General features: G+C 46.7%; 1 protein-coding gene and 1 long non-coding RNA gene across 2 annotated transcripts; both read right to left on the bottom strand.

The window, feature by feature from the left end:
* Nucleotides 1-1352: 1352 nt before the first annotated feature.
* LOC144686338 (uncharacterized) lies at nucleotides 1353-4456 on the bottom strand. Its single transcript, XR_013577903.1, has 2 exons — nucleotides 4293-4456; nucleotides 1353-2537 (listed from the first exon to the last, which is right to left on the bottom strand). It is a non-coding gene; the product is annotated as an uncharacterized LOC144686338 (long non-coding RNA).
* Nucleotides 4457-17738: 13282 nt separating this feature from the next.
* Nucleotides 17739-55231, bottom strand: LOC144686942 (NACHT, LRR and PYD domains-containing protein 3-like). The gene is made up of 10 exons (XM_078552788.1): nucleotides 55135-55231; nucleotides 52094-52214; nucleotides 41013-41108; nucleotides 37056-37222; nucleotides 30953-31124; nucleotides 30782-30847; nucleotides 25596-25627; nucleotides 23892-25513; nucleotides 18257-18343; nucleotides 17739-17895 (listed from the first exon to the last, which is right to left on the bottom strand). Exons 3-10 carry the CDS (start codon nucleotides 41095-41097, stop codon nucleotides 17739-17741), a joined length of 2388 nt encoding a protein of 795 aa, XP_078408914.1. The 5' UTR covers nucleotides 41098-41108; nucleotides 52094-52214; nucleotides 55135-55231.
* Nucleotides 55232-72089: the final 16858 nt, after the last annotated feature.

Here is a 72089-nt window from a genome sequence, read left to right as displayed (position 1 = left end):
TAGTTACAGACAGGGTCACCCAGGAACATTAATTACACAATTAATAGGAAGGTAAGTAGCACAATGAATGAGAGGCTGCTAACTCAGTCTATCACCATCAAAAAGTATTCATTAGATCACTCATTATAAAATTATAGTTTAGATCAGATTGGGGAGATTCATTTATGAACCATTCAGGAATCTAATTCATCCATTCCGTAGTCTGTCGATCTAATACTGTTGATTGGAGAAGAGGTTTGTCATGGGATTTTGCCCATAATGGGGTATAAAGTAAACCGGCCGGGTTTTTTGGACTCGGCCCGATTCTCTTTTTCATTGTTTGTTGCTTTCCCCGATGAGGTGTTAATCCCTGGCGCTCTCTGTCTGTTCCAGTGGATACAACACATCCCAGCCGCTCTAGTACAAGAAGATATGGGGAGCACCCCGGTGTCTGCATGAACATTTATCCACCAACTTGCTCCTCTGGTGAGAAACTGGCATTAGAAATCAGCGGCCTCACAGAAACCTTTCAATTTCCATTTCAAGGATCTGAAACACCAGTTTTACACCCGAGTGACAAGTTCCACCCACTTCCCAGCTGTGGCTGTTGCTGGTGAAGTCACTGTAATTGTCGACTCAAATTACCCTGAGACGTCACTGTTGGGGCATCTCCTAGAATGATCGATGTGACTGTTTGATACAACTAAGCGGAATACTCGGGCACTTCAGAGGCCGCGAACATGACAGTCAATCACATTGGAGAGTCTGGAGTCAGAGACAGAACAGGGCAGATAAGGAGGGCACGTTCCCTTTACAAACACTCGGGCAGATTAATGATCAATGACAACAGTTTCTATTTAAAATACAGCTTCTGTTAAACTGAATTAAAATTCTCAAACTGTCATCTGAACTCATGTTCTCTGGGTTATCAGCAAAACCCCAGGATTGTTAGTCCAGCAACATAACCCAATACACAATCCTCCCCTGATAGTTGAAATCGACTCCATTAAATGGGCCACTTATCTCATTGCAATTTGTGGGCTATCAGCGTTAATTGGGTGTCAGTGACAAGACCATAAAAGCGTGTAAAAGCCTTTACAAAGTGTGTTTTTTTGTCCCTGTTACCTGTTCTTTCCACTGTATCAGTATTAATCTCTCATTACTGTATGGTGATTATGTTGACATTTCTGAGTTGATTCCTATTAAACCATAGAGTCTTATCTCTCTGTCCCTGGATCTGTCAGTCTGTGGCCCCAGGAGATATCTAATACCAGATCATGTTTCTTGTGTGAGCCTGTTGTTCGAATCTGGTCATCACTGATTTCAAATTATTGGTTCCCATTCCTTGATTTTTTGAGGCCTGATGAACACAGTGAAACTTCACAATTTATTGTACCAGAGTGAGGGGAGAATAAACAAACTGTATATGATGGGGAATGTAAAATAAATCAGGAAATAATGTCATGTACAACAGGTCCATCAGTATCTGGAAAATAATATCAATCCAACAAAGTTACATCTTAAGGAACCTGACCCAGAACATCAAACTATCTTCTCTCTGTTTAAATGCTGGTGATCCTGCTCTGTGTTTAGACCACAACCCATACATTAGGCCCGCAGAGTTTCAGGCTGTGGGTGCCGACATGGATCCTATCCATTTACTGCAGTGGAGTTTCCACTGGGTCACTTAACCTCCACAACTTGTTACTCTTTGAGCGGGTGGGTGAATTTACCAGGTCACCAGCTTTATTTGACACACTCCAGTCCTCTTTGTCATTCCAGCTGTTTAGAAACTCACCCTTCAGTCTGTAAATTACAGCAATATCAATAGGGCAGAGTCTAAATTCAACACATTGTTTCAACAACTGATGATTTCTTTCTTAGGGACGACAGAAAAGCATTGATACTTTCAGTCCAATCCCTCGGTTACAGAATCCGCTGGAACCTCCCCAATAGGATACTCTCTCTGGGACACCCCATGCAGTGGGTGTTTGTCTCTATTGGACAGTGGGATCTATCCCAGCTGAACAGACCCTGTACCCACTCTGAACACACACAGGTTCACTTCCCAGCAGGGTCACTGGGCAGTGATACTGAGCGGGAGCCCTACGGGCTTTACCCCCAATCCCAGGAATACTGAGTGTAATTGTCAATGTCCCACTGCAGCCCAGACTGATCCCCACCCTGGGCCCTCCCTGTCTGTACATTTCCCCAGTGACCCATTGGGGAACATTCAGCCCCGGATATCCTGCAGAAGCAGCGCCTGTGGGGCCGGGCGGCTGAGTCTCGTGACCCTGTGGCTGGGCCTCTGACGTCACAATGGGAGATGACACTCACTCAGCTCGAGCTGGAAACTGGGAAAGGGCCAATAGGATTTAAACCTGGAGCGCGGCCGGTTAAAGGGGAGGGAGAGAAACTCGGTTAAAAATGTTCCTATAATGAGAATAGGAATGTTTATCAATACAAAGGTTCACATTTCCACTCTCAGTCCAGATCTGGTTTCCTGCAGCGACTTCAGCTGATTTTTTCCATTTGGACTGAACTGATTTCCCCACAGCCTGAAAGAGATTAAAGATTAAACAGGAATAAACAGATTGAACAACAGTGTCAATAACAGGGAGACTGGAGTTAATGGGCCAAATCTCCTACTCACTGGGTCATCAGAGACCAGACATATGGCTGAAGATGGGCAGCGGGTCCCTGGGATGTCCTGACCCGCGGGCCTACGTGGGAATTGCTCCAGAGGTTTAAATTTCTACTGGGCAATACCCCTGCTGCCCGGGACCCTGTGTGAATGTCTCTGACTCTGGGTAAGAATTGGGACAAATCCACAGGACTTACCCGGGTAGTTACCCAGTTAGTCTGTAAAACCCGGTCTAATACCCGGGTAACTCCACACCCGAGTCCCCCAATCACCCACCCCCCACCCCCCACTGAGCTTTATACTACACCCACACTACCCGATTAACCCCTCCAACCACCCCCACCCCCCACTGACCATCATACTACACCAAAACTACCCGATTAACCCCTCCAACCACCCCCACCCCCACTGACCATCGTACTAAACCCACATTACCCGATTAACCCCTCCAACCACCCCCACCCCCCACTGACCATCATACCACACCCACACTACCCGATTAACCCCTCCAACCAACCCCACCCACCACTGACCATCATACTACACCCACACTACCCGATTAACCCCTCCAACCACCCCCACCCCCCACTGACCATCATACTACACCCACACTACCCGATTAACCCCTCCAACCAACCCCACACCCCCACTGACCATCATATTACACCCACACTACCCGATTAACCCCTCCAACCACCCCCACTGATCATCATACTACACCCACACTACCCGATTAACCCCTCCAACCACCCCCACTGACCATCATACTACACCCACACTACCCGATTAACCCCTCCAACCAATCCCACCCACCACTGACCATCATACTACACCCACACTACCCGATTAACCCCTCCAACCAATCCCACCCCCAACTGACCATCATACTACATCCACACTACCCGATTGACCCCTCCAACCACCCCCACCCCCCACTGACCATCATACTACACCCACACTACCCGATTAACCCCTCCAACCACCCCCACCCTCCACTGACCATCATACTACACCCACACTACCCGATTAACCACTCCAACCACCCCCACCCCCCACTGACCATCATACTACACCCACACTACCCGATTAACCCCTCCAACCACCCCCACCCCCCACTGACCATCATACTACACCCACACTACCCGATTAACCCCACCAACCACCCCCACCCCCCTACTGAACATCATACTACACCCTCACTACCCGATTAACCTCTCCAACCACCCCCACCCCCCACTGACCATCATACTACACCCACACTACCCGATTAACCCCTCCAACCACCCCCACCAACCCGACTACCTCCTGACCCTCCCAACTCTGTCCTTGACCAAATCTGACTAAACCCCCGGCTTTACAGCCCGACCCAACAACGCCGCTGACCCAGCCCCATTGGCCCTCCACCTGACCGCATTAACCCCCCGACCCCACCGACCCCACCACTCTCCCCTGACCCGACTAGACTCTGCTCGGGTGGAACTCCCCGGGGAGGGGGGGGTCACTGCTGAAGGTCCCGGGAGGAATATGAAGCAGTTTCAGTTTGGGAGAATCTTGTCGAGCAGCGGCAATCCGCTTTTCATTGCTGCTGTTTGATAGATTCAGGGCCATTTATATTTTAAATCCCATTTATATTCTAATTATTACACTAAAAATTAACACAAACACTCACACGATCAGGTTCAGAGTCCTGCAGGTCAGGATGAGGTGGCGGAGAGTGGGGAAAGATTGGTCTGTGAAACGGTTTAATCCCAGGTTCAGATCCGTCAGTGACCGGTTTGTACTGAGAGCGGTGGCGAGATCCTCGGCACAAGAATCAGTGAGAAGGTTACCCCATAGACTAAGGATCAGGGGGAGAAAAATAACAGGAATCAGGGTAAATCCACAGTGTTTTAACGAATACTATTAATAATAATATACAGTAAGAGACATTCCAAAAGCACAACATCCATTTATAAAGGAAAAAGAAAACACTATTAATGCTGCAAATTAAATATAAATATAATATACTGGAAATACTCAGCAGATCAGGCAAGTATTTGTGAAGAGAGAAACAGAGTTAAACATAGAACCATAGAAACTAGGAGCAGGAGTAGGCCATTCGGCCCTTCGAGCCTGCTCCACCATTCATTATGATCACGGTTGATCATCCAACTCAATATCCTGCTCCCGCTTTCTCCCCATATCCTTTGATCCCTTTCGCCCCAAGAGCTATATCTAACTCCTTCTTCAACACATGCAATGCTTTGGCCTCTACTACTTACTGTGTTCGTGAATCCCACAGGCTCACCACTCTCTGGGTGAAGAAATTTCTCCTCATCTCAGTCTGAAATAGTCTATCCCGTATCCTCAGACTGTGACCCCTAGTTCTGGATCCCCCACCATCGGGAACGTCCTTCCTGCATCTACCCTGTCTTGTCCTGTTAGAATTTTATAGCTTTCTATGAGATCCCCCCTCATTCTTCTGAACTCCAGTCAATGTAATCCTAACCGACTCAATCTCTCCTCATGTCAGTCCCGCCATCCCAGGAATCAGTCTGGTAAACCTTCGCTGCACTCCCTCTATAGCAAGAACATCCTTCCTCAGATAAGGAGTCCAAAACTGCACACAATACTCCAGGTGTGGCATCACCAAGGCCCTGTACAATTGCAGCAAGACATCCCTGCTCCTGTACTCGAATCCTCTGGCTATGAAGGCCAACATACCATTTGGTTTATTTGCCGCCTGCTGCACCTGCATGTTTACCTTCAGCGACTGGTGTACGAGGACACCCAGGTATCGCTGCACATTCCCCTCTCTCAATTTATAGCCATTTCGATAATAATCTACCTTCTTGCTTTTGCTGCCAAAGTGGACAACCTCACATTTATCCACATTATCCACAGGTCAGCCTCTCTGTGGAAGGCCGTGGCCAGTGAGAATTGACCCTGCACTGCCGAGACTGAGTGTCCACATGCAGGAGGTATCTCTGTGGGGACATGATGGACAGCCAGGCTGACATCAGCATAGACTAATGTGTACCTTTGATGGGTGAGTAACCATAGAAATGTATGTGCTTGTAGAAGAGAGCACATGATGTCAGGGAAGGAGCCACTAAGAGTGGTGTCCAGATCTTGCCATCCTTACACCAATGGAAGATGAAGTGCTGCAGCTGGGAGTCCTGAAGGCAGGGCGGATGGTTGGTGGAGCTGAGAGATCGAGTGGCCTAATGAACGGGCACAGGAGAGCCTCTGGGGTCCACAAAACATAATGCTTCTCTATCCATCACTGGCCACAGATTGTAGTCTGAAGAACGTGTTGGAATAAGAACAGAATAACTAGGAGCAGGAGTAGGCCATTCAGCCCCTCAAGCCTTCTCCGTCATTTGATAAGATGATGGCTGATCTGATTCTGGCTGATCTGATTCTGGCCTGAACTCCGCTTTCCTGTTGGTCTGCGTAACCCTCGATTCTCTCGTCAATCAAAAATCTACCTTAACTCATTCTTGAATATATTCAATGACCCAGCCTCCACTCGCCTCTTGGGAAGAGAATTCCACAGACTAACTAAATTTCTTCTCATCTCAGTCTTAAATGGGAGACCGCTATTTTTTAAAACAGTGTCCCTAAGTTCTCCTTATGTGTGTACAGGAGTGGATGTCTCTCTGTGTGTGTGTACAGGATTGAATGTCTCTCTCAGTCTGTGTGTGTGTGTACAGGAGTGGATGTCTCTCTCAGTGTGTGTACAGGAGTGGATGTCTCTCTCAGTGTGTGTGTGTGTGTACAGGAGTGGATGTCTCTCTCAGTGTGTGTGTGTGTACAGGAGTGGATGTCTCTCTCAGTGTGTGTGTGTGTACAGGAGTGGATGTCTCTCTCAGTGTGTGTGTGTGTACAGGAGTGGATGTCTCTCTCAGTGTGTGTGTGTGTACAGGAGTGGATGTCTCTCTCAGTGTGTGTGTGTGTACAGGAGTGGATGTCTCTCTCAGTGTGTGTGTGTGTACAGGAGTGGATGTCTCTCTCAGTGTGTGTGTGTACAGGAGTGGATGTATATATCCATGAATATTTATCCAAATGAATATATTAATTGCAGTAATTATTTTGATTATTTTGAAATGGTAATCTTATTTCCCAACTCAGATTCATGCCCTGAATTTGTTTTCTTTCTCCCAGCCCCTGAACTCCATCTGACAGTGTAATGTTGATGAGTGGTGATTGAATGTTGTGGAAACCAACAGAAAGGGAACTTGGAGGCTGAAGGATCAAGGGAGCAGCCAGTTCTGTAACAAATCGTGCAGCTGGATGGCTGGATCGTGCGGGGAGTCATTGTGAAACCCTGGTTACCAATTTATCTCTTCAACTTCAATCTGCAGTTTCATTTTCACCCAGAGACAGGTGACAGTTTTACACCCATCATTTTTTTTCATCATTGTCTTGGGATTAAAGTGATACAACCCTACCCTCTGCTGGCCGCTCACCGCCACTACAGGCGCTGCTCTTCGCCAGTCTCAAAGAAGCTCAGTTATTGCATGGCTGCATCTGCAAACACTTTGATGTAGTGTGAATATTGAACAATACTGTAAGGGATTGAAGTTCACAGCAGGGTGCACAGTTCGCCCGGGTGGTGTATTCGCTCTTTTACCACCTGGCCCTGTACATGTACTCTCTCCTCATCCCCCATTGGAGTTATTGGCTGGAGTTATTTCAGACTGCAACGTGCACATTTGGTACGGTAATCAGACTCTAATCTCATTTAGAATGGGAGTAGTTAAACGTTGCTGTACTTGGCAATTCCTCTGCAATACATTGTCACTGCTTAACGCGACACATTGGATCGTGCTAAAGCTTTTTTTATTACTAATGTCTCCAAGATAATTTTCTCAATTCCTCACATTCTTTGTCAGAGTTGAAAAAATACATAGCAAACAGAAACAATGTACGGGAGAGAATTTATTTTCACATCTTTGCAGCCTTTATTCACATGGTGTCCGTGCTGGCCCAGAAGTGAAGAGCTCTGCAACCTATTCCCATTTTGCAGCACTTGGTCTGCACTCTGCAGGTTACAGTGATACAGAGGGAGAGCAGCTCAGCTGGAATCCAAATGCACCAGCTCCACTCTTTGCCCCTTCTTTACTTGCCAGTCACAAACATCAAAAAATCTCCAACACAGCTGTCAAGGAAATTGTTCCTTTCATAAATGATTGCTGACTCTGGTGAAATTGGTGACCCTTCCTCAAATCATAATAAAGACAGAGAGGCTGACTGACATCTCAGTTATTTCTGAAAACTGTTAACATCAACAGGAAACAGGGGTGGCTAAAGTGATTCTGTTCCAAAGGTGAAATGTGTTGCTGCTTTATAATATCAATCTCACACTCACTCACACACACACTCCCCACATTCATAGAAAGACACACACTCACTCAGAGACATGGACACACACACTCACTCAGAGACATGGACACACACACTCACTCAGAGACATGGACACACACACTCACTCAGAGACATGGACACACACACACTCAGAGACATGGACACACACACTCACTCAGAGACATGGACACACACACACACTCAGAGACATGGACACACACACACTCAGAGACATGGACACACACTCACTCAGAGACATGGACACACACTCACTCAGAGACATGGACACACACACACTCAGAGACATGGACACACACACACACTCAGAGACATGAGTACACACACACTCAGAGACATGGACACACACACTCAGAGACATGGACACACACACACTCAGAGACATGGACACACACTCAGAGACATGGACACACACACTCACTAAGAGACATGGACACACACACACTCAGAGACATGGACACACACACACTCAGAGACATGGACACACACACACTCAGAGACATGAATACACACACACTCAGAGACATGGACACACACGCAGAGACATGGACACACACACACTCAGAGACATGGACACACACACACTCAGAGACATGGACACACACACACTCAGACACATGGACACACACACACACTCAGAGACATGGACACAGACACACTCAGAGACATGGACACACACACACAGAGACATGGACACACACACACAGAGACATGGACACACACACACACTCAGAGACATGGACACACACTCAGAGACATGGACACACACATGTCCACACAGGCTCCTGCAAAGGGTGACAATGGAAGGACAACACAGAATGAGATCAATTCATTTCCAACTTTTTTGCCTCATGTGCTAACGGTTCAAGGGAAATGTTCAGGACATTCATAGAAACAGCAACAGAGCTGCACAAGGTGGAAGATTAATTATATTAAATGGGTGTCTAAGTAAAGACTCATATGGAACACGTCTGTATGTTGAATCTCAAGCTTCACTTGCACATTTTGACCAGGTGACAGTGCAGGGACGGGGATATAGTTCCAAGTCAGGATGGTGTGTGACTTCGAGGGGCACTTGCAGTTTGTGATGCATCGACTGACCTTGTCCTTCCAGGTGGTAGAGGCCACGGTTTCGGAATTTGCTGTTGAAGGAGTCTTGGTGTGATGCTGCCCCCAATGTGGGTCGGTGGTGGAGGGAATGGATGTTAAGATGGTCAATGGGATTCTGTACAAGCATGCTCATTTACCCTGGATGGTGTCGAGCTTCTTGATTGTTGTTAGAGCTGCACTGATCCAGGCAAGTGGAGAGCATTCCTTCATATTCCTGACTTGTGGCCTTCTAGATAGTTAAGAGATTTTGGGGTGTCAGGAGGTGAGTTACTCACTGCAGAATTCCCAGCCTCTATGGGCTGGGAGGTGGGTGGAGGTGGTGGTGGAGCGGTGGTGAGGTTAGATTCTCTCTTGTTGGAGATGGTAATTGCCTGGCTCTTGTGTGGTGCATTTGTTATTTGCCACTTATCAGGCCAAGCCTACAAATTCTCTAGGTCTTGCTGCACAAGAACAAAGAAATAGGAGCCGGAATAGCCTGCTCAGACAATATGGTCATGGATGACCGAGGGTTTCAACTCCACTTTCCCACCCACTCCCCATGTTGCTCAATCCCAGGAGGGACCAAAAACCTTTCCATCTCAGCCTTAGAATTATTTATTCAACGATGGGCATCCACAACCCTCTGGGATAGAGAATTCCAAAGATTCATAACCCCTTAAGTGAAGCATCAGTCTTTAAAGTTCAGTAGCCTATACTGAGACTGTTTCCCTGCAGACAGAAGTTAGGGAGCTAGGTAAGAAATTAGCAAGCGCAGCCTGAAAAGCAGTAATCTCTGGATAACTCCTTGTATCCCGCACAAGTGAACACAGAAATAGGAGGGTAAGCAGATGAATTAGTGGCTGGAAAGATGGTGCAGGGGAAAGGGATTTAGAATTGCTGGGACTTTGTAAGCAGCTCTGAGGGAGGTGGGACCTCTACAGGTCAGATGGATTGCACCGAAACAGAGCTGGAGCTGAGTTCCTGGTGATTTGCTCCTGGTATTGGGGAGGGTTTAAACTAACTTGGCAGGAGTGTGGGAACCAGCAGGTGATAACAGAGAGGAATACCAAGGAATACTGCGAGAAATATATAGCACTAGAGTAGGAAATAATAAGTTATTAAGTCCGTACAGAGTAAGGGAGAAGACACTAAAGTCTAAATCAGCGTTACAGAGCATGTTTGTGAATGCATGGAGTGCGGTAAATAAGATTGGTCTGAATATAGGGTATTCAGGAAAGATAGGAAAGGGAGAAAATGGAATGGGGTGGTTGGAATGATTAAGCAGAATATTTCAGTGCTGGAGAAAGGGGATGATCCAAAGAGGACAAGGACAGAATTTATATGGCTCGATCTATGGAACAAAAAAGGTGCAATTACATTGCTAGTCTCTAGGCGACCAACTAGGGGAAAGATGGAGAAGAACAAATTTGCAAGGAAATTCCAGAGAGGTGTACGAATTATACAGTAGTTATAATGGGGAACTTTAATTGTCCAAATATAGACTGTGATAGTTTTAATGTGACAGGCAGAGAGGGGCAAGAATTCCTAGAGTGACCAGGAAATTGTTCTACAGCAGCGTGTTTCCAGTGTGAGAAAGGATGCACAGCTTGACATGATTCTTTGGAATGAGATGGGCCAAGTGGATCAAGGATAAAGGAGTGATCACTATATCATAAGGTTTAAGCTGACTATGGGATAAAACAAAGAACAGTTGAGTAAGAATAATTCATATGGGGAAAGCCAACTTTAATGGTCTAAGAATGGGTCTGACCCAGTTAAATTGGACTGTTTGAGCCAATAATCATCAGACGTGTCTGGCCTCCCCCATTGAGGATGGGAATATTGGTGGAGCCTTTTCCTCCAGTGAGCTGTTTAATCGACCGTCACCATTCACAACTGGATGTGACAGGTGTACAAAACTTTGATCTTATCGGTTGGTTGTGGGATCATGTTCTTCTCCCATTAGTTGGCCTGCAAGTTGTCCTGGGTTGTAGCTTCACCAGTTTGGTGCCTCATTTTTAGGTGCACCCAAGTCTAAGTCATTAGCATATATCAAGAAATGTAATACTGCTCGTCCTGAAGCAACCGGTGGAGAGCTCCACTGTCTGCTTCCTCGAACTGAAAAACAACCATTAACAACTATTTTCTGTTTCCTGTCACTCAGACAACTTTATATCCATGCTGTCACAGTCCCTTTTATTACTTGGGCTTTAACTTCGCTGCCAAGCTAATTATGTGCCTATTAATAAGTTTTATTTTAAATAACACTATTCCCAATACTAATAATAACAACGTGTTTATGTTTCAGATTATTAAATATGGGAATTATTGTCATTGGCAGCTGCGCCTTGAGCTCTTCAGCCCCAAGCTTTGGATTTCCCTTCCTAGTTCCTTCCACCTCTCTCCCCCTCTCTTCTCCTCTAACACTCTCATTAAAACCTTCCTCCCTGACTTGGCTTTTAGTTGCCTGTCCTAATATCTCATTTTCCACGCTGCCCAAGTCTGTTAGATAACACTCCTGTGAAGTGTCTTGGGACAATTAACTATATTAAAGCTGCTATATGAATGAAAGTTGATGTTGTTGTTGATGACACCATGACTGATACTAATGATACTGTACAGTGTTCGACATCCTGTTATCAGAAACAACATCTCACACAGTTTCTGAATTTTACTGTTGGGTTATTGGGAGCCACAGACTGTGATAGCTGATTCATTTTGATAGTTTATTATCTGCCTTACCAATATATTTGTGAATGTTTTACACTTTTATTACAAACTGAGAAGCTTTCTAGTTTAAAGATCTATAATGTGAATGTCTAATTAAGCTAAGCTAAAAATGTAAGAATACAATATGGGGGGAATTTTACTGCACGGGAGGGACTGTAAAATAGGATGGGCCCTTCACAATCCATTGACTTCGGCGGGGTCTGGAAAATCCCGCTGGCGAGGGGGGCCATAAAATTCCACCATGGGAATTGTAGAAGCAATAATCGTTTTGTCCAGTTTTTAATTCTGAATCATGTCTTTGCGAATGACTTTAAATGATTTTTAAAGGTATTATTCCTGAATCTTACAGTTTGTCGTAACTCAGGTCCAGGCTCATCAGTGCCCAATTTGTGCTGAGAGGGGAGCTATGAATATGTGAGGCTGTTACTATCCGGCTGGAGATCAGAGAGAGAAACATTTCATGAATCAGAGTAAATCCGTGGTGTTTATTAATAACACTAATACTTGTAGTAATGATAATGTGCAGTGTTTATTAGTGACACTATTACTGATAATCATAATACTTTACAGCATCAGACATGCAGTTATTATAAACACAATCTCACAGTCTGGTACCTTGCTGGGAGTGGGAGCGGAGCTGCGGGAGACAGTTAGGATCTGAGGAGCGTCTGTAAATAAACACCAGGGATTGCAGAGCGGCCGACCTTGCTGGGAGTGGGAGCGGAGTTGCAGGGGGCAGTCGGGAGCTGAGGAATGCCTACAAATAAAGACCAGGGATTGCAGAGCGGCCGACCTTGCTGGGAGTGGGAGCGGAGCTGCAGGGGGCAGTCGGGAGCTGAGGAATGCACCGTTTCAGCTGCTGTCAGGCAGCAGTGTGGGGTAAAGGCGATTGTGACGTCACAGGAAGCCAGTGCGTTGACTGGCCGGTAGGTGCCCAGTGGGAGGGACAGTGTGCAGGCTTAGACTGGTGTGGGAGTTAAGGTAGATCTATAAATAAAAATAACTAAGACTTTGAAATTAAAAAACCCGAAACTTTAAAACCTTAAAATTAAAATTTAAACATGCATTAAAAAAATAATTAAAACAAACACCTAAAACACATACCTGTGTATTCAAGAAGCGTCTAACTTTTAGTTGTCAGTGGTGCTCACATTGGATAAGCACAGTAAATTGTAGCACACATAGGAATAAGGTCATTCAGTTAAATGAACTAAATAAGACAGGGTAAAATGGCAGGACAGGTGTTACGTTGCAGCTGTGGGATGTGAGTTCGCTTGGGTGCCAAGGCGATCCATGACAAACATGCCTGCAGAAACTGTAAGCAGCTAGAGGAATTCCAGACCAGGCTTATTGACCTGGAAGCCGAACTGCAGGCTCTGCTCAACACAAGGGAGGGGGAGAAATGACTGGGCACTTTGTTCCAAAAGATGGTCACACATCTTAGAATAGGGTCACCTGTTTTGGTCAGCAGTGAGAGACAGGATGATGTGGCTGTGGGCAAAACAGGTAAAGGGACCAAGCATACAGCAGAGTAGGAGCCTCAGACTTTGCAATTATCAAACTGGTTTGAGGTGCTCACAACCTGTGTGGACGAAAGCGAGGCCTGCAAGGTGGATGAGCAGGCTGGCCATGGTATCATGGTACAGGAAGCCGTTCATGTATGGGGGAGCAAACAGGAATGTACTTATGATAGGGCATAGTATAGTGAGGGGAATTGACACTCATCTCTGTAGCAAGGAGTGAGGGTCCAGACAGCTGTGCTCCCTGCCCGGTGCCAGGGGTCAGGGCATCTGTTCAGAGCTGGAGAGGAACTTGCAGTGGGAGGGGGAGGATCCAATTGTCATAGACCATGTAAGTACATAGGCAGGAAAAGGAAAGAGGTTCTGCAAAGTCAGTGTGAAGGTCTAGGTACCGAATTAAGAAGCAGAGCCTCAAAGGTGTTATTACCTGAGCCACGTGCAAATTTGCAGAGGGCAAATGAAATTAGAGAGACGAATGCGTGGCTCAAAGACTGGTGTGGGGAGGAATGGGTTCCGGGTTGTGGGGCACCAGCACCAGTCCTGGGGAAAGTGGGGGCTGTAACATAGAACGGTCCACACCTGAACCATGCTCGGATGAGTGTTCCTGTGAATTGCGTAACTCGGGAAGTAGAGAGGGCTTTGAACCAAATAGGGTGCACGGGGAAGGGCGGGGGTGGGGTGGGGGCGGTGAATGAGGGATCAAACTTGGCTAGATGTAGCAAATCAAGAGGTAGAGTCAAGACAGGAAAACAAAATAGTAATATGAGAAATGAGGGACAGAGACTGGCAGGAAAGGCCAAAGGGGAAGGACAGAGAATACAAAAAGAGTCAAGACTAGATGTTACAAAGATAACAAAGGCAAAACTATTCGCTTTGTATCTGAATGCATGGAGCATTCATAACAAAGTAAATGAATTGATAGAGCACACTGAAGTAAATAAATATGACCTGATAGCCATTATGGAGACGTGGCTGCAGAAAGACAAGGATTCAGTCCTGAATACTGAGGGGTGCATGACATTGAAGAAGAATAGGAAGCTAGGTAAAGGTGGAGGGGTAGCACTGGTAATCAAAGATAGCATTGGTGCAACCGTTAGAGTTGACCTTGCTTCAGGAGATCAGGATATCGAATTGGTTTGAGTGGGGTTGAGAAATAGTAGGGGAGAAAGTCACTAGTGGGAGTGGTCTACAAGCCCCCTAACAGTAACCACAATGGACGACAAGAAGAAGTATTGGGTGGCTGTGTTAAAGGGACGGCAATAATCATGGGTGATTTTAATCTACATATAAACTGGAAAAATCAGACTGGCAGTGTAGCCTGGATGAGGAGTCTTTACAATGCTTTTGAGATAGTTTCTTAGAGCAGCATGTTCTGGAACCAACCAGGGAGCGGGTTATATTAGACTTGGTATTGTGTAACGTGACAAGATTAATTAGTGACCTGAAAGTGAAGGCACAACTAAGTAGCAGCGACCACAATGTGATTGTATTTTACATCCAGCTTGAAAAGGAGGAGAATGGGTCTGAGACTAACTTTAAATAAGAGCAACTCTGTGGGCATGAAAGCTGAGCAAGCAGAAGTGAACTGGGATACTTAGCTTTAGGATATGTCAATAGAGAAACATTTAAGGGGATATTTCAGAATATTCAGAATAAGTATAATCCTACGATAAACAAAAAAACCCTTAACTTATTTAGTTAACCATCCGTGGTTAACTAAAGGAGCTCAGGTAAGCATCAAACGTAAGGAAAATGCATAAACAGTGCAAAGATGAGTGGCAGGACAGATGATTGGTCAGAATATAAAGAATGGCAAAGAAAGACTAAAAGGTTAATCAGGAGAAATAAATTAGAGCATTAGAGGAAGCTAGCTAGAAATGTAAAAATGGACAAGAGTTTCTACAGGCACTTAAAAAGGATAAGACTAAGTAAAGTGAGTGTTGTTCCTCTAGAGAGTGACAGTGGGGAATTATTAGTAGATAATAAGGAAATGGCGAATGAAATGAAGAAATATTTTATTTCTGTGTTCACTATAGAGGATTAAAAAAAACATTCCAGTAATAGCTGCAAATCAGAAGGTGAAAGGGAGAGAGGAACTTGGTGAAAATTCAATCACTAAGGAACTGGTACAGAGCAAACTGATGGAGCTGTGGGCTGACAAGTCTCCTCACCCTAATGGACAACAGCCTCGTGTATTAAGAGGTGGCCTATGAGGTAGATGGTGTGTTGGTGCCAATTTTCCAAAATTCACTAGATTCTGGAAATGTTCCATCAGACTGGAAAGTTGGAAATATAACCTTTCTGTTCAAGAAGGGAGTGAGGCAGAAAACAGGAAACTATCGGTATTGGTGGTGGGGAAGTTGTCAAAATGGATCATTCAGGGGGTTATAGTTCAACACTAAGAAAAACTTGGGTAGAGTCAGCATGGTTTTGTGAATCCCCCCCGCCCCCCCTCCACCTTTTGGGGGTGGTGGGGGGTTGGGTGGGGTCGGGCGTGACCCCGATGGGCGCCCCAGATCGAGGCTGTGCCGCCATTTTACGTGGGCGGGACAATTAAAGCCCACCCAGCGTGACGCACGCCCCCGAAGCGCTGAACGCTCCCTGTGGGTGCAGCGGGAGTGGGGAGGGGGGATTCCCTGAGTCGGGGCCTGCACTCTTTCACACATGCGCGGGTGACAGAGGCAGAAATCTCCCTGAGGCACAGAGCGGCCTCACCGAGATTAATTGTGGAATGAAAGTTTTTATTAAAGACACAAAAAAAAAAATTAAAACGTCCCCTCATGAGACAGTGTTTATCAAATGTTTAAAAATGTTTTATTTAATTAATAAACCCTTCATGAAACCTCATCCCGCCCATGGATGAGGTTTTATGAAAAATGTGAAGGCCACCTGGTCTCTTTGCCTGCCCTCCAACCTTAAGGTTGGACAGGCAGCATTCTGAACTACTTTCATTACTTTCTTAAAGGCCTCAATAGGCCTTTGACAGTTTGGCTGCGCACCCACCAAACTGAAAATCTAAATAGCGCGCGGTGACGCTGAGACTCCCGTCCAATGTCACCGTGCGTCATTTTATGTGTCGGTGAGCAGGCCCCACCCACACTCACCAACCCGAAAATTCTGCCCATATTTAACCAGTTTATTGGGAATTATTTGAAGGCGTAATATGCGCTGTGGATAAAGGGAGCTTGTAGACAGACTGTACTTGACTTTCCAGAAGGCGTTTGATAAGGTGCCATGCCAAAGGTTACTGTGGATAATAAATGCTGGTGGTGTAGGGGGTAACATATTAGCATGGATAGGAGATTGGTTGGCTGGCAGAAAGCAGAGGATGTATAAATGGGTCTTTTTTCTGAAAAGCAGGATGTGTCGAGTGGAGTCCCGCAGGGATCTGTGCTGGGGTCTCAGCTTTTTACAATTTACATCAATGATTTACATGAAGGGTGTGATGGCACGGTCACTAAATTTTCAGATGATACAAAGAATAGGTTGGAAAGTATGTTGTCAAGAGGATAGAAGGAGGTTGCACATGGATATAGATAAGTTGAGTGAGTGAGTAATAATCTAGCAAATGGATTATAACGTGGGAAGATGTGAAGTTGTTCATATTGGCAGGAATAATAAAAAAGTAAAGTATTATTTAAACAGGGAACAGCTGCAGAATTCCGAGGTGCAGATGGATCTAGGTGTTCTAGTACATGAGTCATAAAAAGTTAGTACGCAGGTACAGCAAGTATTTCAGAAGCCTAATGGAATGCCGTCCTTTATTAAAGGGGAATTGAACAGAGAAGTAAGGATGTTATGCTTCAGTTATACGGGGCATTGGTAAGACCGTATCTTGAATAGTGTGTAGTTTTGATCTCCTTATTTAAGGGAGGGTGTAAATGGGTTGGAGGCAGTTGATAGGAGGTTTCCTGGATTGATGCCTGGAATGAGTGGGTTGTCTTGTGAGGAAAGGTTGGACAGACTGTACTTGTTTCAATTGGAGTTTAAAAGCGTGAGGGGTGATTTGATTTAAGTGTATAAGATGTTGAATGGTCTTGATGAGGTGGACATGGAAAAGATTTTTCCTCCTGTGGGTGAGTCCAGAACTCGGGGTCACTGATTTTAAAATTAGGGTTTTTCATTTAAGGACAGATATGAGAATTTGTTTTCTCTCAGACAGTTGTGAGACTGTGGATCTCTCTGCCTCAGAAGGTGGAGGAGGCGGGATTATTGAATATTTTTAAGGCGGAACTGGATAGATTCTTGTTAGGCAAGGGAATCAAAGATTATCAGCAGTAGATAGGAATGTGAAATTCAAAACACAAGCAGATCAGCCATGATCTTATTGAATAACAGAGCAGGATTGAGGGGCCAAATGACCAACTCCTACTCCTATTTCTTATGTTCTTATGTACTAAACTCAGTTTCTATATTTTACTGTCCAGATTCCTCAGAGCTGCAGACAGAAGTTTCACTCCAGAATCTTTCAGTTTATTATTACTTAGGTTCGTCAGTGACTGGTTTGTACTAAGAGCGGAGGCAAGATCCTTAGCACAAGAAACTGTGAGAGAGTTGTTACACAGTCTGGAGATCAGGGGGAGAGAAAACAGTGGAAATCTGGACAAAATACAGGGGGGGGTGAAATTGGACATGAATGGAGCTGCAGAATAGTCAGCACTGCATCGGTCATCTGCGATATGGATCTACCTCAATAGTCCTCAATATCAGGTGTTCCTATAGACACCAGAAAATGTGATTTTACCTGTTTTACATCCCTGTCATTTCCATGTCCATTTTCACCCCACTGATTAATATTAATCCTATTACTAATACTCATAATAACGTACATAGTGCTATTAATAACCAAAATCCTGAAACCAATAATAAAATACAGTGTCAGACATCCGGTTATTATAAACTCAAACTCACACAGTCTGGTACTTACTTCAGTTCCTGTATTTTACACCCTGGATTCCTCAGGATCGCAGACAGTAGTTTCACTTCTGAATCTCCCAGATTATTTTCAGTCAGTCTAAACAGAGAAGTGAGAAACACATTAAAACAGGCTGAATTTGCACAATGGAGGCAAGGAACAGGAGCTGGGGTTATTTTGGGTCAGAAACACACAACCGGTGGGAAAGTGATTAAAGTTATGATTTTTAAATGGGGACGTCATTATTTGTCATGGAGACAGATTTCCTGTTCACTTGCCAGCCATCACTGAGGCTGCTGGTTGTCCTGAGGGAGAGATCAGGAGATTGTACCAAAGCCTCCCACAGCACCAGAGGGAGGTGAGATGTCACAGGGAAGCCCGAGGCTTGGTACCCAGGGCAGGGAATCCCCTCACTTTATCGCTGCCAAACTGGAGGCCATGAGGGAGGGGGTGGGGGCGAGTTCCTCTTCCCCGAGAGGGGCAGGAGGAAGCCACCTCATCATGCAGCAGGGGCTCCACTTTGTTCAGCGTCCTCTCCCTTCACCTCCTCTCTCACAGCCTGCTGTTCCCTCGATGAGCTGTGTCATCCCAGTGCCTCATTCTCCTCAAGGTTCACACCTCTCTGGAGAGCCATGTTATGGAGAATGCAGCAGATTCCCACACTGACAGAGACACTTGCAAGAGGGGATTGGAGGTCACCACCCGACTGGTCCAGGCACTGGAATCACATCTTCACAAGCCTGATGTCCTGTTCAATGGTTGTCCAACCATTGTGCCTCTTTCTGGGACTCCCACAGAGAGCTCAGTAACATCACTTCGAGGAATATCCGTTATCCTCTAGGACACACACTTTGGAGGATGAAGTATCATGGCAGTTTCCGGGAAAGTGAGTGCACACATGGAGGAAGTTTTTGTTGTGGTCACAGACGAGTCATTGAGGGAGTGGAAGCCCTTCCTGTATGGATCTCCCTGGCAAGTCACTGGGTGCCTTGATGGCCAATGGGTACAATCAGTGATACCCTGATCCTGGGGGAATCCCTGTGTCCCTGCAAGGCCTCCCTGTTATTAAATGAATGCGCTGTCCAGCTCTGGCTAAAAGTGAATCCATGACCTGTGAGATGGCCTGGTGAGCAGCCACATGTGACATGTCTCTAAGGTCCACACCCGATCCTTGGAAGGAGCCAGAAGTGAAGGAGTTCAATGCCACAATAACTGTGACCAGCGCTGTGAGGTATTCAGCATTGAGGGCACAGATGTATGTGACCACTGCCTGAAGGGTCACAATATCCACCATCACTGGGCCTTGATAGCTCCGTCTTCAGCAACAGTTCCTGTATTGAATGTTTGGCCTCTGTTACCTTCCTGCCCCTCTTTCCTCTCCCGTGCCCTTCTGATGCCTGGGGTTCTGCCCTCCCTGCAGAGGGTGTTGCCCCTCATCCAACATCTGACAGCTGGAGCCTTCCTTCTGGGAAGGTGGCCTCTCAATTGTTCTTGGCAGGCTTTCTCCCTCTTTTACCCCCACACTGCTAGGAGTGCCAACCCCATTCAAATCCTGAGTTTCCCTCTGCACTGCTGGGAGTGCCAATCCCATTCAAATCCTGAGTTTCTCTCCGCACTGCTGGGAGTGCCAACCCCATTCAAATCCTGAGTTTCTCTCCGCATTGCTGGGAGTGCCAACCCCATTCAAATCCTGAGTTTCCACTCTCCCTGCCACCTCCGCAGCACCAAGGGACCCCCTTACTAAGTGCCTACCCCACTGACCTTCTTATCGGGCTGTGGCAGCCATGGCTGGCTCCCACTCTGTGCCCACTTTCCTTCAGATGAACAAGTAAACTCTCCGCTCCTTTAGAACTTTAAATCTCAAACCTTATTATGTGCTTAACAAAGTTCTCAACTGTCTTACTTGACATTCCTGTCCCAACCCGCCTACTCTTGGTGATTCACGATGAAACGAGCATCAGCATCTTGAAATTGACACACTGCCGGTGCCAGTATTCTTGGCACTTTCGCCCCCTCCCTCCGCTGCCTCTGGTTCCCTCCTTCGGGGAGCCCCGAAATGTAATTACATTGAATAAAAACTCAGATCAGATTCAATTGTTTTTCCCAATATCACAGGAAACATGGAAGCAACATCAGAAATTAATGCAGAGATTTTACTGTTACTGTAAATTAAATCTATTGGGGGTAATTTGATCTTTTGTTGATAGTGTATGATGGGTGATATTGGATCACCCGCCCATACTACAGCTCACCCGATTTTCCTTTCAATTGAAGGGAAAAGGAAACAGTGAGCAGTGTAAACTGGTGAACAATTCACTATCACTAATTTAACTACTGGTGAATGCCACTTTCACCCCTCTCAATGTTTATTAGGTAGAGAGTTGTCTGTGTGCAGCATCTAAATGTCCCCCAGTTTGGCCTCAATCCCTGATGATCAGAATTACTCTCCTGAAGCTCAGTGACTGGCCGGCCAAGTTTGAGGAAACTTGTCTCATTTCTGTTCTTCGTTAATTCTGGGCTTTTATGAGAACGGCCCAGTTTTCCAAGAATTAAAGCAGTGATTCCATGTCCTTCATAACTCTGTGCATGACATTACTCTGTATAACACCTCGGAGTGAATTATATTGTGAAACTCTGCTAACTGTTGCTTTAAAATCCATCCCCCTGGATTTTATACAACAAGGAAATTTTATTCTCTCCCCTTAACAAAGTTGAAGTGTCCCTGTTCTCCTCGTTGACAGGGAAGGGCTGTCCCCCACTTTATTTAGCATTAAACAGGCTCTACCTTTACTGCAGGTGAGACTATTGCTATAGTTCAGAGAAATTTCCGAGGTTTCCTAATCCCACCAAATCCCCACACATGGGACTGAATAATCCGCTCCTGTACGGAGGAGGAGGGGGAACTTTACCCGACAGTGGGCGGATCTCCCAACCCACCATTCAAACTTGGCGTATGATCCGTTAATTGATCCAGTTGCGAACGGAGGGCGGGTTTCAGGCCAACAGGGGGCGAGCATCTGCCCAATCAGTATTGGAGGGCGGCATATCCAGCCTTTGAGGTCATTGGCCTTGACCCGAAACAAAGTCACAGTCAGTAATTTAATGGGCCCTCTGGAATGGGGCAGTGTCAGAGGACGTAACAAATGCTGGCATTGTTCACAGCTTGGAGGCTCACTGGGACTTCAGCTATTTCCAGGCTGTTAAGCTGAGTGTAAATTTATGAGTTCTGCTGTCTCCAAACTTTTCCACTGAGCAGAGCTGGCATTTGTTATGAACCGTTGCATGGAGGAGTTGTCTAGTTGCTGCATGTTTTCTTTCAGAGATGATTGCACCATTGGAGCGAGGGGAGAGGCAGGGGAGAAGGGCCAAACCAGCCCCTGGGTTTAATGAGGACTCACTCAGAGCCCTCCTACATGCAGTGTCCAACCAACATGAGCAGCTGATGCCATCCGGTGGGAAGAGGAAGAAGCCAAGCCAAGCACGTGCCCTGGGAGCAGGAGCTGAAGAGGTCAGCAATGTTGAGCTTGTCAGGAGAACCTGGCCTCAATGCCAGAAGGGCCTCAATGACCTCATGAAGGTAGCCAGGGTGAGTAAGGCCTCAGTATGTGCAATCTTGTGCCAGTGTGCTGCAGGGCACAGTCATGAAGGCAGGAGGAAAGAGAATTTGGCTGGGCCTCCAAGACAACATGATGAACAAAGGCTTCACTGCCAGTGACAATGTCTGAGTGTCTTTAAAGCTTTGGTCCAGTTGGAGGGTGGGGGTTTGGCAGGATGTGAAGGTGAGATATTTGCACAGTATCCAGGCTGCCATGCACTTTACTAATAGAGGGTCCAGCATGCCATTCAGTAATCTGAAATTGTTAACAAGTGGATATTACACATTCAGGAGGTGTGTGCCCACAATGCCCATTTTATAACCCTATATGATGGACAACAAATAAATACAACACTCAGCAGAACACTAAGCAGACGATAAAAATGATTGTAATTTATATGGGTTTGAAATGGAACCTGTGCTCCTTAAATTTCGCACTCCCGGCAGTTACTCATCACATCCTGCCAATCAGAAAAAAGACCCAATTATGCATAGCCTCTGTTTTCTGAAAGCCAGCCAATCTTCTATCCATGCTAATATGTTAATCCCTACACCATGGTCTTTATTTTATGCAATAACCTTTGATGCGGCACTTTATCAAATGCCTAAGGAAATCCAAGCACAGTTTGTCTACAGGCTTCCCTCTGTCCACTGCACATGTCACTCCTTCAAAGAACTTCATTAAATTGGTTACACATGATTGACCTTTCACAAAACCATGTTTACTCTTCCCGATTACCTTGAGTTTCTCTAAGTGCCCAGCTATATCCCCTTTAATGTTTGATTCTAACACTTTCCCCACTTCAGACGTTTAGCTAACTGGTTTATAGTTTCCTGTTTTCTGCCTCCCTCCCTTCTTGAATAGAGGGGTTATATTTGCTACTTTCCAATCTGATGGAACCTTTCCAGAATCTAGCGAATATTGGAAAATTAACACCAGCACATCCAATAACTCATTAGTCACCTCTTTTAAGACGATAAGATGAAGCCCAGCAGGACGCAGAGTCTTGTCAGCCTGCAGCTCCATCAGTTCACTCAGCACTGCTTCCTTAGTGATTCTAATTTCACCAGGTTCCTCTCTCCCTTCCACATCTTGATTTCCAGCTATTACTGGATATTGTCAAAGTGTGCTAACTGCTGCTGTCAAATCTATCCGCTGGATTTTATGCAATAATGAAAGTTTATTCTGTCCTGTTACAAAGTTGACATGTCCCTGTTCCCGTAGTTGATATGGGAGGGATGTTTCCCACATTATTCCCCATTAAATAACAACGACATTTACTGCAGGTGCAGCTTTTATGATATTTCCGGGAGTTCCCTGCTTGCAGCAGTTTCACAGATGTGGGGTGGATTATCAGAAAATCCTGTTGTAACTGTCCAACTGTCAGTTCTACCAGAGACTGTCCACTCTGTGTAACAACCAGTCAATGGTACAGATTCCTGAAAATACCTCCCAGTTGTCCAGCATGTCTGCCTGCCTTCTGGGTATGAACATGCAATGGGGGAATTCGAACTTTTAGATCAGCAGCAGGTTTCTACATTAAATTAACAGAATTGGGAGCAAATTTAAATAATCAGAATTTGAAAGGTCTTTTCTCTTAATTATCTAAATTTAAGATATTTCACCCTCCCGCTAGAAACAATTTGATTAATTATGATGATATATAGGACTTATTTTCCCTTGTGGTCAGTGCAGCTTACAGTTGATATGGTTTATAATTATTTTTATTTAAGTTATTTTTATCTCCACTGGTGTTTATTATCCTGAGACGATCTATATTCTGTTCCCTTTGTAAATAATTAGCACTATTTCTTATCATCAAAATCCCACACTTAAACTATTTGATTCACCATGAAGTATAACAACAATTTGTTCACAAAGGCATTATTCTTATTTTCCAATTTGGAATTTTACACATCTTATTTTGTAAAGTTTTTTCTGACTCTGCCTCTTTTTTCTTGAACTGTAAGTTATTTATTTTTTCATTTATAAGATGGTAAATTTTACTTCAATAATGAATATACGAGCTACAGGACCAAACAAGCAATTACCTCAAACTCTGACATTTGTACAGAACGTTTTCCAGCCGCTGGAGTCCTTCACACTGAATGTAGCACTTGTGTAGATCGAAGTGTTTTATTGTATCACAGAGTCCAAGGACATGAGACAGGACCGCACAGTCAATCGGGGTCAGTCGCAATTCACTAAATGCAAGTGTTTCCACAGATCCCACTGTGGCCTGAGCCAGTGCTTTATTCTGAGACTCAAACAGGTAGTGGAATGTGTTCAGGAGGTTCCTTTTACCAGTTTCAGTCACTGTGTTTCCAATCTGACCTTTAACCTTCTCCTTCACCCAGTCAATCATTGGACAGGTTGTTTGATTAAGAAATGGACTCAGAAACGCCTCCAGGGGCCAAGCTGACTGTGGGGAGGAGAGGCCAGCAACAAAACGGCGAAATATCTCAAATCTCCCATCTTCTTCACTGTCCGCTTCACTGAGGAGTTTCTGGATGTCCTTGGGATCGGGAGTCAGGAATTGTGCGAGTGCAGCTACAAACTCTTGGATGGTGAGGTGTGGGAACGTGTAAACCACACTCTGGATAGAATCATCTCTCTCCAAAAGTTCCATCAGGAACCCAGACAGGAACTGGGAAGGTTGCAGATTGTACTTGATCAAATCTCCATTTCTAAACACAATCTTCTTCTCAGAGACTCCTGTGAAGGCCATCTCACCAAGCTTCAGGAACACATCACGGGGGCTTTCAATCTCTCGGCCATGGTTTTTCAGAATGTTGTAAATATAGTAGGAATATAGCTGGGTGATGGTCTTGGGAACTTGCTGCTGTTTCCTGTCTCTTTGTGTAAAGAAGGGGCCCAGTGACAGACCGAGGATCCAGCAGTAGGAAGGGTTGTAGCACATGGTGTACAGGATCTGGTTCTCCTCCACGTGTTTGAAAACAGCTGCTGCCACTGCCTGATCTTCAAAAAACTTGTTGAAATATTCCTTCCGTTCATCACCAACAAATCCCAGGATTTCAGCCCAGACACTAATCTCAGCCTTTTCCAATAAATGCAATGCAGCGGGGCGGCCGGTCACTAGCACTGAACATCCTGGGAGCAGCTTGTGCTGTATTAAACTGTACACAATGTCGGACACTTTACACCAGCATTCAGGATCTGTGCACATGGACTGAGGTTCTGTATTTCTCCGATTGTCAGCAAAATCGATCCTGTCCTTGAATTCATCCAAACCATCGAATATAAACAGCAGTCCTTCTGGGTTCTTCCAGAGCTCTCCCAGAACATTCCCAAAGTAAGGATAGAAAAACAGTATCAGATTCCTCAGGTTTATTCTGCAGTTAATGGTGTTCAAATCCCGGAATTTAAAACTGAAAACAAATTGAAAGTCTGGGTATATTTTCCCAGTGGCCCAGTCATAAACCATCTTTTGTACCATTGTTGTTTTTCCGATCCCTGGGACTCCACTCACTGCTGCTGAACTCCCAGATTTGGATTTTCTTAGGGAAAAACTGCTCTGGAACAATTGATCAGTTCGGATTTTTTCCAGTACTTTCCGGAGATCATTCTTTCTCCGCTCTTCATGGTCCCGGCCTCTTGCCAACAGTTCATGTTCTACAAGTGTCCGATCTCGAACTTTAGAAATGATCGTTAGCTAAGTGTATCGATCAATCAGCTGGAAAATCTTAACCTTCTCCTTTATTAGGATAGTGTTCACTCTGTGTTTCAGTTTGTACCCGGAGGATCTCCTTGTGTTTCTGTTCAACACCTTCAATTAGAATAGGCAGAAAATGTTAGTTGTAGTAACATAAAAGGCTTCTCAATATGATCTTGCTGAATAGATAGATTCATTTTATAGTTTCAATCGAAGTTTGTGCTGGAATTAAAGCTCAATTATTGGAAACCTCGCTTGAAAGTGAGCAATGGCCAAGAAAAATTTAAAGTCGTCACTTGGTTCTAATATTTACTGAACATGGAGATTTTATAAAGGTGATATTTTCTCTCTGATGGTTAACACTTTCTGACCTGCCTTTACTCTAGTCACCTCATTACAAATCCACAAAGGCCCTGGTTATATGGTGGTAGATGTTCTTGTCAATCAGTTTATGAAATCCTCAGCGAAGCCAAACTTCTGCAGCAATGGTAAATAGGACATTGGATAGGAGTGGGAGAGGGAGTGAGTGTAATTGTTCAGGAGTCCCACTGTTATTGTAACCTGCCTTCAGCAAGTTATCTTTGATATCACTGTGCACTTGGACAGCAAGATTCCTTCTGGTATTCTGTCAGGCTGTGGGCAGGTTATCTGAGATATTAGGGCCGATTGGTTCAGTTTTCTGGGCGGCCAGTGTGGATCAGGTTGGTGCCAACAGCATGGGGTTCGATTCCATTCCAGCTGGGATGGATCTTGGACCTGCCTCCTTGCCCTACCGTGGTTTAGCTGTGAGTCGGACCTGCCTTCGGACAGAGAACTCAAAAAGAATAATCCTTTTCCTGTTGTCCTGCGTTTCAGAAATCGCTAACAATTTTTCAGGAGTTTTACACATGCATACATTGATTGTGTTTTTATAATAGTCCTGTCATCTTACTGATCAGAACTTGAAATAGAACAACTACCAACTTCACTCCATGCAACATTACAGCAGTAACATTCACAGTTCATTTGAACTGTTTACAAATAATTAGTTTTGCTTCTAGTTTCCCACAATGTAGTTTTGGGAAATTGAAAATATGTTTATTGTAATTATTACATTGGGTTCAAACACAACCCGTGAATTGTAGGATTATTCTTTGAGTAGAATAGTGTGCTCTCTTTCACCGCCATGAGGAAATGGGTCAGTAGATTCCCAGTCATCCTGAATATTCCCTTTTCCTCACATTTCTCCACATTAATGTTCTGTTGTGTGAATATCTGTAGATATTCTCATTTTGCATCAAAGACTTTCTGACCTCTCATCCTGTTCCGTGAAATAATAAAAATGTAATGTTTCAAATTTCATTAACATTATCCATACCATTTAAAAAGGGACAAATAGTGGAAGGGATAATAAGAAATGTTCTTTATGATCACTGGGAAAGGGAAGAGGCCATTAGAAATTCACAACACAACTTCAAAAAAATTAGCTTGTGTCCAACAAATTTGGAGGAGTTTATTGAGGAAGTCACTAGGATAGGGCATGAGAGAGATCTGGTGGACATTGTCACTCTAGACTGTCAGAAAGCCTTCGATATGCATCCTCACACTAGGTTACTTCATTTGATGGAGTGTGAGTTGAAATTTGAAGCTCTGGATTAGGAAATCTCTTCAATCCCGAACCTCAAATTTAATTGGAAGATATGTGACAAGTGATCTCTCCCGAGGGTTGGTCCTACACCCATGACTTTGACAATCTGTATTCATGAGCTGGACAAGGGTGAAAATATGAATCAGGAGCACAAGTAGTAGGGTGTTAGGAGTACAAAATATATGTTTCCAGATGACAAAAACATCGATTCGAAGATTAAGATAGTAGAGGGTGATCAAATCCAATAAAACGTTTAGATGTGCTACAACTGTGGACACACATTGGCAAACAGTGTTCCATTCAGATAACTGTACCTCATACATATTGATTGGGCCAATATTGAATACAAGCATCACTTGCAGGGAACAATACTGAGACAGGGTGAGATAAAAAAGATCTTGGTGCTATTGTGTACAGATCACTGAAGGTTCATGATCAGTGCAGAAAAACTGTAGCTAGTTCTAACAAATTATTGAGTTTATATTGATGGAACCAATCAGTGTTAAACAAGGGCTATCACATTGCCTGTACAGGTTCCTGGTCAGACCACATCTCAATAGTATGCACAGTTTTGGTTACCCCTACGTGTTAGATAATATAGTGTCATTGGAAAAGTTCCAAAGGAGAGCTGCAGGAATGATTCCCAGCTTAGAGATGCTCAGCTTCTCAGACAGGCTCAAGGATTTTAATTTGTTTAATTTCAAGCAGCAGAGATTTACGCTAATTTACAGAGGCCTTGTAAATACATGAATGCCTGGATAGAGTCCCTATCGATAGATGATGCTAGTTTATCAAATTGGGGAGGATTAGTTTAAACTATGTAAGTGTAGGAATAGACAGCATATTCAGTGTTTCTTTTCTCTGCCCAGAGAACTGTGAGCCTTTGGAATGAGTTTCCAGTTGCTATGGTCGGTGCTGACTCTGAAGAGGGAGCTGGACCAGTTCCTGACTTGGACAGAGATCGCATCATGTAGAAAGTAACTGGCTTATAGGTAACAACTGGACAACGTGATTTCCTGAATTGGATTCGATCAACTGAGGAGGTCAGAGAAGAATACGAGGGAACGTTTCCCACACTGGCTCTGGGCTTTTCTATTTTTGCCTCGACCAGGAGATTGCCTGATCCTTGAGAGTGGCAGGGGTGGGGGAGCGGGAGGCAGCAGCGGGAAGAACTGTTTAGCCATCATGGTTGCGCCATGGTGGTGTGGAATTGGCTTGATGGACCTTCTGCGATCTTCCTGCTCAGCATTTGATTTGTTAATGATGGGAATGATTTCTTGGGTGCAGGGAACCCGTAACATCTGGCTCAAGGCCCAGCTCTTCACTGCGAGCCCAGAGAATCTGTGCACACACAGGTTTGCATTATGATTCACAGCATAGTGGGATTCTGGCAGCTGTGTATAAAATATCAGAATAGCAAACAGCAGCTGGACTAAGTCAAAAAGTGCAATGTCCGCATATTTACAGAATACAACAGAAATCATATCATATGAATTGTAAATTGAATATGTCCATAGTTGAGGGTCAATGACAAATCCTCATCATGTTCAATCTCCTGTTTCCCAGCACTTGATTTTCTGATTTTCAGAATCTGAGAATCTCTAAAACAAAGGTTCCAATCATTCAGATTCTCAGAAAGGAGGCGATGGTATTGTCGCTGAACTAGTAACCCAGAGACCCAGAGTACTGCTCTGGGAGTCTGGGTTCAAATCCCACCATGGTGGATGGGAGAATTAGAATTCAATACAAATCTGGAATTAAAAGCCTAATGATGACCATGAAACCATTGTCGATTGTTGTAAAAACCCAACTGGTTCAACCCATCTGCTGTCCTCACCTGGTCTGGCCTACATGCAACTTCAGACCCACAGCAGTTAGCTCTTTGCAGTGAGCTCTGAAATGGCCTCGCACACAGTTGTAACACAAAATAGGAATGAAACCAGATGCAGCACCCGGTATCGACCGAGGAAACAACAACGGCAATCGCAGCCCTGTCCACCCTGCAAATTCCTCCTTACTAACATCTCCCAAAATTGGGAGAGCTGTCTCACAGGCTAGTCAATCCTCATGGAGATAATGTCCCATATTATCAGATAATATCCATCCTTATCCCTGGGACTGGGATAATACAGGTGTCCTGTCAGCAGAGGTGGCGGCACAGTGGTATTTACCCTGGGTGTCCTCAACATCGACTCCACACCCCAAGAATTCTCATGGCATCAGGTCAAACGTGGGAAAGGAAACTTCCTGCTGAGCACCACGTGCCGCTCTCCCTCAGCTGATTCGGTTCTCCTCTATGTTGAATGAAGGAAGCACTGAGGGTGGCAACGGCGCAGTACTCTGGGTGGGGGACTTCAACGTCCATCACCAAGAGTGGCTCGGTAGCACCACTACTGACCGAGCTGGCTGAGTCCTAAATGACATAGCTGCTAGACTGGGTCTGCAGCAGGCGGTGAGGGAACCAACAAGAGGGGGAAAAACATACTTGACCTCATCCTCACCAACCTGCCTGCTGCTGATGCATCTGTCCATGACAGTATCGGTAGGAGTGATCATCGCACAGTCATTATGCAGACAAAGTCCCGCCTTCACATGAGGATATCCTCCTTTGTGTTGTGTGGCACTACCACCATGCTAAATGGGATAGATTTCTATCAGATCCAGCTAACTCAAGACTGGGCATCGATGTGGGCCATCAGCAGCAGCAGAATTGTACTCGAACACAATCTGTAACCTCATGGCCCAGCGTATCCCCCACTCTACAAATACCATCAAGCCAGGGGTTCAATGAAGAGTGCAGGAGGGCATGGCTAACAAGTAGCAAGTAACATTCATGCCACACAAGTGTCAGAAAATGACGATGTCCAACAGGAGAGAATCCAACCATCGCCCCTTGATGTTCAATGGTGTTACCATCATTGAATCCCCCCACTACCAACATCGCAGGGGTTACCATTGACCAGGAACTGAACTGGACTAGCCACATAAATACTGTGGCTACAAGAGCAGGTCAGAGGCTAAGAATCGTGCAATAAGTAACTCACCTCCTGATTCCCTAAAGCTGTCCACCATCTACAAGGCACAAGTCAGGAGTGTGATGGAATACTCCCCACTTGCCTGGGTGAGTGAAACTCCCACAACACTCAAGAAGCTGGACACTGTCCAGGACAAAGCAGTCCGCTTGATTGGCACCACATCCACAAACATTCACTCCCTCCACCACTGACGCACAGTAGCAGCAGTGTGTACCATCTACAAGGTGCACTGCAGAAATTCGCCAAGGCTCTTTAGACAGCATCTTCCAAACCCACGACTACTACCACCTATGAGGACCAGGGCAGCAGATAGATGGGAACACCACCACCTGGAGGTTGCCCTCCAAGTCGCTCACCATCCTGACTTGGAATTATATCGCCGCTCCTTCACTGTCGCTGGGTCAAAATCCTGGAACTCCCTTTCAAACAGCACTGTGGGCGTACTTACACCACATGGACTGCAGTGGCTCAAGAAGGCAGGTCACCACCACCTTCTCAATGACAACTAGGGATGGGCAATAAATGCTGGCCCAGCCAGCGAAGCCCACATCCCGTGAATGAATAAAAAAAAGTGAAATGGTTTTAAATGTCCATTTCATCTCCTACCTTTCAGGTGCCTGGGTACTTCAGATAAGCCTCTTCCAATGTTCATGTAAACAAATGGATCAGAACCTGTTTAAAGCAATTAACTTTCATGAAATCAGATCTGTGTAATGTTATAGCAAAATCTGCAATGTTTGAATCTGAAATTGAATTCACTGTGTGATTTTACCGTACCAAGTTCCTGTATTTCTTTTATTATTTTATCCAACTTTGGGACCCCATGATGCACTTTCACAAAGGATTCCCACATCACCCTTCGGGCCCGAGAGCCTTTCTCCATCACCAGACTTAGGAGAAGCTTGGAACTCTCCGCCCGGTTTCCCTTATCCGTGAGCTCGGTGACTTTCTGCAAAGAATAATAATGAATATATTGACGATCAGAGTGAAAGATAAACACTGAGAATGAGAAGGAAAGGATCTGCTCGGTGATGGCATTTCCAATTGTTTTGAGCACAATAAACAGTCACTGGGCTGAGAACTGATACATAATGAACATTCACTAAAAATCATCTTCATCTCATTTCAGTCATTAACAGCAAATAAATGTGAATAAACTAAGCCAGAAGTCTGAAATACATTTTGGGGGGAGGGAGGAATCATTGACAATCTGCAGTATTTTAATGTGATCAGTGTGATGAGTTTTCTTTGTCAAATTATTGATTGACAATATGATCCACTTGTTTCCTCACACTGACTTCTTACTGTTACAGTTTCTCATTTACTCAGCAAGAAAATAGCAGCAAATCAGATCTCTGGTGGCAGGGAAGGGAAGATTCTGGTCATTAGGTTATTTTAACAGAAGAATGGGAATCTTAAAATGAAAACTGGCACAGAAATCACCATTGACTGAACCAAACCAGTACTGTTGATTTATCTGTCAGGAGAATCGACCAATAATAATGGTGAAAAATCCAATCACTCCGATCAATTTCCCCCTCAGTAACTGAAAGTTCAGAAGCTTGATATTTTTGCAAATTTGCTACAAGTATGAAAACTTGGTAAGGAGTGGGAAGTGGATAGGTTTTGAGAGTGAGTGGGACCCAAGATAACTGAACACTGTGGTGGTGTGAAGGAGAGGCTGCTCATAGGGCCAGAGTCAGAGCAATGGAGAATTCCAATAGGAGGTTTCAGGACTCGAGCAGCTTACAAGGAACGAAAGGGTCAAGGTCATTGAGTTATTTAAACAGAAGAATGGTAATTTTAAATTGAAGGCATCTGAGGACTGGGAGATATGATAGGTTTGTGAGCACACAAGTAATATCTGGGATCTGGAGTGGTTCAGGGTAAAGGCAGCAGAATCTGAGTAGCTTAACATTCCAGAGGTTGCAAGGTTACCTTGGTTACCTCCACACTCAACTGTTCCAAATCCATGGATGAAGGTTGAGGAGAAGTGTTGAGATAGGGGGAGAGGCTTGCAGTGTATTGTGGAGAGAAATAGGACATTTTTGTGCTGGCAAGTTTGCAGCAAATTGAGTTCAGCTTGAAGCTGGACACTGAAATCCCAGATAGCCTGGCTAAGCTTTAGTCAGTGACCAGGGGGAGAAATCCAATCAAGTGGTGAGAAGATGGAGTTTGTGGCTGGGAAAGCAGACAATGGGGTCAATTTTTCCAATGTCTAACAGTAGGAAAAGGGAGTTACGTTCCACACCAAGGGTATAGAGGCAGGAAATTACACAGTGAATGAACTCAATTACCTGATGTTCACCCATGAGGGGTGACTGTCAGAGCGAGAAACAGGGACAGGAGTTTTAAAATATTCTTTGATGAGATGTGGGCATCACTGGCTAAGTCAGCATTTGTTACTCATTCTTAATGACCATAGAGAAGGGGATGGTGAAGGCTTTCCCACTATACCCTCCCTGTTCTCTCCTTTTCCCAGCCTCATCAAACTCTTTCCTTTTATTTATAGAGATAAACCTGAATCATTCCCCTATCCTTTTACAGATAATAATGGATCAGCTGGGTGTTTTCAGTTTCATGTCATTCTGTCAGATTCACAATATTTACAGTTCTATCCATTTTCCCATTTCTATTCTGTAAGATTTGGTGATTCCGTTATCTAATTTGGGAACAATTCTCAGTGGCAGCATGGAAAGCAAATTAGGCGTTGGGGTGTATTAAGAGGGCAATATTGAGCCAGAAGTATGAGGTAATTTACAACTTCCTAAAAACATTGGTGTGACCATACTTAGAATACTGTGTATAGTCCTGATTGCCTCAGTACAACAAGGTTATGAGAGCTACTGAAGAGAACAACTAGAACGTTTGAGAGGATGGAGGGGTTGGGCGAGGATCTATTGTGTAAACTGGGCGCGTCCTCACTGGAAAAAGAGATTGAGAAGTAATATGATTGCTGTTTCCCATTGACTTCAATTTGTGAGGACACCATGATGCCACATTAGCTCAAATGCTGCCTGGATGTGAAGGGAAAGCACCATCACCTTTCCTCTGGAATTCTTTTGGCCATGTTTGAGCCAAAGCTGCGATGAGGTCTGGAACAGAGTGGTCCTGGCAGAACCCAAACTGAGTATTGGTGAGCAGGTTATTGCTGAGTAAGGGCCAGTTCAAAGCACTGTCGATGATACCTTCCATTGTTTTGCTGATGACTGAGAGTAGGCTGATGGAATTGCAATTGCTGGCTCAGATTTGTCCTGCTTTTCATGGATAGGATATTCCCGTGAAATTTTCCATATTATCAGGGAGATGCCAGTGTTGCACTGAGACAACTTGGCTAGAATTGCGGCTAGTCCTGGAGCACTAATCTCCAGCATTACAGCCGGGATATTGTTGGGGACCTTGTATCCAGTGAGCTCGGTTGCTCCTTTACATCATGTGGAGGGATTTAAATTGGCTGAAGACTTGTTTCAGTGATAATGGGAACCAGAACCTAGTGGATGAATCATCCACTAAACACTTCGGACTGGAGATAGTTGCAAAAGCTTCAGTCTTATCTTTTGCACTCGTGCTGGGCTCCCCATCATTGATTATGTGAATGTTTGTGGAACCTTCTCCTCCAGTTAGTTGTTTAGCTGTTCACCACAATATTACTGGTCTGGCAGGAATGCAAAGCTATATGCACTGTTGGTTGTGGGATCACTTGCTTCTGAATATCACAGGATCACAGAGTGCAGAAGAGGCCCTTCGGCCCATCGAGTCTGCATCCAAATGTGAGAAACACCTGCCCTACCTACCTAACCCCATTTACCAGCCCATAGCTTTGAATTTTATGATGTGCCAAGTGCTCATCCAGGTACATTTTAAAGGATGTGAGGCAACCCACCTCCACCACCCTCCCAGGCAGCGCATTCCAGACCTTCACCACCCTCTGGGTAAAAACGTTTTTCCTCACAGCCCCTTAAACCTCCCGCCCCTCACCTTGAACTTATGTCGCCTCGTAACTGACCCTTCAACTAAGGGGAACAGTTGCTCCCTATCTATTCTGTCCATGCCCCTCATAATCTTGTACACCTCAATCAGGTCGCCCCTCAGGTCTTCTCTGCTCCAACAAAAACCACCCAAGTATATCCAACCTCTCTTCATAACTTAAATTTTTCATCCCAGGCAACATCCTGGTGAATCTCCTCTGCACCCCGTCCAGTGCAATCACATCTTTCCTATAGTGTGGCGACCAGAACTGCACATAGTACTCCAGCTGTGGCCTCACCAAGGTTCTATACAACTCCAACAGGACCTCCCTACTTTTGTAATCTATGCCTTGATTGATAAAGGCAAGTGTCCCATATGCCTTTTTCACCACCCCACTAACATGCCCATCCTCCTTCAGAGATCTATGGACACACATGCCAAGGTCCCTTTGTTCCTCAGAACTTCCTAGTGTCATGCCGTTCATTGAATACTTCCTTGTCAAATTACTCCTTCCAAAGTATATCACCTCACACTTTACAGGGTTAACTTCCATCTGCCACTTATCTGTGGATTTGACCATCCTGTCTATATCTTCCTGTAGCCCAGGACACTCAACCTCACTGTTAACCACCCGGCCAATCTTTGTGTCATCCGCAAACTTACTAGTCCTACCCACATTGTCATCTATGTCATTTTTATAAATGATGAATAATAGGGGACCCAGCACAGATCCCTGTGGTACACCACTGGACACAGGCTTCCAGTCACTAAAACATCCTTCTGTCATCACACTCTGTCTCCTACAACTAAGCCAATTTTGAATCCACCTCGTCAAATTACCCTGTCTCCCATGTGCATTTGCCTTCTTTATAAGTCTCCCATGTGGGACCTTGTCAAAGGCTTTGCTGAATTCCATATAAACTACATCAACTACACTACCCTCATCTACACACCTGGTCACCTCCTCAAAAAATTAAATTAAATTTGTTAGGCATGACCTCCCTCTGACAAAGCCATGCTGATTATCCCTGATCAAACCTTGCCTCTCCAAGTGGAGATAGATTCTCTCCTTCAGAATTTTCTCCAATAGTTTCCCTACCACTGACGTGAGGCTCACTGGCCCGTAGTTCCCTGGCTTCTCTCTATAACACTTCTTAAATAGCAGAACCATATTAGCTGTTCTGCAGTGCTCTGGAACCTCCCCCGTGGCCAGAGAGGAATTAAAAATTTGAGTCAGAGCCCCTGCGATCTCCTCCCTTGCCTCCCTCAGCAGTCTGGGACACACATCATCCGGACCTGGAGATTTGTCCACTCTTAAGCCTGCCAACACCTCCAATACCTTGTCACTCCCGATATCAATTTGCTCAAGAACCTTGCAGTCTCTCTCCCCGAGTTCGATACCTTCATCCTCATTCTCTTGGGTGAAGACAGATGTGAAGTATATATGTTATGCTGATGTGTTGTGGCCTCACCAGGTTGGCATCTCATGTTTATATACCCCTGATGCTGATCCTGCAATGCTCTCCTACACATTAGTTGAACCAGGGTTGAGTCCCTGGTTTGATTGAAATGGTGGAGTGATGGATATGCCTTACCACAATTCTGCAGCTGATGGCACACAGCGCTTTGTGGGTAGTGAGTTTAGAGACAGTAGATCTATTGTGTATCCATCACATTTAGCACGGTGATACTATCGCACAACACAGTGAGAGGTGTCTTCAGTTTGAAGACGGTATTTCATTTCCTACGAGGACTGTGCGGTGGTCACTCCTATAGTGTCATAGACAGATGCATCTGCAAGAAGTGGATGGGTGAGGACAAATAGGGTTTCACCTCCTGTTGGTTCTCTGGCCAACTGCTGCAAGCCCAGTCTGGCAGATATGTCTTTCAGGACTCAGAAAGCACTGTCATTAGTGGTGCTACCGAGCCATTCTTGATGGGAGAAATTAAGTCCCCACCTATAGTGAATTCTCTGCCCCTGCTTTTTCTAATTAACCTGGAGGAGTCCATATTCATCGACTGAAGGAGGGCAATAATCAGCAGGTGGTTTTGTTGTCTATCTTTGGCCCCATGCCAAGAGATTTCCTGGGGTTCTGAGTTTACATTGAGGACTCTCCCTGGTTACTGTATACCCCTAGGCTGCCATCTCTGGTGGATCCATCTAGTGGGAAAGGGCATACTCAGGAATAGTAGCAGAAGAGTCTGGGATGTTGTTTGATGGTCATATTGACAGGATTATTCTTATGTCAGGCTCCTGTTTTATTAGTCACATTTGTTACAAGTCCTTCAATGTTAGTGGGGACTTTGCATGGTCGACTGAGCTGTGACTGAATCCAATGCTGGGAGCTCTTATTACACCTTTTTATAGCTGTGTTGCAAGTTGATCTAGACCATTTCAGAGGGCAGTGAAGAGTCAGCCATGTTGCTGGGTGTCTGGAGCCATATACAGTTCAGGATGAGTAAGGACAGCAGGTTTCCTTCCCTAAAGGACATGAGCCACCCAGATGGCTTTTGACGACAATTCAATATTATCGAATTACCTTAGATCAAATTCACAAACTGTCACAGTGAGATCTAAGTTCAGGTCTCTGGAGTATGAGTCCAGGCTACTAGTTTGTTAATTCAGTAACATAACCACAATGCTGCTGTATCTGTATGTGGTAAGTGTTGTATGCTTGGAAGAAACAGATCACTTTGGGTCTACGGTTCCCAAAGCTCTGAGGCTTTCCTCACCTCATGCTTGGTTCTGGTGTAGGCTAATTATTGGAGGTTGATTTATCACCGTTATCAGCATGTGACTGCCCGGGTGTTAGAAGATGATCTAGATAGATCTTGGTCTTCTATCATCCTTACATTCTGCAACTTCTGTAATGTTTAAATAACCCAAACTCATTGCAACCCTCCCACTTACCCGATGTTCGTGTCCATTGAAAATCTTCTCGTATGTTAACAATGAGCTGATCCCATCCACCCCTTCTTCAATCGCCTGTTCTAGTCTGTCCCAGTAAAATTTTGTCAACTGGTACAGCTGGAAATCATCCCACTTTGTCAAGAACTCAGTGATTCTGGAGTTTGGATCTGTGAACACAAAATGGAGAAAAACAAACATCATTGAATTTCTAGCCACGTTGTTCTACTTCCTTTACAGGAAGCGACTGAATCCTCCTGTGAGCCACATTATCAAACAAAGTGTGAAAATCCAGAAACATTAAGTGATAGCATAGCTGATTTGTGACCTAATTCCTGACCTTGCCCCAAATCCCTTCATACCCATGGTTAACAAGAAGCTATCAATCTCAAATTTAAACCCAGCAATTGTCTTTATTGTTTGCTGGATGTGGGAGTTGTTGGCAAGACCAGCGTTTGTTGTCTAACCCAAATTGCCCCAGAGAAGGAGGTGGTGAGACACCTTCTTGAGCCACTGCAATATATCTGGTGCCTGTATGCCCACAGCGCTTCTGGGAAGGGAGTCCCAGGATTTTGACTCAGTGACAGGAAAGGAACAGTGATTTTATTCAAGGTCAGGATAGTGTGTAGCCTGGAGAGGAACTTGCAGGTTTTGGTGTTCCCATGCATCTGTTGCCCTTGTTCTTCTTGGTGGTAAAGGTCATGGATTTGGAAGGTGCAGTCAAAGGAGCCTTGGTGAGATGCTACGGTGCATCTTGTAGACACTACACACTGCTGCCACTGTGCATAAGTGGTGGAAGGAGCTAATGTCTTCACATTGAGGATACCCTCCATCATTGTGCTAATTGGGATAGATTTCAAACAGATCTAGCAACTCAAGGCAGGGCAACCATGAGGTGCTGTGAGCGATCAACAGCAGCAGAACTGTACTCAGCCACAATCTATAACCTCATGGCCCGGTATTTCCCACACTCTACCATTACCACCAAGCCAGGGGATTAATCCTGGTTCAATGAAAAGTGCAGGAGGGCACACCTGGAGCAGCATCTGGCATACCTAAAAATGAGGTGTCAACCTGGTGAAGCTATAACACAGGACTACTTGTGTGCCAAACAGCATAAGCAGCAAGTAACAGACAGAGCTAAGTGATTCCGCAACCATTGGATCACATCTAAGCTCTGCAATCCTACCATGTGCAGTCATGAATGATGGCGGACAATTAGACCACTCACTGGAGGAGGAGGCTCCACAAATACCCCCATCCTCAATGATGGGGGAGTCCAGTACATCAGTGCAAAAGATAAGGCTGAAGCATTTGCTACAATCTTCAGCCAGAAGTGCCCAGTGGATGATCCATCTCGGCCTCCTCCAGATGCCCCCAGCATCACAGATGCCAGTCTTCAGCCAATTCAATTCACTCCACGTGATAAAGAAACAGATGCAGGCACCAGATACTGCAAAGGCTATGGGCCCTGACAATATTCCAGCAACAGTATTGAAGACTTGTGCTCCAGAATTTGCCGCGCCCCTAGCCAAGCTGTTTCAGTGCAGCTACAATACTGGCATCTGCCCGACAATGTGAAAAATTGCCCAGTTATGTCCTGTACACAAAAAGCAGGACAAATCCAACCCGGCCAATTACCCATCAGTCTACACTCGACCATCAGTAAAGTGAAGGAAGGAGTCAGCAACAGTGCTTTCAAGCGGCAATTGCTCAGCAATAACCTGCACACTGACACTCATTTGGGTTCCGCCAGGATCACTCAGCTCCTTACCTCATTACAGTCTTGTTTCAAACATGGACAAAATAGCTGAGCTCCAGAGGTGGGATGAAAGTGACTGCCTTGACATCAATGCAGCATTTGATTGGGTGTGGCATCAGGGAACCTTAGCAAAACTGTAGTCAATGGAAATCAGTGGCAAAACTCTCCAGTGGTTGGAGTCAGACCAAGCACAAATATAGATGGATGTGGTTGTTGGAGGTCAATCATCTCAGTTCCAGGACATCACTGCAGGAGTTCCTCAGGGTAGTGTCCTAGGCCCAACCATCTCCAGCTGCTTCAGCAATGATCTTCATTCCATCATAAGGTCTGAAGTGGAGATGTTCACTGATGATTGCACAATGTTCAGCATCATTCACAACTCCTCAGATACTGAAGCAGTCCATGTCCACATGCAGCAAGGCCTGGGTGATATCCAGGCCTGGGCTGACAAGTGGCAAGTAATATTTGTGCCACACAACTATCAGACAATGAGCATCTCCAACAAGAGAGAATCTAACCATCGCCCCTTGACATTCAATGCCATTGCTATTGCTGAATTCTCCACCATCAACTTCCTGGGGGTTACTATTGACCAGAAAGTGAACTGAACTAGCCACATAAATACTGTGGCTAGAAGAGCAGGTCAGAGGCTAGGAATGCTGCAGTGAGTAACTCCGCTCCTGACTCCCCAAAGCCTGTCCACCATCTACAAGGCACAAGTCAGCTGTGTGATGGAATACTCTCCACTTGCCTGGATGAGTGCAGCTCCATGAATACTCACGAAGCTTGACAGCATCCAGAACAAAGCAACCCAGTTGATTGGCACCCCATCCACAAACATTCACTCCCTCCACCACCGTCGCACAGTGGCAGCAGTGTGTACGATCTACAAGATGCACTGCAGGAACTCACCAAGGCTGCTTAGACAGCACCTTCCCACCCACAGACGCCAGCATCTCAGCAGGCAAGGGCAGTAATAGATGGGAACACCACCATCTGGAAGTTCTCCTCTAAGCCACTCAGTATCTTGGCTTAAAAATATGTCACCATTCCTTCACTGTTGCTGGAACTCCCTCCATAACAGCACTGTGGATATACCTGCGCCATATAGACTGCAGCAGTTCAAGGCGGGAGCTAACCACCATCATCTCAAGGGCAATTTAGAACTCAGGATGGGCAATAAATGCTGGCCTAGCCAGTGAAGCCCACAACCCATGGATTAATTTTTAAAAATGTTTTAAGTGGTGGATGGGATGCCGATCAAGTGGGCTCTTTGTTCTGGATGGTGTAGATTTTCATGAGTGTTGTTGGAGCTGCAGACATCTAGACAAGGAGAGAATATTGCATTGCACTCCTAAGTTGTGCTTTGCAGATGGTGGGCAGACTTTGAGAAGACAGGAGTGAGTTACACTCCTCATAATTCCCAGCTTCTGACATGCTCTTGTAGCTACAGTATTTATATGGCGAATCCAGTTCAGTTACTGGTCAATGGTAACCCCCAGGATGTTGATAGCGGGCGATTCAATGATGGTGATGCCATTAAATGTCAAGTGGAGATGGTTATATTCTATCTTGTTGGAGATCATCATTGCTTGGCACTTGTATGGCATGAATGCTACTTGCCATTTTATGATCAGGTAGCTCTCGGAGGTGGGACATCCTTTCTGACAGCAGCTTAAGTCTTGTTCTGAGCCAATTAATGACCCTATGGCTGTTAATTTGGCTCGGACACTCCCAGTCACATGGGGCTTGGTGCAGCTTATTTTTAATCCAGGGAGGTGGTGCGGGTCACTGCCTTGGTGTGGAATTCTCTCCATGGCTCTATGACTAGGGAGTATAGTAAAAAAGATTGGAGCCAGACCTTTCAGGAGTGAAATTATAATAAAAACTTCAATACACAGGAACCCTCTTCTGTAAGCAGCCAACTGATTCTAGATCTGAGATGAGGTGACTGTCCCTGCCATCATGGCAGCATTTGACCACGCATGGCAACAATGCCAGGTATCTACTCAACAGTTCCAGTACTCAGGGGCTCCCTCAAACTGTGACTGTGATGTCCCTTTAGAGGGTCACTCATTTAACTCCTTCTACTCGGCCGCTGTCCTGTTCCCTCTTCCTGTCTGAGCTGCAGGTCTTGCACAAGATATGGTCAATCTATTAGCATAGAAATTTTATTCTGAAGTATTTTATGAACATACCTGTGCCCATTCTCATTCCTTTTGTAGTTGTTGGATATTCTGTCTCGTTTGGACCTTCAGCCATGGTGCTGACAGATGTTCCCATATTAGGATGTTCTGTAATAAATATTAGACGAATACAAGGATTAGATGGATATATTAAAATCAGAAGAACATTGGCAGCTTCAAACAGTGAGGCAATGCACAGCATTTATTTGCAGGATACCGTTAGAGATTTTACAATCTCACATATGTCACGGTGATACAGATGGTAGATTTTGGCTGCTAGACAATGTACGACCTGCTCTCACCCTTCTCCTCAAAAAACCCACGCTTGACCCCTTTGTCCTTGCAAACAACTGTCCTCCAGTCTCCTTTTCCCTCTCAAAGTCCTTGAACATGTTATTATCTCCAAAATTCATGCCCATCTTTCATGGAATTCCATGTTTGAATCCCTCCAATCAAGGTGCAACCATTCCACAGGACCAAAACTGCTCTTAATGAAGTCACAAATAACACCCTTCCTGGCTCTGACAGTAAGAAATGAAGCATTTTCATCCTTCCCGACCTGTCTACAGCCTTTGACATGGTTGACCACATCATCCTTCTCCAACTCCTCTCTGCTGTCACCCAGCTGGGTGAAAATGCGGCAAAAGTTCCCAGATCAATTCTTATCTATTAAATTGCAGCCAAAGAATCTCTTCCCACTCCCACACCATTATCTCTGGAGTCCCCCAATGATGTCTCGTTGGCCCTCTTCTATTTCTCATCAATACGCTGTCCCTTGGCAACCTGGTTCCACATGTAAGCTGAGGACACCCAGCTCTACTTCATCACTGATTCCTGTATCCTGACTCAAAACAAGTCTCTTTTACCCATCACCTGTGCCTACTGGTCCACGCTGGCTCCAAGTCTCACAACATCTCATTTTAAAATCCCCAACCTCACTTTTCAAATTTCTCCATGGCCCCTCTCGTCCTATCTATGTAACCTCGAACAGCTCTGGAAGCTATCGACATCTCTGCCCTCCATCTCTCCAAGTCTGACATGTTTCACATCCGGATGATAATCGTCCAGAACTGGGGGCCAAGTTCTGAGCTCTGGAATTCCCTTCCTGAGCCTCTCAGCCTCTGTTACTTTTCTCTCCTCCTTTCAAATTCTCCTTAAAAACACTAACTCTCTGACCAAGGTTTTTGGTCACCTGCTCTGGTGCTCCTTCAGTATCTCGGTGCCTTTTTAAAAAGGAATTATACTGCTTTTGTTAAGCAGCACGGGATGTTTTGTTAATGAAAGGTGCTATACAAATGCAATTTGTTGCATTTTCTCCACTTGTGTGTCTCACTGAATGTCTGTCCATACCCTTGTGCACAGTCAAACTATCAGCCAGTGTCCTATCATTTCTTCACTGTCAAAGTATAAAAATGATTCAGTCTCGGATCAGTCTTTTCTCCAAATTACAAATTAAATTATTCTCCACATTAATTTGTAAAGAAGTTTGAGACAATGTAAAATTTAGTTATCTGCTGTTTAACTCACATTACACCCACCCCCCACTGACCCAGCCCCGCGCCCCCCACCGACCCGGCCCCGCACCCCCCACCGACCCGGCCCCGCACCCCCCACCGACCCGGCCCCGCACCCCCCACCGACCCGGCCCCGCACCCCCCACCGACCCGGCCCCGCACCCCCCACCGACCCGGCCCCGCTCCCCCCACCGACCCAGCCCCGCACCCACCCACTGACCCAGCCCCGCACCCCCCACTGACCCAGCCCCGCACCCCCCACTGACCCAGCCCCGCACCCACCACTGACCCAGCTTTGTCCTATCTTCATTCCATTTGCCTTCCTAATCACTGGCTGAACTAACATGCTAATCTTTAGTGATTCATCTCCCAGTGCACTCAAATCCCTCTGTACACAGAGCTCTGCAATCTCTCTTAATTTAAATAATATTCTGCTTTTCTATTCTTCCTGCCAAAATGGACAAGTTCATTTTTTTTCTATATTGTACGCCATCTGCCAAATTTTTGCCCATTCCCTTAACCTGTATAAACCCCTTCGTAAACTCTGATGTTCTCTTAACAACTTATTTTCCTACCTATTTTTGTGTCATCAGCAAACTTAAGCTACCATGCATTCGGTTCCTTCATCCAAGTTATTGATATAAACTGGATATAGTTAAGGCCCCAGCACTGATCCCTGTGGCACTCCACTAGTTGCAACTTGCCAGCCTAAAATTGAACAACTTATTCTGACTCCCTGCATCTTGTTAACTAACCAATCCTCTACCATGTTATTGTGTTACCCCCTCCATCATGAGCTCCTATTTGGTGCTGTAACCTTTAATGTGGCACCTTATCAAATGCCTTTTGGAAATCCAGTGCACCACATCTACAGATTACCCCTTATCATCCTTGCTTGCAACATAGAAAGATTACAGCACAAGAGAACAAAAACAAAAATACCTGGAAAAACTCAGCTGGTCTGGCAGCATCTGCGGAGAGGAACACAGTTAACTTTTCCAGTCCGAATGACTCTTCATCAGAACTAAGGAAAATAGAAAAGAGGTGAAATATAAGCTGCTTTAAGGGGGAGGGGGGTGGGGGGGTGGGACAGGTAGAGCTGGATAGAGGGCCAGTGATTGGTGGAGATTGCCAAAAGATGTCATAGACAAAAGGACCAAAGAGGTGTTGACGGTGGTGACATTAGCTAAGGAATGTGCAAATGGTGACATTAAGGGTAGAAAGCAGGACGAACGAGGTACAGGTAGTCCTAGTGGGGGTGGGGTGGGGGGAAGGGATTGAAATAGGCTAAAAGGTGGAGATAAAACATTGGATGGAAATACATTTAAAAATAATGGAAATAGGTGGGAAAAGAAAAATATATGAAAATTATTGGAAAAGGGGGGATCGGAAATGGGGTGGGGATGGAGGAGAGAGTTCATCATCTAAAATTGTTCAACTCAATATTCAGTTCAGAAGGCTGTAAAGTGCCGAGTCGGAAGATGAGGTGCTGTTCCTCCAGTTTGCGTTGGGCTTCACTGGAACAATGCAGCAGGCCAAGGACGGACATGTGGGCATGAGAGCAGGGTGGAGTGTTAAAATGGCAAGCGACAGGGAGGTCTGGGTCATGCTTGCGGATAGACCGAAGATGTTCTGCAAAGCAGTCACCCTGTCTGCGTTTGGTCTCTCCAATGTAGAGGAAACTGCATTGGGAGCAACGAATGCAGTAGACTAAATTGAGGGAAGTGCAAGTGAAATGCTGCTTCACTTGAAAGGAGTGTTTGGGCCCTTGGACAATGAGGAGAGGGGAAGTAAAGGGGCAGGTGTTGCACCTTCTGCGGTTGCATGGGAAGGTGCCGTGGGAGGGGGTTGAGGTGTAGGGGGTGATGGAGGAGTGGAACAGGGTGTCCCGGAGGGAACGATCCCTGCGGAATGCCGTCAGAGGGGGTGAAGGGAAGATGTGTTTGGTGGTGGCATCATGCTGGAGTTGGTGGAAATGGCGGAGGATGATCCTTTGAATGCGGAGGCTGATGCAGTGATAAGTGAGGACAAGGGGGACCCTATCATGTTTCTGGGAGGGAGAGGAAGGTGTGAGGGCGGATGCGCGGGAGATGGGCCAGACATGGTTGAGGGCCCTGTCAACCACCTTGGGTGGAAAACCTCAGTTAAGGAAGGAGGAGGACATGTCAGAGGAACTGTTTGCCATATTTCTGTCTTCACCCCTTCCCCTGTCTCCCAGAACCCTGATAGGGTCCCACATGTCCTCACTTTTCACCCCACCAGGATCCATATTCAAAGGATCATCCCCCACTATTTTTGTCATCTCCAACATGAGGCCACCACAAAACACATCTTTTCCTCACCCCCTGTCAGCATTCCGTAGGGAGCATTCCCTCTGTGACACTCTGGTCCACTCCTCCATCACCCCCCAAATCCTCATCGCCTTTCAATGGCACCTTCCCATGCAATTGCAGATGGTGCAACACCTCATCATTTACTGCTTCCGTTCTCATGATCCAAGGCCCCAAACACTCCTTTCAGGAGAAAGGGCGCTTCACTTGCACCTCCTTCAATTTTGCCGACTGTATTCGCTGATCCCGAAGCAGTCTCCTCTATATTGGGGAGACTAAACGCAGACTGAGGGATCGATTTGCAGAACACCTTCACTCAGTCTGCAAGCATGACCCAGACCTTCCTGTTGCTTGCCAATTCAACACACCACCTTGCTCCCATGCCCACATGTCCGTCCATGGCTCCTGCAATGCTCCAGTGAAGCCCAAGGCAAACCGGAGGAACGGCACCTCATCTTTTGATTGGGTAATTTACGGCCTTTTGAAGTGAACATTAAGCACAACAACTTCAGACCATGAACTTTGTGCTAGTGAGTATAGGAATAGGAGATAGAAAGGATGAATGCGTGGCTGAAGAGATGGTGCAAGAGGGAGAGCTTTAGTTTCCGGAATTATTGGGTCTGTTTCTGGCGAAGTTGGGGCCTGTACAAGTCGGAGATTTGCTCATGAACTGGAACAGGACAAACATCCTTCTGGGGGGGGTTTGCTAGTGCTGCTGGCTGGGACGGGGGGGCGCAGCTTTAAACTGATTTGGCAGGGGGATGGGATGCAGAGCGGAGGTACAGTAGGGGGTGATGCACAGCCAAATATAGAAGGGAAACGAATCAATCTGGAAGGGAGAACAAATATAGACCTGTTAAGGCACAAAGCTGGATTGCGTTTACTTTAACCCAAGGAGTTTTACCAGTAAGGCCGATGAATTGAGGACATTGATTAACACATAGGAATGTAATGTTGGTGCAATCGGAGAGAGATGGTTGAGGGGAGGACAGGGATGGCAGCTAAATATTACAGTGTATAGAATCTTCATGTGTGACAGGGCAGGGTGTAAAAGAGGAGGTGCCATTGCCTTATTGATCAAGGGTCAATTGCTGCAGTAAAGTGGGATGGTATCATAGAAGATTCCTCAAATGAAGCCATATGGGTAAAACTTAAAAAACAAAAAGGGGGGCAATCTCTTTGCTGGGAGTGTACTTTAGACCTCCAAACATTCAGGGGGAGAGAGAGGAGCAGATATGCAGGTAAATCTCAGTGAAGTGTAAAAGTAATAGGGTAATAATAGTAGGGGATTTCAAATTCCCCAATATTAACTGGGCTGGTCATGATGTGAATGGTGGAATTCTTAAAGTGCATCCAGGAGAGCTTTTTGAGCCAGCATGTAGAAAGTCCTACAAGAGAAGGGGAAGTCCTGGCCCTAAGCTTAGGGAATGAAGCCGGGCAAGTGGGAGAAGTGTCAGTGGGGGAGCATTTCGGCGACAATGACCACAACTCTGAAATTTAAGGTAGTTATGGAAAAGGACAAAGATGGGCTGGAAAGAAAGTTACTGAACTGGGTGAAGGCCAATTTCAATACGATCAATCAGGATCCGGCCAAAGTGGAGTGGGAGCAGCTACTTGTGTGAAAGTTTACATCAGAGCAGTGGGAGTCATTCAAAAAGGCAATAGTGAGAGTTCAGGGCCAACATGTGCCCCTGAAGGTGAAGGGTAGGACCAACAAGTCCAAGAAACCTGCATGTCAAAGGGATATAGCACATTGAATAAGTTTATAAAGGTGGCTTATGTCAGATACAGAGGGCTGAAAACAACAGAAGCCCTCGAGGAGTAAAGAAAGTGTGGGTGGGTGTGGGGTGGGGCGCAGGAGTAATTAAATACTTAGGAGAGCAAAGCAGGGACATGATAAAACACAGGCGGGCAAGATAAAGGAAAATCCGAAGGCATTTTATAAATATATTAAGGGCAAGAGGATAACCAGAGGAAGAAGAGAGCCCACTTGGGGCCAAAGTGGCAATCTGCGTGGAGCCAGAGAGTGAGGTTTTGAACGATTACTTTTCAGCCTTGTTCACTATGGAGAAGGACAATGTAGGTGTAGAAATCAGGGAAGGGCACTGTGATATGCTTGAAGAAATTAACATTGAAGAAAAAGGTATTAGTGGTTTTAGCGAGCTTAAAAGTAGATACATTCCCAGGCCCAGGTGAGATGTACCCAAGGCTGCTTTGTGAGGCAAGGCAGGAGATTGCAGGGGCTCTGGCACTAATTTTCAAATCCTCTCTGGCTACAAGAGAGGCTCCAGGGGACTAGAGGACAGCGAATTTGGCACCATTATTCAAGAAGCCTAGTATGGATAAACCAGGTAATGACAGGGCAGTGAGTCTAACATCAGTGGTAGGGAAACTATTGGGAAAAAAATATGAGGCACAGGATTAATTTCCACTCGCAGGGGCAGGGATTAATTTGGGATAGTCAGTATGGCTTTGTCAGGGGGAGATCATGTCTAACAAACTTGGGATTAGAATAGATAGGCTGCTTGATGGCTGGCACGGACATGAAGGGCCTGTTTCTGTGTAACTCTGTCTCTCTCTCTCTCTCCCCCATCTTTACCCCCATTTTTACTCATTTAAAAAAAATACTTCTTTACTTTTATTTATTTTTAATCTATATATTCTTTGTTTTATCCTTTTTCACCACCATCCCTCCCCCCCCCACAGGGACCATCTGTCACTGTTTTCTGTATATGTTGTGCTTTTACACAGCGCTATGCCTTGTTCTTCTATTACCTTTCTGCCATGATCAGCACCTTCTTTAGCTCTTACCACCACCATTAACACTCCCTTTGTTTCTGTCCATGACATCCTCGTCCACCTCTCCTGAGCTCCCACCTACCCTAACCTTCTATTTTGCTCCACCTGCTCCGCCCCCTCTTAAATAGTATAAAATCCATCACATTTCCACTTCCCTTTAGCTCTGAAAAAGTCATATGGACTGGAAATGTTAACTCTGTTTCTCTCTCCACAGTTAATGACAGACCTGCTGAGTTTTTCCAGCATTTTCTGTTTTTACCTCCAACCTGGTTCGGAGAGTTAATCTATGCAGATGTTATCTGCGGTGTCCTACAGATTCATACCCCGAAGCTCGAAGTTTCATTTAACTATGGTGCAACAAAGCTGGGTGACAACCACAAGACATGGTGCCTATAACCGAGCACCAGTAAAACAGCTTCTAGCATATTCCACCTGCAATGCCAACACAACGGCATAGTGAGATTCCCGCTATACTTGTAATACAGAGACCCAGGAGGCAGATGTTGTCGTTTGAATCCAATAAAAATCTGGAATTAAAAGTTTATTGAGCACGGAACCATTGACGAATGTTGTGAAAGCCCATTTGGCTTTTTTGACTAATAACCTTTAGGGCAGGAAATCTGCCGTCCTTACCTGGTCTGGCCTACATGTGACTCCAGACCCACAGCAATGTGGTTGACTCTTAAATGCCCTCTAGCAAGCCATTCAGCTGAACCAAACTGCTCCAAATCCCCAAAAAAGGATCGAAACTGGACCGTCCACCTGGCATCGATCTAGGCACCGGAAATGACAACGGCAAACTCAGCCCCCACAGTCCTGCAAAGTCCTCCTTACCAGCAGACTGCGGCTAGTGCCAAAATTGGGAGAGCTGTCTCACAGGCTGGTCAAGCAACAGCCCTGACATAGTCATCCTCACGGTATCATATCTTACAGATAATGTCCCAGACACCATCAACATCCCTGGGTATGCCCTGCCCTGCCCTATTGGAAGGACAGGCCCAGCAGAGGTGGTAGTACGGTGGTATACACAGTCAACAGGGAGTTGCCCTGGGATTCCTCAACATCATCTCCAGACACCATGAAGTCTCCTGGTCAAACATGGGCAAGGAAACCTCCTGCTGAATACCACGTACCGCCCTCCCTCAGCTGATGAATCAGGGCTTCCTCCATGTTGAACACCACTTGGAGGAACCACTGAGGGTGGAAAGGGTGCAAAATGTACTCTGGGAGGGAGACTTCAACGTCCATCACCAAGAGTGGCTCGGTTGCTCCGAGCCGAGCTGGCCGAATACAAAAGGAAGTGAATGGTGGCAGACAGTTAAACAATTCACTGGAGGCTGCACAAATATCCCCATCCTCAAATGATGGGGAAGCCAAGCACATCAGTGCATAAGATAAGGCTGCAGCATTTGCTACAATCTTCAGCCAGAAGTGGCGTGTGGATGATCCATCTCGGCCTCCTCCGGAGCTCCCCAGCATCACAGATGCCAGTCTACAGCCAATTCAATTCACTCCACGTGATATCAAGAAACGACTAAAGGCACTGGACACGGCAAAGAATATGTACCCCGACAACATTCCGGAAATAATACTGGAGACTTATGCTCCAGAACTTGCCCTGCCCCTAGCCAAGCTATTCCAATACAACTACAACGTTAGCATCAACCCAGCTATGTGGAAAATTGCCCAGGCACATCCTGTACACAAAAATCAGGACAAATCCAACTCGGCCAATTACCTCCCCATCAGTCTACTCTCGATCAATAGTCATCTAATGGAAGGGGTCAGCAACAGTGCTATCAAGCAGCACTTGCTTAGCAATAACCTGCACAGTGATGCCCAGTTTGAGTTCCGCCAGGGCCACTCAACTCCTGACCTCATTACAGCCTTGATTCAAACATGGACAAAAGAGCTGAACTCGAGGTAAGGTGAAAGTGACTCCCCTTGACATCAAGGCCACATTTGGCAGTGTGTTACACCAAGGAGCCCTAGCAAAACAGGAGTCAATGGGAATCGGGGAAAACTCTCCACTGCCTGGAGGCATACCTAGCACAAAGGAAGATGGTTGTGGTTGCTGGAGATCAGTCATCTCAGCTCCAGGACATCACTGCAGGAGTTCCTCAGGATAGTGTCCCCAGCCCAATCACCTTCAGCTGCTTCATCAATGACCTTCTTTCCATGATAAGGCCAGAAGTGGGGATGTTTGCTGATGATTGCACAATGTTCAGCACCATTCACGATAATGGAGCAGTCCACGTCCAAATGCAGGAAGAGCAGGACAATATCCAGACTTGGGCTGACAAGTGGCAAGTAAAACTCACACCACACAAGTGCCAGGAAATGACCATCTCCAACAAGAGAGAATCTAACTACTTGACGTTCAATGGCATTACAATCACATAACCCCACTATCAACGTCCTTGGGGGGCGGGGGAGGGGGGGTGGCGGGGTTACCATTGACCAGAAACTGAATTGGACTAGCCATATAAATACAATGGCTACAAGAGCAGGTCAGAGGCTTGGAATCCTGTGACGAGTAACTCATCTTCTGATGCCTCAATGCCTGTCCACCATCTACAAGACACAAGTTAGGAGTGTGATGGGATACTCCCCACTTGCCTGGATGAGTGCAGCTCCCAGGACACCCAAGAAACTTGACACCATCCAGGACAAAGCAGCCCACTTGATTGGCACCACGTCCAAAAAATATCCTCTCCCTCCACCACTGATACACAGTGGCAGCCGTGTGTACCATCTACAAGGTGCACTGCAGGAATTCACCAAGGCTCCTTCAACAGCACCTTCCAAGCACACAGTCATTGCCATCTAGATGGACAATGGCAGCAGATAGATGGGAACATCACCAGCTGGAAGTTCCCCTCCAAGTCACTCACCATCCTGACTTGGAAATATGCCACCGTTCCTTCACTGTCACTGGGTCAAAATCCTGGAACTCCCTTTCTAACAGCACTGTGGGTGCACATATACCACATGGAATACAGCAGTTCAAGAAGGAAGCTCCTCAGCACCTTCTCAAGGGAAATTAGGGATGGGTAATAAATACTGCCCAGCCAGCGAAGCCCACCTCCCATGAATGAATGTTTAAAAATGCCAGCACTAACAGGAAACTGAACATCACCCTGGATGGCCAGAGTCTGAACAATCCCCACCTTTTCTATCTCGGCGTCATCCTTGACAGAAGTCTTACATACAAGCAGCACGTCATCAAGACAGCAGAAAAACAGGCTCACAGTAAACTGACAAGTTCCTCATGGAGATCACAGGCCAACATCCTAAAGATCTTTACTCTTGACTCTTGACATCATGTACTCAACTGCAGAATACTGCGGCCCAGTAAGATACCAATCTGACCACAACAAATGTACCAATGTACATCATGCAGGACTCTTTGACCAAATCACCTCCCCTGGTTCCCTGCTCTGAACAGCAGCACCCCTGCCCCCACCACCAGAAGGATAATTGCAAAGGGCAAGCAATTGGCAAAAGTCTAGTCTAACCCAGAATGCTCTAATTCAACAACTCCTCAACCCACCAGCAGTATACCTTCCATCACGCCACCCCATATGGTTCAACACACGACAGCGAGAAGTAACATCTGTGGACCCGGGGCAGGAGGATTAGCGGGAGAAAACATCCATCAGAAACCACTCTTGTTGTAGAACGCAATGCTCATCCACCAAGCTTTGACCTCCTAGAGTGGGTCTCTTAAACCGTTTCTAGACTGACCAATGCTCTGTGCAGCACTCAACATTAGTGAGGTCGCTAAGACCATCCAGTGTGCTGTGGTGTGGTCCAAACAATGACTCGTATTTTTGAGGAGTGTCCACTCACTAAACAAGAAGGCTGCTAAAAGAACTCCGTCTAGCCACTAACAAAGCTATTGCTTGGCTCTTTGATTATACAAACACTAAATAAATAAATTTAAAATCTTAGATGAATGACAGGTGATCTCATTGAAACATAGAAGAATCTGAAGGGGCATGACCGTGTAGACACTGAAAAGCTGTTTCCCATGGCTGGGAATCTGGAAGATGGGATACAGATTATTCAGGACTGAGATAAGGAGGAACTGATTCACTCAGAGTTGTGAATCTTTGGAATTCTCTACCCCATTTGCTCGTTTGATCTTGCATGGTCAGCAGTGGTTCAAGAGGCAGCCTCACCACCACCTTCTCAATTGGGGATGGGCAATAAAAATGCTGCCTAGACAGTGACACCCACATTCAATGAAATAAAAAAAGGAAGGATATAAGGAGCAGGCAGGAAAGCAGAGTTGAGGCAGAAGAGTCATTATGATCAGGCATAGTGCAGCAGGCTCAAGAGGCCAAAGGGTCCACAGCTTATGTCCACAGCTACTTATGTTCCTGTGTTAAAATCATGGCATTGCCAGATCAGGAGCCAATGCAGTAACACACTAACAGAGACTTACAGTTCACTGCCCGGCAGACAGGAAGAAAAGACACTGATGTCTGTAGAGGAGCAGTCAGGGTCACAGGAGCAGTCCAGTTCACAGACTCTGCCAATCAGGCCACAGATACAAATGGGAACAGCTGGAACAAGACAGAGAGAGAAATGTCTTACCACAGAGCACAGAAAGTATCAAAAACCATCTCTCTCCCATGTCTGAATCCACAATAATTTTCTTCTCCATTTCCCCATATCAATCTGCAAACTTATTCTCCCATTGCTTTCTACTTATTCAATTGCTGGTGCCAGATATGCTCTCAACCCTTTGAATTAAAAATAATAAGGTGAATTTGTGGTCCAATTTTAATCGTGATGCAGGACCAAAGAGACTTCAAAGAAAACACTCAGATTTTGAGATATTTTTTTTTCTACGTTATAAACAGAGTTATAGATTACAAAAATGAGGAAGTTATGTTCAATTTTTATCAATCACAGGTTGGGTCTGAGCGAGAGTTTCCGGGCCCCACACTTAAAAAGCTGGAGCAGAATTAACAGAATGGTAGCAAGAGTGAGAAACTTTACAAGATAAACTGCAGCGGTTCAAGAAGGTGGCTAACCACCAGCTTGTCAACGGCATTTAGGAACATGCAACAGATGCTGGCCTTGTCAGTGACTCCCAAATCCCATGAAAGAATTTTTAAAAACGTCAGTTATGTGAAGCCCTGGGAAAACTGGTGCTGTTTCCCTTAGAGCAGAGAAGGCTAAAGGGAGATTGAACAGAGGAGTTCAAAATGAGGAAGGTTTTGATAGTGACGGAGGAAGTGTTTCCACTGGAAGAGGGGTCGGAAGCAGAGGAGGACAGATTTATGGAATCTGTAATTGGCAAAGGAACCAGAAGGGAGATGAGTTTTTATTTTAAATAGTGAGTTATGATGATCTGGAAGGAGTGATATGAAAGAGCGGGCGCAGAAGTAACTCCCCATCCTGCACCACCCATTCTCCCCACACCATCCTCCCCCGCCCCCTGCCAACTACCTGCTCTGATTGAGGATCTGAGGAATGTGAAAAGAATTGATCAGTTGACAGAAACATTAATGACTGGTGTGGGAGGCCAGGGCAAGGGGACAACTGTCCTATTGTTAGAGTCACGATATTCAGGAGAGCAAGTTAGGAAACACTTCCTGACACAAAGCGTTGGGGAAGTGGAGAACTCTGTCCCAGAAAATTTGTGCTCGAGAACATTCCGCACCATATCCAAGCTGTTCCAGTAAAGCTACAACAGCTCCAGCTACCCGGCTATGTGGAAAATTGCCCAGTTATGGCCTGTACACAAAGAGCAGGACAAGTACAAGCCAGCTAATTACTGCCCCATCAGTCTACTCTCCATCATCAGTAAAGTAGCAGAAGGAGTCATCAACTGTGCTATAATGCAGCACTTGTTTAGCAATAACCTGCTCACTGATGCCCAGTTTGGGTTCAGCCAGGGCCACTCAGCTCCTAAACTTATGACAGTGAGATGAGAGTGACTGCCCTTGAGATCAATTCTCCATTTGACTGAGTGTAGCATCAAGGAGCCCGAGCAAAACTGGAGTCAACGGGAATCAGTGGGAAAACTCTCTGCTAGTTGGAGTCATGCCGAGCACAAAGGAAGATGGTTGTTGGAAGTCAGTCATCTCAGCTCCAGGAGTTCCTCAGGGTAGTGTCCTCAGCCCAACCATCCTTTGCTGTTTCCATGACCTTCCTTGCACAAGGTCAGAAGTGGGGATGTTCGCTGATGATTGCACAATGTCCAGCACCATTAGTGACTCCTCAGATACCGATGAGTCCATGTCCAAATGCAGCAAGACCTGGACAATATCCAGGCTTGAGCTGACAAGTGGAAGTAACATTCACACCACACAGGTGTCAGGCAATGACCATCCCCAACAAGAGGGAATCCAACCATCGCCTCTTGATGTCCAATGGCATTCCCATCACTGAATCCCCCACTATCAACATCCTGGGGTTTACCATTGACCAGAAACTGAGCTGCACCGGCCAAATAAAAACTGTGGCTACAAGAGCAGGTCAGAGGCTGGGAATCCTGCAGCGGGTAACTCGCCTCCCGACCCCCCCCAAAGCCTGTCCATTGGGCGGGGATTTGATGATGGGGGAGGGGGTGTTTGTGAATGACGGTGAGAAGGTCAGTGTTTCTGGGGAATTTACAGTATTTCTAGAGAGTGAAAGCTTTGTATTGAAGTCAGATTGTTGAATAGTGGGGGGGCCCGGGATTAACCTGCAGCTTTGGAGAGAAAAGGGAGCATTTGCGCCTCTCCTGAGGAAAATGGAGCAATGAGAGGCGGGGAGAATGGAGAAAGGCGAAAGGCTGCTTTTCCCTCCTAGACCCAGCTTCACTCTCGCTCTGAAGATCGTGTCCCCCAGCCCAAGGTGAAGAATGGGAACAAATCCAAACAACATCACCAGGGCTGAGTGAAGAAATCGCTGCCATGTCGGCAATGCCGCCTTTCCAAGGTCCCAGGAAGATGAGGGGATCCTCCCAGTCCCGGGACTCACATTGAAAACCCGCAAACTATTTACAGGCGATTTAAACTCTTCCCGCCTTTTCTCCCAGGCTCCGCTTTATTGCAATATCTGCCCGGCCCCGCCCCCAACCCGGCCCCGCCCCCCCCTCCCAGCCCGGCCCCGCCCCACCCCCTCCCAGCCCGGCCCCGCCCCACCCCCTCCCAGCCCGGCCCCGCCCCCTCCCCCACCCCCACCCCCAGCCCGGCCCCGCCCCCTCCCCCAGCCCCGCCCCGCCCCCTCCCCCAGCCCCGCCCCCTCCCCCAGCCCGGCCCCGCCCCCTCCCCCAGCCCGGCCCCGCCCCCAGCGGCTCTCAGGTTAAACACACCCCGGCCAGCGGAGCGGGAAGTGGGTTGTAAACTGGGATCTCCGGCTGGAGCGGTTCCGGATGGAGTCTCTGCAGCTCCAGCCCCCATTCCCGCATTCACATTGGGCCCCAACTTCCAACTCCCGCCGGAAATTGCTGCCCCGCTGAATTTACACTGAAAATAAACACCCGCTTACCGGGTCCGCAAAACTGCGGCGCCGCTTCCGCTCCCCTGAGCCGCTCGGGGCGGAAACGGAAAAGGCTCCTCGCGGGCCCAGCGCAGGCCCCGCCCCCGGTTACACAGCACCCGCTAATTGGCTAAAGGGCCAGGGAGATTGACAGGCCAGTGACAAGCTCAGTGGGCAGGAATTGGGGGGGTGGTTATGTCTGGAGTTTGGGGGCGGGGGGGTGGTCATGTCTGGAGTTTGGGGGTGGGGGGGTGGTCATGTCTGGAGTTTGGGGGCTGGGGGGGGATGCTCATGTCTGGAGTTTAGGGGTGGGGGGGGATGCTCATGTCCGGAGTTTGGGGGTGGGGGGGATGCTCATGTCCGGAGTTACGGGGGGGGTGGTCATGTCTGGAGTTTGGGGGTGGGGCAGATGGTCATGTCGGGAGTTTGGGGGTGGGGGGGTGGTCATGTCTGGAGTTATGGGGTGGGGGGGTGGTCACGTCTGGAATTTGGGGGTGGTCATGTCTGGAGTTTTGGGGTGGGGGGGTGGTCATGTCTGGAGTTTTGGGGTGGGGGGGTGGTCATGTCTGGAGTTTTGGGGTGGGGGGGGTGGTCATGTCTGGAGTTTGGGGGTGGGGGGTGGTCATGTCTGGAGTTTGGGGGTGGGGGGGTGGTCATGTCTGGAGTTTGGGGGTGGGGGGTGGTCATGTCTGGAGTTTGGGGGTGGGGGGATGCTCATGTCTGGTGTTTGGGGGGGGATGCTCATGTCCGGGGTTTTGCGGGGGGGGGGATGCTCATGTCCGGAGTTTGGGGGTGGAGGGGATGCTCATGTCTGGAGTTTGGGGTGGGGGGGGATGCTCATGTCTGGAGTTTGGGGGTGATGCTCATGTCTGGAGTTTGGGGGTGGAGGGGATGCTCATGTCTGGAGTTTGGGGTGGGTGGGGATGCTCATGTCTGGAGTTTGGGGGTGATGCTCATGTCTGGAGTTTGGGGGTAGGGGGGATGCTCATGTCTGGAGTTTGGGGGTGGGGGGGATGCTCATGTCTGGATTTTGAGGGTGGGGGGGATGCTCATGTCTGGAGTTTGGGGGTGGGGGGGATGCTCATGTCTGGAGTTTGGGGGTGGGGGGGATGCTTATGTCTGGAGTTTGGGGGTGGGGGGGATGCTCATGTCCGGAGTTTGGGGGGGGGTCCATGCTCATGTCTGGAGTTTGGGGGTAGTGGGGATGCTCATGTCTGGAGTTTGGGAGTGGGGGGGATGCTCATGTCCGGAGTTTGGGGGTGGAGGGGACGCTCATGTCTGGATTTTGGGGGTAGGGGGGATGCTCATGTCTGGAGTTTGGGGGTGGGGGGGATGCTCATGTCTGGAGTTTGGGGGTGGGGGGGATGCTCATGTCTGGAGTTTGGGGGTGGGGGGGATGCTCATGTCCGGAGTTTGGGGGTGGGGGGGATGCTCATGTCCGGAGGTTGGGGGTGGGGGGTATGCTCATGTCTGGAGTTTGGGGGTAGTGGGGATGCTCATGTCTGGAGTTTGGGGGTGGCGGGGATGCTCATGTCTGGAGTTTGGGGGTAGGGGGGATGCTCATGTCTGGAGTTTGGGGGGTGGGGGATGATCATATCCGGAGTTTGGGGGGGGTCCATGCTCATGTCTGGAGTTTGGCAGGGTGCTGTCCATGGGTGAGCAAGGCGGTGTGGGAGAGTCCGGGGTGTGGGTTGTGGGTTGTTCCGGTGGGGTGTTGGTGTGTGGGAGAGACCAGGGGTTTGGGGTGCGGGAAAGTCGGGTGGGTGGTGGTGCGGGTGAGTCCGGAGTTTGGGGATGCAGGACAGTCCCGGGTGGTGTGGTTGCGGGAGAGGCCGCGGGGAGGGGGTTCAGGTGTGGGAGTCTCTGGCTGAGCTAGGGGTTCGGGGTGACCGGAGGTTAAGGGGGGTTTTTGCGGCTGTCCGGAGGTTGGGGGAGGTGGAGTTTGAGGGGGCCTGGAGGCTTGGGGCACCCGGAGGTTGGGTGTGGATTTGTGGGTGTCCTGGTCGGTGGGGCTTGAGGTGACCCGGTGGGTGGGTGTTGGGGTGCCTAAAGGGCGGGGGGAAGAGTGGGGATTTGGTGGGGTCTCGGCGTTGGGCAAGAGTGAGGAGTTGGATGTGTCCGGGTGGCCGTGGGGGGTGTCTGGAAGTCAAGGGTGTGGGGTTTGGGGTGTCCAGAGGCCGGGGGTGCGAATAGAGGGTTGGGGGTGTCCTGGGGACTGGAGGGTGGGGTTGGCAGTGTTTGGAGGTCGAGGGGCAGGGGTGGTGGGTTTGTGGGTACCTGGAGCTCGGAGCAATGGGAATTGAGGTTGTCCGGTTGTTGGGGGCTAGGAGTTAGGGTGCGCAGAGGTCGTGGGGTAGGTGTTGGTGGTGTCCAGAGGTCAGGGAATGTGGATACTGGTTGGGGTAGCTGGAGATCAGGGGTGGTGCTTAGGAGAGGGGGGGCGCGGCTGGTGGTTGAGGCTATCCAGATATAGTGAGGGAATTGTCAGGGGCTGTGGTTCTGGAGATCAGGAGGGGGTTATGAGGTCCAGAGTTTGCGGGGGTAGGGTTTGGTGGTCGGCTGGTGATGAGGTTTGGGTGTGTCCAGAGGTCAGGGGTTGGGTGTCTCGGGAGGTAGGAGGTGTTGGGGGGCGTCTCGGTTGCTGTGGGGGTTGGGTTGTTTGCGTGTGAGTCGGGGGTGTCTGGAGGGGCTGCGGTTGTTGGGGGTGTCCAGGGTGTGCGGTGGTTGGGGGTCTGTCGGTGGGCGGGTGTCGGGGGCGTCTGGGCGGGGAAGGGGGCTGGGATTGGGTGTCTCAAGGGATGAGGGTTGGGCCCCGGGGGGCTGTTTCCACGTGGTGATCGTTGTCTGGGTTGGTGGTGTCTGGGTGGAGGGGGTTGGGGGTGTCCGGGTGGGTATTGGAGGTGAAGGTGTCTGGGGGGTATTGGGGGTGTCTGGGGGGTTGGCAGTGTCTGGAGGGGTGAGGGTTGGGACCCGGGGGAGGGTGTTTGGGACTGTGTGTTTGCGCGTGGGGTTTGTTTTCTGGGCTTGGCGTGTCCGGGGCTGGGAGTTGGGTGTGCCCAGGGGTGGGGATTGGGGTTGTCTGGGTGGGTGGGGGTTGCCTGTGGGGATTTGGGGGATTGGGGGTGTCTGTGTGGGCGGATGTTGCCTGAGGGGATTTGGGGGATTGGGTGTGTCTCTATGGGTGGGGGTGCCTGAGGTGATTTGGGGGATTGGGGGTGTCTGTGTGGGTGGGGGTTGACTGTGGGGATTTGGGGGATTGGGGTGTCTTGAGGTTGAGGGGTCAGGATTGAATGTGTCCGAGGTGAGGTTGGGGTTTTGGGGTCTCCGTGGGAGGCTGGGTGTTGGGGGTGTCCAGATTCTGGGGGTGGGGTTCAGCAGTTTCTGGCTGGAGGTTCAGGGTATCTGGGGGTGGTTGGCGTTGACCGGAGGTCGGGTGTAGTGCTGCGTCATGGGGGTGCCTGGTGTGGGTTTTGGTGGTGTCTAAGGGGGGTGCAGGTTGGCAGTGCCTGGGTGTAGTACGTTTTGGGGTTCTCCGGGGGGGGTGGGGGCTGGGGGCCCAGAGTTCGGGGAGTGGTGGTGAGGCTTGAGGATGCCGGGGATGGGGGTAGGGCTAGAGGGAATGCTGTGGGTGGAGGTGTCCGTTGTTGGTGGGGTGGGGAGCTTTGGGATTCGGGGTGTCCGACGTCGCGGGGTTGTGGTTGGGTGGGGGGGTGGTTCTGGACGTCTGAGGGGCCTGAGTTTGGGGGAGGTCGCAGAGTCCTGGGGGCTGGAGGGCATCCGAAGGCTGGTTCCGGGTCTTGGGAGGTCAGGGGGGGTTTCGGAGGTTGGACGGGATTCCAGTGGTCAGCAGGTCGCTGTTGTGATACGGAGGGAGAGCTGGGGAGCTGGGGCGGTGTTCCGTTGGTCAGGATGGGTGAGGATGCCTGGAGATCAGGGGGCGGGGGTTGATTTTTGGGGCATTCGGAGATTAGGGGGTGAGGTCCAAGTTTCAGGGTTGTCCAAAGATCCGAGGGTGAACCCGGGTGGTAGGGAGGTATGGAGATCAAAGGGGGCGGGGCAGTGGGAGGGTCCTGAGGTCAAGGTGTGTTCGGGGCGGTGGGGGGTCCTGCGGTCGAGGTGGGTCCGGGGCTGTGGGGGACTCCTGAGGACGAGTTGGCTCAGAGGTGGTGGGGGGGTCCTGAGGTCAAGGTGTGTCCGGGGTAGTAAGGGGGTCCTGAGGAAGAGGTGGTTCCAAGGCGCTGGGGGGCTCCTGAGGTCAAGGTGGGTCCAGGGCGCTGGGGGTGTCCTGAGGTCGAGCTGGGACCAGGACAGCGGGAGGGTTCTGAGGTCGAGGTGGGTCTGGGGCGGTGGGGGGATCCTGAGGTCAAGGTGGGTCCGGGGCAGTGGTGGGAGTCCTGAGGTCGAGGTGGGTCCTGAGGTCGAGGTGGACATATGCTGGAGTTGGCGGAAATGGCGGAGGATGATCCTTTGAATGCGGAGGCTGGTGGGGTGATAAGTGAGGACAAGGGGGACCCTATCATGTTTCTGGGAGGGAGAGGAAGGTGTGAGGGCGGATGCGCGGGAGATGGGCCGGACACGGTTGAGGGCCCTGTCAACCACCATGGGTGGAAAAGCTCGGTTAAGGAAGAAGGAGGACATGTCAGTGAAACTGTTTTTGAAGGAAGCATCATCAGAACAGATGCGACGGAGGCGAAGGAACTGAGAGAATGGGATGGAGTCCTTACAGGAAGCAGGGTGTGAGGAGCTGTAGTCGAGGTAGCTGTGGGAGTTCGTGGGCTTGTAATGGATATTGGTGAACAGTGATGCCAATGATTGTTGCCACTTTCAAAAACAGTTCCTCTGATCACTTATCACTCCACCAGCCTCCGCATTCAAAGGATCATCCTCCGCCATTTCCGCCAACTCCAGCATGATGCCACCACCAAACACATCTTCCCTTCACACCCCCTGCGGCATTCCGCAGGGATCGTTACCTCCGTGACACCCTGGTCCACTCCTCCATCACCCTCTACACCTCAACCCCCTCCCACGGCACCTTCCCATGCAACCGCAGAAGGTGCAAAACGTGCCCCTTCACTTCCCCTCTCCTCACCGTCCAAGGGCCCAAACACTCCTTTCAAGTGAAGCAGCATTTCACTTGCACTCCCCTCAATTTAGTCTACTGCATTCGCTGCTCCCAATGCAGTTTCCCCTACATTGGAGAGATCAAACGCAGACTGGGTGACCGTTTTGCAGAACACCTTCGGTCTGTCAACGAGCATGACCCACACCTTTCTGTCGCTTGCCATTTCAACTCTCCACCCTGCTCTCATGCCCACATGTCTCTCCTTGGCTTGCTGCAATGTTCCAGTGAAGCTCAACGCAAACTGGAGGAACAACACCTCATCTTCTGACTAGGCACTTTACAGCCTTCTGGACTGAATATTGAGTTCAACTATTTTAGATCATGAACTCTCTGCTCCATCCCAACCCCCTTTCCGATCCCCCTTTTTTCCAATAAGTTATATAGATTTTTCTTTTCCCACCTATTTCCATTATTTTTAGATGTATTTCCATCCATTGTTTTATCTCTACCTTTTAGCCTATTTGGATCCCTTCCCCCCCAGCCCACCCCCACTAGGTCTATCTGTACCTTGCTCCTCCTGCTTTCTACCCTTAATGTCACCTATTAGCACATTTCTTAGATAATATCAGCACCGTCAACATCTCTTTGTCCTTTTGTCTATGACATCTTTTGGCAAACTCCACTTATCACTGGTCTTCTATCCAGCTCTACTTGTCCCACCCCCACCCCCCTTAAACCAGCTTATATTTCACCTCTTTTCTATTTTCCTTAGTTCTGTTGAAGAGTCACACTGAGTTGAAATGTTAGCTCTGTTCCTCTCCGCAGATGCTGTCAGACCTGCTGAGTTTTTCCAGGTATTTTTATTTTTGTTTTTATTTTAGATTTCCAGTATCCACAGTTATTTGCTTTTAGCTTATTCCTTCTTTAACGCCTGCTGCACCTGGATGCTTACAATCCGTGACTGGTGTACGGGAACACCTAGATCTCATTGCACATTCCCCTCTCTCAATTTATAGCCATTCAGATAATAATTTGCCTTCCTGTTTTTGCTACCAAAGTGGATAACCTCACATTTATCCACATTATATTGCATCTGCCATGCATTTGCCCTCTCACTCAGCTTCTCCAAATCACACTGAAGCAGCTCTGCATCCTCCTCACAGCTCACCCTCCCACCCAGCTTTGTGTCATCTGCAAATTTGGAGATATTATATTTAGCTCCCACATCTAAATCAGTAATATATATTGCGAATAGCTGGTTTCACAGCACCGATCCCTGTGGTACCCCACTTGTCACTGCATGCCATTCGAAAAAAAACCTGTTTATTCCTACTCTTTGTTTCCTGTCTGTCAAACTGTTTTCTATCCATCTCAATACACTACCACCAATCCCATGTGCGTTCATTTTACACGCTAATTTCTTATGTGGGACTTTGTCGAAAGCCTTCTGAAAGTCCAAATAAACCACATCCACTGGCTCCCCCTCATCAACTCTACTAGTTACATCCTCAAAAAATTCCAGTAGATTTGTCAAGCATGATTTCCCTTTCGTAAATCCATGCTGACTCTGTCCGATTCTGCCACTGTTTTCCAAGTGCTCAGCTATTAAATCTTATAAAATGGACTCTAGAATTTTCCCCACTACCGACGTCAGGCTGACTGGTCTATAATTCCCTGTTTTCTCTCTACCTCCCTTTTTAAATAGTGGGGTTACATTAGCTACCCTCCAATCTGTAAGAACTGTTCCAGAGTCTATAGAATCTCAGAAGATTCAATCCAATGCATCCACTATTTCTAGGGCCACCCCCTTAAGTACTCTGGGATTTAGATTATCAGCCCTAGGGATTTATCGGCCTTCAATCCCATCAATTTCTCCATCACCATTTCCCTACTAATACTAATTTCTTTCAATTCCTCCCTCTCACTAAACCCTGTGTTCCCCAACATTTCTGGTATGTTATTTGTATCCTCCTTTGTGAAGAAAGAGCCAAAGTATGTATTTAGTTGGTCAGCCATTTCTTTGTTCCCCATTCTAAATTCCGCTGTTTTTGACTGTCGGGGACCTACATTTGTCTTCACCAATCTTTTTCTCTTCACATACCGATAGAAAGTTTTACAGTCAGTTTTTATGTTCCCCGCAAGCTTACTCTCGTACTCTATTTTCCTCTTCTTAATCAATCCCTTGGTCCTCCTTTGCTGAATTCTAAACTGCTCCCAAAGCAGAGGTCTGTTGTTTTTTTTCTGGCCAATCTGCATGCCTGTTCCTTGGATCTAATACTATCTCTAATATCCCTTGTAAGCCATGGATTTTCCACCTTTCCTATTTTACGTTTGCGCCAGACAGTAAAAGTCAGTTGTTGAAGTTCACCCATGTGCTCTATGAACGTTTGCCATTGCCTATCCACCGTCCTCCCTTTAAGTAACGTTTCCCAATCCATCATAACCAACTCGCATCTCATACCATCGTAGTTTCCTTTATTAAGATTAGGACCCTAGTCTCAGAATCAACTACGTCACTCTCCATCTTGATGAAGAATTCTATCATGTTACAGTCGCTCATCCCCAAGGGGCCTCGCACAACTTGATTGCCAATTATTCCTTTCTCATTACTCAACACCCAGTCTAGGGTGTCCTGTTCTCTAAAATAGGCATAGGACAAATAAGATTAAAGAAACTAATGCGTGTTTCAAAGACTGGTGTGGGAGAAGTGGGGTTTGTGGGGCACTGGCACCAGTATTTGGGAAAGTAGGAACAGTACCGTTGGGGTGGTCTACACCTGAACTGTGCTGGGGCAGGTGTCCTTGCGAGCTGCCTAACTAAGGAAGTAGAGAGGATTTTAAACTGAATAGTAGAGGCAAGGGATCAAATTTGGGAAGATGTGGTAAACTAAAGAGTAGAGACATGGCAAGTGAGACAGCTATTAACATGCGAAATGATACACAGGCTGAAACAAGAAGGGACACAGAGTACAATTCTCAGGAGTAAATCGGCAGAAAAAGCTAGATGCTGCAAAAATAATCAAAACTAAAGGCTCCGTATCTAAACACGCGTAGCATTCGAAACAAAACAGATGAACTGACAGTGCAAATAGAAATAAATAAGTATGATCTGATAGAAATTACAAAGACATGCTACAGGATGACATAGATTGGCACCTGAATATTGAAGTGTATGTGACATAGAGGGAGGACAGAAAATTAGGAAAAGGTTGAGGGGTGGTTCTGTTAATTAATGATGGTATGAGCACATTAGAGAGGGATGACCTAAGTTCAGGAGCCCAGGATTTGAAATGGTTTGGGTTGAGATGAGGAATGATAAAGGCAGGAAGTCATTTGTGCTAGTGGTGCACATGCCCTCTAATTGTAACTACACTGTAGGACAGAGTATAAAAAAGGAGATAATGGGAGTTTGCCAGAAAAGTACAACAATACTCACGGGGGATTTTTATCTACATATGGACTGGAAAAATCAGATGGGCAAAGGTAGCGTAGATGAAGAGTTCATAGAATGTTTTCAGGATAGTTTCTTAGAACAGCACATTCTGGTGTCAACCAGAGAGCAGGGTATACCAGACCTGGTATTGAGCAATGAGATAGGATTAATTGATAACCTCCTAGTGAAGGCACCCCTAGCTAGCAGCGATCATCGTTTGATTGAATTTTACATTCATTTTGAGGGAGAAATGAGTGCATCCAAGACTAGTATTTTAAACTTAAATAAAGGCAACTGTGAGGGCACAAAAGCAGAGCTGGCTAAAGTAAACTGGAAAATGAGGTTAAGGAATAGGTCAATAGAAGTTCAGTGGCAGACATTTAAAGGGATATTTCAGAATATATACATTCCAATGGGAAAGGAAAATTCCAAAGGGAGGGCCCACCATCTGAGGTTAAGGAAAAGAAGTTAAAGACAGTTTCAAACTTAAAGAAAAACCATATAGTTATGCAAAGATGGGTGGTAGGTCAGAAGATTGGAAAGAATACACAGAACAGCAAATGATGACAAAGGTTAATAAGTAGAGAAATATTAGAGTATGAGAGAAAGCTACCCAGTAATATAAAGATGACTGGTAAGAGTTTCTATAGATATTTAAATAGGAAAAGAGTTATAAAGTAATAAAGTGAGCATTGGCCCTCTACAAAGTGCGTCTGGGGAATTGATAGTGGAAAGGAGGGAGATGGCGGACAAATTAAACAGGTATTTTGCTCCGGTCTTCACTGTAAAGGACACAAGTAACATCCTGGAAGTAGCTGTAAATCAGGAAGTGGAAGGGAGGGAGGAACTCGGGAAAATTATAATCACAAAGGAAGTGGTATTGAGCAAATTGTTGGGGCTGCAGGCTGACAAATCCCCAGGTCCAAATGGACTTCACCCTAAGGTCTTGAAAGAAGTGGCTAGTGAGATAGTTGATGCACTAATTTTAATTTTCCAAAGTTCCCTAAGTTCAGGGAAGGTTCCATTATATTTGAAAATAGCAAATATATCTCCTTTATTCAAAAAGACAGGGAGACAGAAAGCAGGAAACTATAAGCCAGTCAGCCTAACATCTGTCATAGGGAAAATGTTATACGCTATTGTTAAAGATGTCATAGCAGGGCACTTAGAAAAAATCAAGGCAATCAGACAGAGTCAACATGGTTTTGTAAAATGCAAATCATGTTTAACCAACTTATTGGAGTTTTTTGAAGGAATCACATGTGCTGTGGATAAAAGGAGCAGGTGGATGTCATGTACTTAGATTTAAAGAAGGCATTTAAGAATGAACTGCATTGCTGTGGGTCTGGAGTCATGTGTTGGCCAGGTAAGGGCAGCAGATTTCTGTCCCTATAGAATGGAACATAGGATATTGGCGAACCAGATGGGTTTTTACAACAATTGGCAATAGCTTTGTGGTCATCATCAGACTTTTAATTCCAGATTTTTATTCAATTTAAATTTCACCATTTTCCATGGTGGGATTTGAACCTGGGTCCCTCAGAGAATTATCCTGGGTCTTACTGGAATACTAGCCCAGTGACAATACCACTATGCCACCACCTCCCCCATTGAAAGATGATCTGTTGCTCCCTGATATTACACTGAGCTTCAGTGGGTCAGAGCAGGAGGCCCAGGACACAGTTGGAGTGGAGACCAGAATTAAAATGACAGGAGATTGGGAGCTCAGGGTCATGCCCACAAACTGAATTGGAGGAGTTTGCAAAGTGGGCATCCAATCTGCATTTTCTCTCCCCCAATGTAAAGGAGACCGTGCTGAAAGTAGCAAATACAGTTGCTAAACTGAAAGAAATACAAGGACATCACTTTATCATCTGGGAGGAAATGTTTAGGAGCCTGGACAGTGAGAAATAAGGAGGTAAAAGGGCAGGTGTGGCATCTCCTGTTTACCTTTTATTTACTCTATCTTTACTGTAGACCTTAAAACTGGGTATATTTAATTCCCAGTCCTGACCATCTTGCGGCCATGTCTCCATAATGGGTAGCGTGCCATACCCTCCAAGTTAAATATGCACCTGCAACAAATTGAATTTGTACTTTATACTCTGTGATTTCTACACACTAACCGGCACTTCTGTTCTTACATATTTCTTATTTTTTTGTCCTCATTTCATTTCTTTACATCTTTTATTTTCCATTCATCTGTCCAGGTTTGAATGCCTGCCCCCATCGACACTGTTTCTACTGGAACTTCCGGACTTCAATACCATCGCTGACAAGGCTAATTCATCTCTGCAAACCTGTCTCATTGTAGAAGTCAACTCTACTGGAAACATGAATTATCCAGCATCAGCTCAGCCTGCCGACCTCTGTGAAGGAATTCACCACTGAACTTTTGATTCTGGACTCATGTGAAACAATAATACTTTGCTCTGTGGTCTTTGCCCTGTAAATCAATCTTTCTCTATCCCTCATTTATTGTATAAATGCACAGGGAGCTACATAGCGACACCCCCCTCAAGCGTTTTGAGTGTGTGTAAATAAACTAATGCTCTGAGTTCACCCTTCCTCTGGGGTTATTAATAGAAACTAGATCACACCAAAGCTGAGGGGTTGGGAAATACACCACTGCTTATAAAGGAGAAAATCAAAATTAGAACAGCTTTCTGTTCATGGACGGGTGGTGAGAGGAGAAATCAGGGCTGCTTAAATTCAATCCCCTCCTGTCAGTAACACTACAATTCTCAGAACCACATTTCAGGAACAATATCAAGGCCTTGGTTTGGATTCAGACGAAATTTACCAGGATGATGCCAGGAATGAGGGTCATCTTTTACATGGAGAGATTGGAGAAACTTGGATTGTTCTCTTTAGAACAGGGAAGGTGAAGAGCAGGTAGGGCAGAGAGGTTCAAAGTGCAGGGGTTTTAATGGAAGAAGAGAAGAATCAAGTGAGTGGCAAGTGTAGGAAACGATTTAAAATAATTGGCAAAAGAACGGGTGGAGAATTGAAAAAAAATCAGTGGGTTGTTTAAAATCTGGGTGCACAACATGAAGGAGTAATGGAAGCAGATTTCAGAGAAATTTCAAGTGGCCAGGTCAGTGGGGTACAGGTGTGGGCTGGGTCAGTGGGGTGTGGGCTGGGTCAGGGGGGCACAGGTGTGGGCTGGGTCAGTGGGGTGTGGGTTGGGTCATTGGGGTGTGGGCCTAGGTCAGTGGGGTACAGGTGTGGGCTGGGTCAGTGGGGTGTGGGCTGGGTCAGTGGTGTGTGGGCTGGGTCAGTGGGGTGTGGGGCTGGGTCAGTGGGGTGTGGGCTGGGTCAGTGGGGTGTGGGCTGGGTCAGTGGGGTGTGGGCTGGGTCATTGGGGTGTGGGCCTGGGTCAGTGGGGTACAGGTGTGGGCTGGGTCAGTGGGGTGTGGGCTGGGTCAGTGTGGTGTGGGCTGGGTCAGGGGGGCACAGGTGTGGGCTGGGTCAGTGGGGTGTGGGCTGGGTCAGGGGGGCACAGGTGTGGGCTGTGTCAGTGGGGCACAGGTGTGGGCTGGGTCAGTGGGGTGTGGGCTGGGTCAATGAGGCACAGGTGTGGGCTGGGTCAGTGGGGTGTCTAAAATTCACTTGTGACTGTGTTTTGTGACAGAAAATGATCTCAGTTCAGGTTCCATTGTACGGCCTCATGCTGGATAATTGTGCTGGGTGGCCAGACTCTCTCAGTCTCATTCTCGCCAATTCCTGCCTTACCTTGTAATCTTTGTATACTGTCTACAGGACCAATGTTTATCAGAGTAAATAGGGCTTCCTCTCACCTTTCTCCCCAAGTCAGTCTGTGACAACTCTTTGAATTGGAAAGGTTCTCTCCAGTTGGTTCTCTCTCAATCCTGTGCTGGTTCACCTGTTGCTCCTCAGTCTACAATCCCAGTTTACTTCCAGCTGTGTCCTTCACTCCATCATTCATTGGGAGATCTAATTATTACAGGATATAAAATGTGATGACAATTGACAATGTGAAGTCGAATGTCACTTTCCCCAGATCCCTGGCCTGTCCTCCTGGGCTTACAGCAAATAGCTAGAATTTGGGTGAAAATGTTTTGATTACTGTCCCGCCACTGGCCTCCCACCATCTCCTCACATCTGTCAACCTCTGATTTTTTTTTTTATATTCGTTCATGCGATGTGGGCATTGCTGGCTCGGCCAGCATTTATTGCCCATCCCTAATTGCCCTTGAGAATGTGGTGGTGAGCTGCTTTCCTGAATCACTGCAGTCCATGTGGTATCGGTCTGTGGTGATCTGTCTTACTCTCTGCCTCCCACATGTGCATGTGGTACAGTCTCCTCATCAGCCTCCCCCACTGTCTGCATCTCTCTCTCTCTCTTCCTGTATCTCACCCCACGTTATCCCCACTTGCAGCTCATACCCTATATCACCCAATATGTCTACACCTTTGTGTCCATGATCTGATTTACTATCTTCCTTTGTCCCATCTTTCCCACTCTATCAGTTTGCACCATTAACCACTTTCTCCAGCTGCCCACGTCTACCTCTCTCTTTTTCTGTCTCCCCTGCCCGTCACTTTCGCTCAGTCCCCTTATATATCTCCTCACATCTGTATCTCTCCATTTGCCCTTTTATTCTCTTGCTGTCTTTCTTCCGCCTGGTGCCCCATCTCTCTGTCTCTCCCTGAACCTGCCCCTTGTTTCTCTGACAAAAACAGAATTACCTGGAAAAACTCAGCAGGTCTGGCAGCATCGGCGGAGAAGAAAAGAGTTGACGTCTCGAGTCCTCATGACCCTTCAACAGAACTGAGTAAAGTTAGGAGAGGGGTGAAATATAAGCTGCTTTAAGGTGGGGGGAGAGAAGTTGAGGGGCGGGTGGTTGTAGGGACAAGCAAGCAGTGATAGGAGCAGATAATCAAAAGATGTCACAGACAAAGGAACAAAGAGGTGTTAAAGGTGGGGATACTATCTAAGAGAATGTGATAATTAAGAATGGATGGCAGGACACTCAAGGCACAGCTCTAGTGGGGGTGGGGTGGAAAGACTGACAAGGCATTACAGGTATAGATTTAAAAATAATGGAAATAGATGGGAAAAGAAAAATCTATATAAATTATTGGAAAAAACAAAAGGGAGGGGGAAGAAACGGAAAGGGGGTGGGGATGGAGGAGGGAGTTCAAGATCTAAAGTTGTTGAATTCAATATTCAGCCCGGAAGGCTGTAAAGTGCCTAGTCGGAAGATGAGGCGCTGTTCCTCCAGTTTGCGCTGGGCTTCACTGGAACAATGCAGCAAGCCAAGGACAGACATGTGGGCAAGAGAGCAGGGTGGAGTGTTAAAATGGCAAGCGACAGGGAGGTTTGGGTCTTTCTTGTGGACAGACCGCAGGTGTTCTGCAAAGCGGTCGCCCAGTTTGTGTTTGGTCTCTCCAATGTAGAGGAGACCGCATTGGGAGCAACGAATGCAGTAGACTAAGTAAGGGGAATTGCAAGTGAAGTGCTGCTTCATTTGAAAGAAGTGTTTGGGCCCTTGGACGGTGAGGAGAGAGGAAGTGAAGGGGCAGGTGTTGCATCTTCTGCGTGTGCATGGGGAGGTGCCATAGGTGGGGGTTGAGGAGTAGGGGGTGATGGAGGAGTGGACCAAGGTGTCCCGGAGGGAACGATCCCTACGGAATGCTGCTAGGGGCGGTGAACGGAAGATGTGTTTGGTGGTGGCATCATGCTGGAGTTGGCAGAAATGGCGGACGATGATCCTTTGAATGCGGAGGCCCCCCCTAACTTCTCTACCCCCCCACCGCCAACCCCCCAACCCCCCACATTAAACCAGCTTATATTTCACCCCTCTCCTAACTTTACTCAGTTCTGTTGAAGGGTCATGAGGACTCGAAACGTGAACTCTTTTCTTCTCCGCTGATGCTGCCAGACCTGCTGAGTTTTTCCAGGTAATTCTGTTTTTGTTATGGATTTCCAGCATCCGCAGTAGTTTTTTGTTTTTATCTCCTTGTTTCTCTGTCTCCCCAATTCGCCTCTCTGTCCGTCTACCTCATCTGTCTCTCTCACTGTCTCCCATATCCATGTCTGTCTTACCTCAGCCATGTCTATCTCCCCCATCTGTCTCTATCACCGTCTCATCCTTTGTCTATCTCCCATGTCTGTGCCTTACCCTCCCCACATCTGCCTCCCTATTTCTCTGTCTCTCCCTGTACCTCTGCACCTCTCTCTGCCCTTTGCTCATCTGTATATCCCTCTTTCACTCCCATGCACCTCTCTCTCTATCCTTTCCTTATCTGTCTCTCCATCTTTCAACCATCTTCCTTGGCTCTGTATATCCTCCATCTGTCTCCCCATCATATGGTTCTCTTTGACTCCACCCATCCCTCTCACTCACTCTGCCCCCATACCCCCAGTATATCTCACATCTCTCTCTCCATCTCCCCCCATCCAGCTCTTCCATCTGCTTTCGCTTCCAGTCTGCCTCTCCCCAGTTGACTCCCAGTCTGCTTCTCTCTTTCTCCCCCATCTATCCTCCCACAATCTGTATCCACAGGTCTCTCTTTCTATCCCTCTGGCTGTTTCTTATGTATGTCTAGCCAGTTTGTCTTCACATTTCTGTCTCTCTTTCCCATCTGTCTGATTAAATCTTATTTAACAGTTGCTGCTTGACTAATCAAATTGATTCTTTTTGATGGCATAGCAGAGAAGGTTGACAAAGGGAATGCAGTGGATGTTGCCTATATGGATTTTAAGAAAGCCTTTGACAATGTACCACATAAAAGGCTGGTTAAAAATTGAGGCTCATGGAGTAGGAGGGTCATTGTAAGCTTGGATAAAAAATTGGTTTAAGGATAGTAAAAAAAACAGGTCATGGTAAATGGTTGTTTTTCAGAATGGAGGATGGTAGTGTTGTTCCCCAAGCATCAGTGCGAGGACTACTGCTTTTTAGATATATTAATATATAAATAACTTGGGTATTGGAATATAGGGTAAAATTGCAAAAATTTGCAAATATTACCAAACTTTGAGGATGTGGCAAACAGTGAGGATGATACCAATTGACTGCAACAGGATATAGAAAGGTTAGCAGAATGGGCAGGCAAGAGGCATTTGGAATTTAATACAGAGAAGTGTGAGGTGATGCATTTTTCCAGAAGGGAAAGGGAGAGGAAGTATAGACTAAATGTCACAGTTCAAAAGAGTGTTCAGGGACAGAGGGACCTAGGGGTTCACCAGCAGAGATCTTCAAAGCTGGCAGGATATATTGGGAGAGCAGTTAGCAAAGCATATGGGATCTTTACCTTCATCATCAAGGTATTGAGTAAAAAAGCAGGGATGTATTGCTGAACTGGTTAGGTCACAATGAGTGTATTGTGTTCCAGTTCTGGTCACCACATTTTAGGAAGGATGTAAAGGTCCTTGGGAGGATGCGGTGGAGATTTACCAGAATGGTTCCAGGGATTTAGGTTAGGTGAGAGAATCTGGGGTTTCTTCCTTGGACCAAAGGAGGCTGAGGGGAGATCTGGTAGAGGTGTGAAAGATTGTGACAGACTTAAATAAGGTAGACAAAGAAAAGCTGTTACCCTTAACTGATGGCACAAGGACTTGGAGATACAGGTTTAAGGTTTTGGGCAAGAGATGCAAGGGAATGTGAGGAAAAAGATTCTTTATGCAGCCTATGGTAATAACCAAATTTAGCCAAAATTAGATGACTGAGCAAGTGAGTCTGGAAGGCATAGAAATTGTAGGCCAGTTAAGGCACAAGGGATTTTGGCAAGGTTGGATGGTGTTTATTTTAATGCAAGGAGTCTGACGAATAAGGTTGATGAGTTGAGGGCACAAATTAACACATGGAAGTATGATGTCATTGCTGTCACAGAAACATGGTTGAGAGAGGGGCAGGATTGGCAGCTCAATATTCTAGGATATAGGGTCTTCAGGCAAGACAGGGAAGGAGGTAAAAGAGAAAAGGGTATCACAATATTGATTAAGGAATCAATTACAGCAGTAAGGAGGGATGACATCTTAGAAGGCTCCTCAAATGGAGGAATATGGTTAGAACGGAAAATCAAAAAAGGAGCAATCACCTTGTTGGGAATGTACTATAGGCCCCCAAACAGTCAGAGAGAAATAGAAGAGCAGATATGTAGGCAAATTTCAGAGAAATGTAAAAATAATAGAGTAGTAATAGTGTGGGATATCAACTTCCCCAACATGAACTGGATTAGTCAGACTGTGATAGGTTTAGAGGAAGTGAAATTTTTAAAATGCATCCAGGAGAGCTTTTAAGCCAGTACGTAGAAGGTCATAAAGAGAGGGGGTGGTCCTGGACTTAATTTTAGGGAATGAAGCCGGGCAAGTGGTAGAGGTATCAGTGGGGGAGCATTTTGCAGGTAGTGATCAAAACTCCATTAGATTCAAGGTTGTTATGAAAAAGGACAAAGATGGGCCAGAAATCAGAGTTCTAAATTGGGGAAAGGCCGATTT

Source organism: Cetorhinus maximus, chromosome 11, assembly GCF_964194155.1.
Source record: "Cetorhinus maximus chromosome 11, sCetMax3.hap1.1, whole genome shotgun sequence".
NCBI lineage: Eukaryota > Metazoa > Chordata > Chondrichthyes > Lamniformes > Cetorhinidae > Cetorhinus > Cetorhinus maximus.
The sequence above is the reverse complement of the archived record's forward strand: the minus strand, read 5'-3'. Positions and strand labels throughout refer to the sequence as shown.

Excerpts from the sequence above, each read along its gene's own strand:
- LOC144686942 (XM_078552788.1), bottom strand. The coding sequence starts at position 41,097 with ATGGGAACATCTGTCAGCACCATGGCTGAAGGTCCAAACGAGACAGAA. Across the intron at positions 31,125-37,055 it reads TCAATGGACACGAACATCGG|AAAGTCACCGAGCTCACGGA; the intron begins GTAAGTGGGAGG and ends TATTCTTTGCAG. Across the intron at positions 30,848-30,952 it reads AAAAGAAATACAGGAACTTG|GTTCTGATCCATTTGTTTAC; the intron begins GTACGGTAAAAT and ends TGCTTTAAACAG.